The sequence below is a fragment of the Chrysemys picta genome, chromosome 2 (assembly GCF_011386835.1).
Source record: "Chrysemys picta bellii isolate R12L10 chromosome 2, ASM1138683v2, whole genome shotgun sequence".
NCBI lineage: Eukaryota > Metazoa > Chordata > Testudines > Emydidae > Chrysemys > Chrysemys picta.
In genome coordinates, this window is record NC_088792.1 from 153,929,489 (window position 1) to 154,001,577 (window position 72,089).

The 72,089-nt window shown below is 44.7% G+C and overlaps 1 protein-coding gene across 4 annotated transcripts; it reads right to left on the reverse strand.

The window, feature by feature from the left end:
• Window positions 1–7,417: 7,417 nt before the first annotated feature.
• Window positions 7,418–40,604, reverse strand: PRNP (prion protein (Kanno blood group)). 4 transcript variants are annotated; one of them, XM_005285187.4, is made up of 4 exons: window positions 40,491–40,604; window positions 38,406–38,451; window positions 33,928–34,073; window positions 7,418–10,163 (listed from the first exon to the last, which is right to left on the reverse strand). In XM_005285187.4, the coding sequence occupies exon 4, from the start codon at window positions 10,151–10,153 to the stop codon at window positions 9,341–9,343; it is 813 nt and encodes a 270-aa protein (XP_005285244.2). In that variant the 5' UTR covers window positions 10,154–10,163; window positions 33,928–34,073; window positions 38,406–38,451; window positions 40,491–40,604; the 3' UTR covers window positions 7,418–9,340. The 4 variants fall into 4 exon arrangements, with proteins under 4 accessions (XP_005285244.2, XP_065440529.1, XP_005285242.2 ...); XM_065584457.1 differs by having other exon boundaries at window positions 40,292–40,509; XM_005285185.3 differs by lacking the exons at window positions 33,928–34,073; window positions 38,406–38,451; window positions 40,491–40,604 and adding exons at window positions 16,122–16,281; window positions 19,755–19,879.
• Window positions 40,605–72,089: the final 31,485 nt, after the last annotated feature.

The window sequence follows — 72,089 nt, forward strand, 5'->3', positions numbered from 1 at the left end:
AAATAACAATAAGAGTCAATACAAATATATATTTTTAGCTCAGTGGTTCCCAAGCTTTAACAACCTGTGAACCCCTTTCACTAAAATGTCAAGTCTCGCAAACCCCTTCCTAAAAAGGAATATTTCCAGGGATTTTCTCCTTTACCGAAGTATAAATTATAAAAGCAGTGATCTTGAAAATATAAAATTTGTTTTTATGACATGCTTATTACATACTATTAATTATTTATCATTACAGTATTATTACATTATGAAAACGGCAACACTCTTCCAAGATCTCACATTTGTAGCTTGTATCACCTGTTCTAAGACAAGGCTCCTATGTTTCATCAAGGAGTATCAGATGTGAAACAGCATGAAGGTATTTAAGAAGCCAACTCAGAGTTCCTCCTACACAAGCATTCAGGCCTTGAGCAGTCCAGTACAACAAAGCTTAAACTTGTTCTTCATAATAATTTTAAAAACAATACTAACTGCCATTTTAATTTTAAAAACAGCAAAAAAATATCCACCTCCCTTTCCATTTCTTATAAGGAGTTTTGAAGTTTAAAACTCCTCAGTGTGATAGATATGCTTGCTTTGATCTGCTTAGCTCTTGGAAGTCCAAGGGCTCCAGGCTGCTGGCCCCGTGCTACCCGGAGTCCCTAGGGACAACTCTGTTTGCCATTAGGGAATTTTTTCCTAAGAACCCCCTGTAACACTTCACAAACCCCCAGGGACTCATGAATCCCAGTTTGAGAACCACTGTTTTAGCTGGATCAGAAAGATGCAGAGCCCTTGTTTACAGTATGGGCTTTCCTAGCAGAGATGGCACCCAGCCAGCTGTGCCAGAATCGTGGAAAGCTTATTTGAATGAACTTCCTAGAAGATTAAGGAAAAAAATAAAACCATTTAGACTCAAGTTATGAGAAACCCAAAGCAGGAGGAAGGATGGGAGGTGCTGGTAGAGACCACTTTGGGTAAGTAATGCTGATTTCCTTGTCTGGGGATTTCTATTTTCCTCCGCTCGCTCACACAATCAGGGTCAAATCTGGGTCCCACTGGAGACCATGCTGGTTTTGCCATTGATGATGGTTTGGCACTGCTGTGTAACTGCCTAGGCTTTAGCATACGAAATCTACAAGGAGTAAAATGCTCAAACTAGCCAGCATGATGCAAGGCATAGTCTCAGGGTTACTGACTGGCAGGACAGACCCAACACCGTTCATTGATCCCTAATTAATGTTCTACATTTGAGATCTTTAATGCTCGTACATAGCAAAAAAATAGAATCAAATATTTATTGTCTGAATTTTTCTTTTTCAGTGATCTCATTTTGGTTGGCGTATAAAGGATATTTTAGGGAATTAACCCCATGTTAGTCAATCAGATTGCTTGACCTGTTCCCTCCCCATTCCATTAATTTTACCAGCTAATAATCAGCTTGAAACTCTATAGCAGGCTTCTCTTGGTAATGAAAGAGTCATTCTGTCACTGGGCTGACAAGAGATTTTTGCCCCCTTTATGCCCAGGGCTGCTCATGTTACAGAGATGCAGCTGTTGTGGTATAGTCAAGTCATTTATATCTTGGTTCTAAAAACATGCTAAGACTTTCTTTGATCTTACCCCAGTCCCTTTTCTCTGGGTTCCATGTTGGCTTTTGCTCCGCTCTAGGTTCTGATATTCTACGATGGGCTAATGTAAATGTGTCCAGTAAGTGATTTCAGTGGAAGTGCTTTTATCTCCCTGCTCCACCCCCCACCCCGCCTCCTCTGTAATCTATATATCCTAAGGAAGCTTGCAATATAACATAAGAAAAATATCACTGGTAACTTAGCTCATAAAATATATGCCAAATGTAGTCCTGCTGAATGCAAGTAGCTTCATGGCAAAGTATGTCCTACCTTTCCGCTACAAAAATGAAATCCTGACTCCGTCTACGCTGTAAGTGACATATTGGCCCGAAACCGGTGGGTTTCAAGGCTCGGCTGCTACTACCTGTGCTACCTTGGTTACACTGCTATTGATACTCCTGCTTGTCAATGACAGCTAGCCATGAGTATATGATGTACACGAGCAGGGGAATCATTCCCTTAGTTCATAGTGTAGACGTAGTCTCAAATGCTGGATGCTCAAATACTGTAATATTTCTCTTTCACAAATACTTAATCTGAACCCTTCCAAATTTCAGGAAGGGGGTATTTGAATTCAGATCACTGGATCCCAACTCACTTCTGTGGCCTTATTTTCCTGGGAGAGCAAAAACCAGTTTCAATCCTATACATTTAAATCTCCCACGATGGGTTGTTCTTGCAAGCTTCTGGTCTAAGGAGACAAATGGCTTGATCATGCCTGATTCCCTTCTCAATCTTTTGCCAGATGAGCTGATCTGGTGAAATAGCCACCATTTCTGGCTGAAGTCTCATGGGAACAGCTCCAAAATCATGTTAGCCATCCAAACTGCACCCCTCTTTATCCTCTGGCCTGTGATGTACAGGAGGTCAGATTCATTGACCTTGGTATGATCCCTTCTAGCCTTAAACTCTGACTTAGTTTTATCCAGATTAATAACCAGACCAGTGTGCACTGCTTCTTGCCCGACCAGATTGGCCATCAATTTTATTCATAAAAATGGCTCAGATTTAAGATTCTTAAGGTTTTTTTTTAATCCCCACTAAATCCTTTAGGGTCAGATTGTGAATTGTTGTGTTGATATAGGGGGGTGTCAGACCCGAGAAGGGATAAGATGTTAATAAAACCTTTGCTCATTGTTACAACATTTAACAGGCAGGAGTAATGCAGGGTTTTCTGTCAGTGATTGCTGGTGACTCCCAGAGTAACAACCACTTTTTAACCTTTTTATTAAAGACACAGAAAAGCAGTTAAAGCATTTGAAATATAAAGTAGTAAGTAAGGCTTGCGCTATATAAAACAAACTGCCCTTTCCCTTATGTTTGCTGTATTGAGACCTTTTGTGTTTAATAGGGGAAACCCTTCTTTGACAGTCTCTTAGGTGGCATTAAAGAGGGTGTTAAAGGCCCTTATGGGGGCTGAGAGAGTAAGTTAATTTAGATGGCCCCAGTCTGATCAGGATGCTTTTCAGGAGTAGGACAGCGAAGGCCCAAGGGGATCACAGTGGATGTGGGGTCTCAGGAAACAGTGGGGAAAAGAAACCATGACGGTAAACCTTGCTTTCTCCATTCTACACATCCCCCAGTCTCTCACTGCGTGACAGCTAAATAAACAATGCCCATGAAGGGGTGGCAGCCTCATCCCACTAATATTATCCAATGAAAACACATTTCAGTACTCTCCAATACAAGCACTTCCTCCCATTTCTAGAATCTTCCCGCTTAGTGTTATATCCACCCGTGACTGTAGCAGGAGCCTGGAAGTCCCCTGGCTTTAGTTCTTTTCAAGGGTTGGTACCACCTACTTGCCTTCAATGTCTGCTGCCTTTTATAAACAGTCTGGTGTAACAGGCGGGTTGGACTTTTGTCCCCTTTGAGAACCTAAGCGTACAGCTGCAGTTCATAGTCCCGGCACCTCTGGGCTTGCTGCATCAGTTATGACTGTGTAAAAAAAAAAAAAAAAATAAATGCTTGAGCCCCAGCACCTCTTTCATTACAAATTAAGCACTGCCCCAATGGGAAGAAGGGATTTTCAATCTGGATAGGCAGTGATTGGTAAGGGTTGGTGGCTGCTAGAGGAATTGAGGGGATCAGCAGGAAAAGGTGTGGCAAGGCAAATGAAAACTAAGGTCAATGCAGCAGCTGAAAGGAGGAAGCATCTTATCCTAGCCACGGAGAGAGAATGAGACATGACCATTTCTGTTCCTGCCTCATCAGATAAAGGCTGGTGCGGGGGAGGGTATGTTGATGCAATGTTTTGGAATGAGCCTGGGCCAACAGAATTGGGTTAGTGGGGCGCACGCTACCACTCTATAAATATCTGTATGATCCGAGATTTGAAATCTGAGGAAAGGACAGGCTTCAAAGCCTGAGCCGCAGCTTCACAGTGCTGCATGCACAGCTGTTTTTAGAGCACTAGTGCAGCCCTGCTATCCCCAGTCTGTTGACCCAGGCTGGGAGCCTTGCTCCAAACAGGGTGACCAAACGTTTATTTTTTCAGAGCGGGGGAGGGTATAGTTGCGTATGTAAGACAAAGCCTCTAATATCGGGATGGCTGGTCACCCTACCTCCAAAATGCTGTGTAAACATGTCCTCAGTGACTCAGAATGATGAGCTGTGCAATTCCAACCTGTTAGGCCCAAGAGACCAGGCATCCATAAAGCAGCCACATCTTAAAACTGGTCTAGTGTCTCAAGAGGTACCAGTCGTTGCCAATTACTGTTTTGCAAAATAAATGTAAACAGTGGGTCTACTTCAAAGCATCCTCCCTTTCCAGAGTGCTGGGACCAACAGAGCTACAGGACTGTAAGCTTTTTGCTACTGGGATCATGTCTACCTTTGTGTTTCTATAATGCTTCACATGCTACCCCAGTGGCGAAGAGTAACTGCCAAAAAAAATGGGGGGGGGGGAGGTGAGCGAGGGAACAAATCCAAAGCTGTTTTTCTAAAGAAAACGAATTTAATGAATTGCGTGTATTGGGTGAGAGAACCCAGAGTCCACTGGTATTAGAGATGCGTAGACTTGATCCATTGCGGGTTTCGAGTTTTAAGGGGAAAGAACCGGTTACTCCAGTGTGAAGTACTGTGTATCAATATTTCGTGGCTGCCAGTCTTACCAGTGAAGTAATGGATAGACAATATCACAGCAGAGCAGCTGCTAATATTTTCATAATAGGGTGAAAACAGGGTTTTACACTCAAGTCAGGGGGCAGGGTGGGGGAACAATACATTTCATTTTAAGCCTGTTAATTAGAAAGCAATAAGGTCTTCATCTGATTCTTATAAGTAAAACCGATAGCTATGCAAATCATAAAAGTTCAGTCACCCCATATATAAATTGCAATATAACACATACATGATTTAATACTAGAGGTACAAAAGACCTAAGAAGATAGCTACATCCATAATAGATCACTGCATAAAATATTTGAATTGTGACATACTTACACTAATACTGTTAGGAAAAGCCCAGTGCTTGAGAAAATTAGACGTAGACCTGAGACGCACAGTTCAGATCCCTCCCTGGACTTTCCTAACATTCAGGGTACTGGCCTTCTAGACCTGGAGTTTTGGTTCAGCCCATTTTAGGAGTATGGGCCAGGTGTAAAATTTGGATCTGGACTCCTACAGTGTGTGTTGGGTTTTTGAATTTGGGGTGCTGGTTTGGGCCCCACCTCTGCGGAAAAATATAAATGGGAGATATTAAGTCAGGGGTTTCAAAATAGGGTCGTGCATCAAGTTTGCAGTGATTGTACATAAGGCCATTATACATCCTTGTTCTTTATATTTCACCGACACAATATACAGCTTTCCTTTTGTGTGTGTGTGTGTGTAGGGAAGATTACAGTTGATTCTGTTTCCGTGTGCACCTTCTCCCCCAGTCAAGACACAGTCTAAAATTAATTAATTTAAAGCAAGAAATATCAGGGATTGGGAAGGGGAGGGAAATAGGATATCCTAACTCTTGTGATGCCAGTTCAAATGTTCCCCAGGTTAGTAGTGAGGGAAAGTGATGGCTGTTTGGTCACTTATGATAAGGGAGTTTGTCAGTATTTCTAATGAATAAGTACCCGCATCAGAGAAACTGCCACTAATTTGAAGCCATCTCAACAGAGATGCGAAAGACTGAATGGGTCATGGTGACTGAACTACCCTTCAGGGAAAGACTGAAGTTCACAAGGAAAGGAAAGGTGAGGGAAGCGTGTGCTGCCATTGCTTAGGAGACACCAGTTTTCTGCACCAATAGAGCTTCAATCTGAGGCCATGAATTGGGCTCCTGACACAAGTCCTTAAATTCACACACACAGGAAGCAAACATTTCCTGAAAAGAGGAAATGAACAAAATGGTTTTAAGGCCCATCATTTTCTGAAGCACGCAAAACTAAGTGGCTAATAAATAATTAACTCTAGAGTCTGATGCTAAACATTAGGTGCTTACTTATCCTCCTAGGCATAGGTCCTTTGCTCCACTGAAGTCAACGGAGCAATGCTGATTAGCTGAGACCAGCTTGATCAGCTGAGAGTCTGGCCCCCAATTCACCAAATGATGGCATGTGATGCTCTCATCTTGATTCTCTGTTGCTTAGCACATGTTTAAAGTGGGTGCAACACACCACCAAACCAGAACATACATACATATAAATACACCCACTTTGCCCAGTTATGTGACCTACTAGAGCTGGTCAAAGTTTTCAGTGGAATAGAAAATGCAATTTTGTTGAAACTGAAACTTTTCATGTCAATTTTGAGGACTTTTTTAGGGGAGAACTTTGGATTCATCTTAACTTTCTCAGTTTTTGATAATGTCAATTTTGCTTAAACTATTTTGTTTCATTCTGACTTACTATATTTTTTTGGCATTCTTGAAACAATAATGGTGTTTGAACTGAATGTTTTTGGAATTTCTATTCTGTGGAAAATTTCAACTTTTCAGTCCAATTCAGGATGAATTTTTGAAATGTTGGAATTTCCCGCAAAATGGAAACCCCATTTCCCAGACCAGCTCTAGTGTTTATACAGGGTGCAAAAAGTGATCCTGTATTGCTTTTTTTTTAAGACTATCAATCTGTTGTATGATTAGCTACAAGACTCTTCTGTGTCCCAGTGCAAAAAAGTTGCTAGTTTCCTTACCTCTATTTATTTACCTGTGTTTTGAGCTAGGTAAATAACTTCTCCATCTAGTAACTTGGCACTTACATTTTATCGGAACATAGAATTGCTTAGCCACTATGGATAAAACTTTCAAAACCAGCTATGCTACCAAGGAGACTAAATCCAATTTTCAAGAGTGCCTCAGTCACTTAGGAAAATGGGACTTAGATGTTTAGAAAATTATACCATATATGCTGTTAAAATGCAATTAAAGCACAGGCAAGCAAGGAAGGACTATCTTGTGGATATGATACTGGACGGGGACCAAGGAGACCTGGGTGCAATTCCTGCCTCAGCCACAGACTTCCTGTGTGATCTTGGGCAAGTTGCTTAATATACTCTACATATCAGTTTTCCCATCTGTAAAATGGGGGCAATACTTCCCTAACCCTGCTTTGAGCAGGGGGTTGGACTAGATGACCTCCTGAGGTCCCTTCCAACCCTGATATTCTATGATTCTATGAACTCAGTGGGGGTGTTTAAGGGTAAAATTCATTTAATGAATGTGAGATCCTCAGATATTATGGTGATGAGGGCCATATCCGTGCCTGGATCAACAGAAACATGAAAATGTTCAGGCAGAAGTAGTGGTCTCTGAGAACAGGAGTTCAGCTTTCAATTTGAGTAGATGAAACATTCACAAATAAAGAAAGATATTTGCATGAAAGAGACACGCTTGAGCCTTTGCTGTGTCTGTTTAATTTTTACCAGACATCAAACATTTATAAAAGGATTTGAACGTCAGAGTTAAGTACATGCACCATTACAAATATACAAAATGTTCTCACATCACAAACTACATGTGACTTCAAAGTCCTGTCTTTATGGTGTGAATTTTGAACAGTTTCATACTATATCCATTCAACTTACATTGAAGCAGAAATAATTAAGGGTGCTTGTTTTAGTCATTCAGTGCCTTGCTGAAATATACAGTATATTAAATATTTGGCATGGTAATTGTAATAAGCGTAACCTTTACATATACTACACATTATATACAACACCTCTGCGTCATCAAGACAATCAAAATGCAGATTAGCTGTAACTGACCCCATCAATTACCATAATAATTAGGGTATTAAGCCAGGATTAGTTGCTTCCAAAAGATGGTTTCCAGCATTTTGACTGTCTGTGTCAGGATATTAACTGATGTTGCTTGCTCTAACTTGATCAAGTTGCTGAAGTAAGTGTAATGCAAGTTTTACTGATTTAGCGCCTGATCCATGGGAGCCTTTCCATTGACTTCAATAGGCTTTAGATGAGGCTTTTAAAGTATGTCATGCACAACTTCCAATGAAGTCAACAGCTTGTGTGAATGCAGCTCGGTGAAGGGAGAAACTTTACTGACAATATAGCCGCGAACGAAACCATGCACCTTTTACTGCATCGGCAGAATTGCTTTTTCTTGGGACGACAACTATGAAACCAGTGTTACGGTAGCAGCTATTTTTACACTTTCATCAGCCATTTGTCTCCTTAAACATTCCAAGTCAAAGACAATTACTGTACAACTAAAAGGATACTCTGCCCAAACTTAACATTCCTAGGCCTGCTCCTTGAAACCTGGGTGTTTGGCAGGCTGCCATCTTAGGCTGACTCTTGGCCTCCAAAGCTGGCCTATTCTTTAGTTGCTGCTGGAACGTTTGCAATGGGCAAATTGTTAAATGGATGGAACGCCACTACGTACACATGTGCTTAGAGAGGTACTCTTAAGTACAAGAAGGTGATCTAAGGATACAAAATACAGCCTAACAATGGAAGGGTCTCACTTCACAAGCCACGGACAGGCAGGAAAAACTGTCTGAAATACTTGGTACATACTCCAGGTTACAAAATTAACTTGTAATTTGAACTTGGATTGTGGATGTCCCAAAAAATGTGACATCCCCAAGTGGGGGATTGATGCCATTTGGAACTATTTAATGTCATTAGCTAAGACATCAATTATCTCTAAAGAGGATTTTCATAAGTATTCTGCCTTTGCAACTTGCTCAGCCTAGATGACCAAGGAGGGCTTGTGAAGCCAGACAACAGTCTGAAGTCTTTAATTAGACGAGCTGAAGAGGAAAAAGTCCAGTGGTGTACTGAAATGGAAAAACAGCTCTCAAAAGTGGTCTAGTTTGGAGGAGGGAAGATGAGTGTAATCAGATGGATCCTATCCGTACCAGAGTTTAAAGAGTTGATTTGAGGAAGAGGGCATTTTGGTGAAGGCCACTTCCTTGTGTGATCACAAGCTCACTATGTCAGTATTAACTGATTTGTATTGACTTCTAAGGTCTATTGCACTAGAACAAACGTGGAACTAACAGATTGACTTTTCTTTCCATTTGAAGTCTGGCCCTAATTTTAATTCTGGACAGTAGGTGTATAATCAGAGATAGCTTTGAAGAGAGAGCTATACACTGTCAGCCTGTGTCTCTATGGTACATTATTGATACCTATTACAGATCTTAAGATACTTCACCTAAGACAAACACAAGCAAGAATGAGAGACCTCCACAGAGAGGCTGTTTTATATAGATTATTCCCTCTGAACGTTTGCACAGATCAGCAGCACAGTTCAGGCTGAGACTGCTTTCTTAATGCATTACAAAAAAAATGACAAGCATGATAATCAGCATGAGCGAGGGGTCAGAGAGTAGTTTGACACCAGAGGCCAGCTGGTATTGCTGATATTGCTGCATGCACATCTCCTGGATCACCTGCTTCATGACTCTGGCTTCTACCTGGGTCACATTTTGATTTTCATTGGGATCAATTTTGTATTCGGTCACTGTGATATTCACACAGTCCCGCACAAACCTTCCCTCTGGAACGGAGCGGTCATTGTATTCCTTGTAGTACACTTGGTTGGGATAGCGATTGGAGTTTTCGCTCCACCACTGGCGCTCTTCAGGACGGTCAAAATTCATGCGCATTCCTGACATTGCACTTCCCAGGGCATAGCCACCTAGGCCACCCACCACGGCACCTGCCACTGCTGCTCCTGCCATGGCTTTCATGTTGGTTTTGGGTTTATCAGGCTTCCAGGGCTTCTGGTTTTTGAAGTTTGTTCCACCACCAGCTGGGTTGTAGTGCTGCCCACCACCACCAGGGTAGCCAGGATTCTGGGGGTAGCTAGGGTTCCTGGGGTAACTGGGATTGTGGGGGTAGCCGGGATTAGGGGGATAGGCGGGATTGGGGGGGTAGGCAGGATTATGGGGGTAGCTAGGGTTTCTGGGATAGCCAGGATTTTGGGGGTAGCCGGGGTTGCTGGGATAGTTGGGATTGCGGTTGCTTCCTGTGTTCCCACCGCCTCCACCTTTACCCTTTCCTTTTTTGGAAAAGGAAACGTCGCTCCACATCACAACCAAAAGGACGACTATCCAGCAGGTTATCCGGTACCTTCCCATGGTGATAAGTCTGTAAAAGATAATTATTTGATTTAAAGAACAACCTGATGTATAAAACTGTTGGGACACACAATATTGCAACCAGATGGTAGGGGGATGTCTGCTCAGCCTCATTTATATTTGACTTTAAATAACCTCACCATTAACAAATCCGCCTTTGCCAACAGTTACCCCACAATGGTATAAGATATTTCAGCATTTCTTTGTACGCAGAACAGGAGAAAACTGTGATAGCAATCAGCACATATTGATTTTTCAGTGGGTACAACTGTAGTTATAAACATGAGGACAGACAGAAGGAGGTCTTGCATGAGGTCTAGGGTCATGGTCTGCCTTTGGTTGCATTTATGGGGCTCCCACTGCTGTCTGCCTCTGAGGGTGTTATTTAACTCTTGACTTGTGAAATCATTATAAACAAACACTCCATTTTATATAGCTGTAGACTGAATGCATTGAATGTATATCAATATAAAAAAAATACTTCAATTACAAAAGCAATAGAAGTAAAAGTCAATTTTCTAAAAAGGCTATTTTCTCTTAACATGCACTTAATTCCTATGGATGAGAAATGCCAACAGATGAAGAAGCGAGAACAGACCTGATATATAATACCTAGAGGAAACAGACCTTGTTACTTCTGCTATATCTGACTTGTTAAATTAACTGCAGTTTAAATTTAAAACCACATTCACTTAAACTTGCTCTGCAATATTTCATGCTAAATCACAAGAGGAGATTTTGCTCCTTGTCAAGGGGTATGTGTGGGTATGGGAAAAAACAGAACAAAACCAACAAAACCCCAAACCAAATCTCAAATTTGGAGGAATGGAATTCAAAACGTAGTTTAGAAAAGCTGTTTCTTGCTCTTATTTCGAAGTGTACACCTGGGTTCTGAGTTAGAGGTGCTGAATATTCTCAGCTCCCATAAGCTTCAATGGGAGTGGTGGATGCCTTACTGGTTTGACCTTATGGATTTCTTAAAAAAAAAAAAAAAAAAATCAAATATTTTAGTGTTCACTTTTTAAAAAAACCTTTTTAAAATAAAGAATGACTTTAATACACCAGTATTGATGTTCAACAGATCTCAGTTAAACAATGATTTCTACAATGCTCATAAACATGCAATTCTCAAAGTATAGCTGTCGCCTTTAAAAATCTGAGTACCTAGAGTGTTACGGCACATGGTATCTGAGAGAGTGCCGTACAGTATTTCCCTAATCTTATGACAAGTAACTACAGTGTTTCACAGTATTGGGCTAGCAAGTGGACAGTGGACTATCACGTATAAAACTGTAAAATGTCACTTTAAAGAAGCATAATAAGAAATGGACAGTGTATATTATACAGATGTTTCTGCTCTCTTTCCCAACATCTTCCCACCACTATTTCGGAAAATTAACATTCAAGCTCTGAACATCAAAAAAGAGAATGGTGTTGATTCTCATTTACATCAAAGCCTCTATTTAGAAAGGTGTAAATTACATTTACATACGTCAATGCCTCCGCACTATTGGAGCAGTGTAAATGGGCCGCAGCGTACATGAGAATCAGGCCCCATCAGTTAAAAAACATCACAGGAAGCCTGCACATGTACAACACTTGTCAGCAAAAAGAGAATAAAGCATTGATGAGAAAAGTCTGGGCATATCTAGATAGTAATCAGGTTTGCAACAATGTTTTGCAGTAAAAGGAAGAAGACACACACATTCTTTTGTGATGCAGAAGTTACAACAGATTCAGCTCAGAACTGAGTTCAGACAGAAAAGATTTATAAGAGAACAACCCTCAACATAAGAGGAAAAAATGCATTTTTAACAACAAGCCATTAGAAAAGTCATGTACTGGCAGCTTTACAATGTCTGGGGGAGGCAGAAGGAGAAGACATCCAATTACTGTGTGTTTCCCAGTGTTTGTCTCTCAATTACTGCACATTGGCAGAATAAATGCCAAGGAAAGTCCAGGTTAAATGCCTGTTTAGAAGGCTTCCATGATTACTGTACACTAATTCTATCTACTACTACTTGAAAGGCTGCTCCGCTGGAGAGAGTCTAGAAGAAATAAGATCCAAATGAATTATATAAATACAACAATCAGTACAGGACTGTAAAAAATTATTTTATATTGCAGTGCAACATTTAATGTATACCTTTAACATCTTTGAATGACTCAATTAAACTGTTTCTACCCTAATGCAAACTGTCACAGAAGTCACAGCAGCTCTGATCCTAGTCAGATCCAATTGTCGGCTCACGTGAAAGTTACAAACGTTGAGCTATAGGTTCATAGCTCTGTAACAGAAATTCAATGACAGGCTTAACATTTGTTGACTAGACCAAAGGATAACTCTACCTTCTTACTGCAGATGGCTTTCAATCTAAAGATGTTTCCTGTAAAAGTGAAAATATAAAAGACACGGAGAACTTTTTCCCACCAGAATTAAGAACTGTCATAGCTGAAACCTCAGCTCCTTCCTAAGGTGTAGGTGTATGATCCACCAGAAGCCAAAGCAGGATCGATTTGATTGATTTAAACACATAGAAGCCAGGCCATCCTTTGTTCTTCCAATTGGACCTATACTTGGGAGGCAACAGTGTGCAGAAACTGACATCATTCCAGTCTCAAGTGCTGGGTGGGTAGGAATCTTGTCAGCTCCAGCTCACTGTTGGCTCTGGAAAGCACAAGGTACAAGCACTAACATGCAGTCCCAGCAACTCTCGCTTCACATCCTTGATCAGCTCTTGGTGTGTTAAACAGTCTAGGAGCAATTTCTAGTTTGTCAACTGCAGTGACACCGGAGCATATTATCTACAAACACAAGCATCATTTAATGAAGTGAAAGCAGGAACAGAAAGGGGAAAAAGGCCTTAGAGAAGACAAAGGCTTGGCTGAAGCGGTGAGCCATCCAGCAAGCTTTAAGGCTAAAATGCTAACTAAGCAGCCGCCAGAGGAAACCAGTTCCAGTCAGAGATGCTCCGGCAAAGAGATCCTCCCTCCTGCCCCAAGAGGGCACAAACACACTTCAGGTTGTCTTCACCATCACAGGGGAAAAAGGCAGTCTGATGTAACCAATTCCCACACCATATTTTAAAGGGACAATGCCCACCCAAAATCTAGTTGATGTTAAGAGCAGTTTCAGATGCTACATCTGCCCGGTTTTTGAGGATTTTACAATCGCGTTTCTTTTTTAAATGCTTTTCATTCCCCTGTTAACATGTGCAAATTGGACACAAAGTGCCGTCAAGTGTACAAAGCAGATAAACTTGAATTTAAATTTCCCTCCCTCCCCCCCCCATATCTTTCTCACCTCTCTCTCTATTAATGAATGTTGGCCTTATTGACATTGGTTGACCAAACCTTGTTAGACCTCAATTTGGCCACACCTGGATTTAGACTGAGTTTACTTTCCTTGAAGCTGTTTTGCCAATGTAAGTACGAACAAAACTGTCATGTGCTCAGCATGGGAGACTTACCAGGAAGCTGTGGGCTACAACATAAAAACGACTGTAGGGGAGGATCATGGTCCACTATGACAGTGTCCTGGCCACATTGAAAGACTGTTGGATGTGTAACTGGTACCTAGCTTACTAATTACTTTCTAAACCCTGGTAAGCCTGAAATCATTTAGCAAACAAGAGACCACATTTACAGATTATTTCACTCCTTTCCAGCTGGAAAGGCACAAGGGGATGTACAAGCCTATCCTTTTGTCTCTTGATGTGTGGGTGCTCTTCTGCAGTGTTTCCAAAAAAGTCCATATTATTGGAGTGTGGGGCAAGGAGAGTCCATTCAATGAGCCATCTAACCCACCAGTACGTTGGGCATTTAAAAAAGACAAACCTGTTAAGTTTGTACTTCCATTTTCTTCTCAGTCTTAAGCCAGGTCTAAGGTCTAATGTGGATTAGGGGAGTGATTTTTTTTTTCTTTATTTATTTCTATACCTACAAAAACCCTAGTACCTAGTTATTCCAGTATTTAAAAAGAGCTGTTATTGCTACGCCCAGTTTGACTGGGGGAAAACTAATATATAGGTTGCACATAGTTTATAAGCACTTGTTTCGGGATAACAGCAAATCTTTTTTAGTGTAGGTGTTAACGTTAGGACATGTCTTTGCTGCCAAAAAAGGTGGGGGTTTTTTTATATAGTGGGATAATTTATGTGCTTTAGTGTTCTCAGTGTGAAATCCTAGTGGAGACAAGGCAATGTAGTTCTTACTCTGGTATAGCTATGTGAAATAGGATGACCAGGCAGCAAGTGTGAAAAATAGGGACAGGGGGTGGAGGGTAATAGAAGCCTATATAAGAAAAAGATACAAAAATCGGGACTGTCCCTATAAAATTGGGATACCTGGCCACTCTAAGGTGAAGTGACCCATGAGCAGTGAATATAGCCTTGACCTGGCCTAGATACATCTCAGTAAAAGTGACCTGTGTCTTGTCTTATTAGGATTTTACAGTTGGATAGCTAATGCACGTAATCCCACTGTAAAAACGCCTCTTTTTGGCAGTGAAGACAAGACTGCTGTAGCAACAGTAAGGCCAGATGTATAAAATAAAAGGTTTGCAAATATAGCTGTACCAGTGTAGATGCATCTTATACCAGTATAGCTTCCTTGATCAAAATAAACAATAACTAGCAAAAGGATTTTATGCTGGTATAACTGCATTTACACCAGGGGTTTTCTGTTATAGAAATGTAATTTTAAAAAAATCACACCTGTAATTGAAGTAATAATCCTACAACTACCTTCTACAATCCTTGTCTTCACTAGGATTTCATCTCATGTTAGTTATCATGTTGGCTAGCAAAAGGTAAGAACACACTTCCCCCCCCCCCACCCCCCCTAGTGTGGACACACTTGCTCCAATAACTTGGGTTGTCCCTCCCTGGATCAGGTCTGTTCCTTTTTAGATTACAAAACCAACTACACTACTCAAAGGAAAGATGTACTATCAATTTATATCAAGGTATAATTCCCATATTCTCTGTATTCCCTACTTAACACAGACTAATATCTTATTTGCTTATCTGACCACTACTGAGAGGGAATTTTCACTCCATTGTCCAGGAAGAGTGCCAAGGTTGGGCTTGTCTAAAGAGTCTAAGGGAAATGGGCACCCAACTCTCACTGTACTTTAATGGGAATTGGGCTTTTGTGCAAATCCCAGATCAAGTCCTGGTCTAACTAAAATTAATGGCAAATCCTAACTTCAGTGGGGCCAAAATTTGTCCCTAGATCTTTCCCCCCTCAGACTACAACGAATTCTGAATCCATCAGGGCATAGGAGAAATTTCAATCCGTTCTTCTAATGTACATTACCCTGCACATGTGTGGGTTGACTTTACTCTGTGTTTGTGGTGCCCAATTAACTACGTTAGTGAAATCCTCCCGAAGATTCCTTAGTCTTGAGTACCTCACTTATTTTGCCACCTCATCATTCACGGCTCTCCCTTCCAGATAGTTAATAAATATACTGAATAACACAGGCCCTAGTTCTATTCCATAAAGCACACACTACTTTTAATGTCTCTCCATGCTGAGAACTGGCTACATATTCCTACTCTTTGCTTCCTTTTATTGTGAAATGAGTCCATGCAAATTTCTAACAGAGAGAGCGCCAAGAATGGAGAGAGATGAATACTGGCATAGGGTAGCTGGCTCCTGAGGGGCTTCAGGCACCCAGTCTAGCTGTGACAGGCTGGCTAAGGAGAATGAGCCAACCCAAATCCACATGTGAGTAGTTAGTTACCTAGGTGGCAGTTCTGGAACACCTGGGCCTAATACAGGCTTCTGAGGGCTCGGTCAAGAGGAGGTCTTTGGAACACGGAGAGAAAGCTTCTCAGACGAGCTGATTAGAGAGCCCACCAGAAAAGGAGATCTAAGAGAGGTGCTCCTGGAGAAAGCAGGTGTCCAAAGGGCTAACAGGGCAAATGCCTAGGGAGGCCCAGTCCCAGTGAAAGGACCTTACCAGATAGTAAGAAGAGGTCCAGGTTGTTAGGGAAGAGCTGCAGAGGCTTGATCTCTGCGGGGGTTCTGAGTCAAGGGAAGGAACCTGTCCACAGGTGATGCCTGGAGGCGTGACTCCAGTGGAGGATCTCAAGTCTAGAGGGCCTTACTGGAGAAAGATCCTAGATAGAGGAGAAGGAGGAGGAATTTGGGTGGGAGCAGACTGACTAACATTAACTCGCACCCCTTTTTCTTCTTCCCCCTCCCATCAGTAAGATGCTGGAGTGAAGGCTTGTTTGCATACCACATTTCACCTCTGATTAAATCAACCAGATCCCTGAAGGGGCGGTGTTAACTATCTGCAAGCCTCACGGAACTCATTGATAGTTTATAGGGGGGAAACTGAGGCAGAGATGCATCTGTGGTTCTGCACTGGGCCACCAGGGTGAGTGCCCACCATAACAATCACCCATTTACTTTTCTTTAAGTGCACAAATGAAGTAGTATGCTACATCTAAACAACTGAAACGTTTATACAATTTTGGCTCAGGGAAATAGATATGATGGCTCTTGGCTTCTGTTTGTAAGGGGGGAAAAAAATCAGCAACATCTCTGCACAAGAGAGAACCTATCTGTACCCTGCTCTCAGCACTATAGTTCCCCTTTCCTCTAGAAAGATTTTATTTGCATAATACACTGTGCAGAGAAATGTTGGACTCATGATAGAAATGTCCTTATTTCTAATGCTAAACACATCATTTAGCAGGGCAGTACATACAGGAGAGGATGGACCGTACATAATGGAGTCTTGAATTTTTAATGTACAGTAGCTTATGTCTCTCCGAACGCTGCAGTTGCCATGGCAGAGGCCGGTATTTGTGGCATAATGTTATTCAATACAGTATTAAACCACACCAAAAAAATCTGAATCAACTGCCGGTTTGAGAGCTTAGCCCTGAGTGTTCCTTAATCAAAATGCTGATTTAATACATACGACAGCTTAAGTGGATCACAGTATAAACCCTGCAAGTGGGATTTCCCCCTCCCCCCCATGGCTGACTATGGTTACATAACCTAGCAGGATTCTTGTACTTAAATATGTTCCCTGCCTACCAAAACAGAGCAATAGAAAGATATAATAACACATGCCCCATGACTATAACAATTAAGAAACAAAGCCTTTGGTTTTTGTTCTTTATTGGATTGCCTTACCCCATAGAGTGCTTTAAAATCTAGCTGTTTTATAGCCCTCAATCTTTAACTGTCTCTGTTCCTTTCTGATTTCCATAATGCCTTCATACCGAAGTACTGTCAGTCAGTGAGGGTTTAAAAATAGTCCAAAGACCTTTATATTTTGCGTGCATCAGCTCTGCATATACAAGGGATCACATTCATAACTTCACTGGGTAAACTGTACGGTTTTTACTAACAAAGCCATGTCCCTTCCTGAATACAGACAGAAAAGCTCAATATTATTCATACGAAGAGCCAAGCCTCCTCTTAAGCAAGCAAAGTAATTATTAATAAGAATGCAATTGGGGTTTTTTTCATCAGACATGTTACAGCAAAGCACTCGAGACTGTTTCATCTGGGTTGTATTAGATAATCTAGCTCACTGTGCCAGGGAAAAACAAACTGGTAAACAAGGCAGTGGCTCAGAAATTTGTGTCTAATCATGCGTCTGTTTAATGTCTCTGCAGCCTTAGGGGTGGGGTTCCCACCTCATGTCTAGAAAAGATGAATTGCCACTATAATAAGATGTTAGCCATCCCTATGTTACCTACATAAGTGTTGGAGAGCGTAATTATCTTGTTTACAGGTAATGATGCTGTTGGTGCTCATTAATCTGTACGTTTTGTGTACACTCAGGGCCTGTCTCTACAACCTTTAGAGAAGAGGATCTCAAAGCACTTGGCAAACACGGCTACATGGATCCTCGCAACGTAATAGTACTGCATCTCACCTTTTTGCAGGTGAAGGGTTTCACAAAGACGACGCTGTCAGGGTTGTATGGAACAAGGATTATTTATCTAGATCCTAAGTATAGTGAGCACTTTCCAGACAAATATGGTTTGTGCCAAGAAGAGCTTATAATGATGATTAAAAAGAGTCAGAGACCGAGGAGAGAGAAATGGAGAATGAAGGTAACAGATACTCATTCATGATTCAGGTTTCAGACTAGCAGCCATGTTAGTCTGTATCCGCAAAAAGAACAGGAGTACTTGTGGCACCTTAGCGACTAACAAATTTATTTGAGTTTAAGCTTTCGTGGGCTACAGCCCACTTCATCAGATGCATAGAATGGAACATATAGTAAGAAGATGTATATATTATATATACAGAGAACATGATGGCAACTTCCATGTTCTCTGTATGTAGATATATCTTCTTACTTTATGTTCCATTCTATGCATCTGATGAAGTGGGCTGTAGCCCACGAAAGCTTAAACTCAAATAAATTTGTTAGTCTCTAAGATGCCACAAGTACTCCTGTTCTTTTTACTCATTCATGAGTTTGCTTTGGTTGTTTGGGTTGGGGGGTATTGGAGATATTTGTTTTGCAACAGAAAAAAAAGTGCTGGTTCTTTTTGTTTTTGTTCAGTCAATTAGAGGTGGGGCAAGGGCGATGGTGGTGAAGAGCTGAATCTGTACAGTAAGTGAAGGCAGGGAGGAAAATGGTGGAAGAGGAGAGAGGAAATGGGAAAGGAGAGGAGTGGTCAGGAAAACAGAGGTCCAGTAGGAGAGGGATGTGAAAGTGTGAGAGAGCTGGGAATATATCAGAGGTATCCGTCAACAGAATGTAGGGACAAGTCCGAGGGAACAAATGTTGAAGCTGAGATGCTCTTATGATGCCAGGAAGCTGCCATGCTATGGAGTGTGAGGGGAAATCCAGGAAGGGCTGCAGGTGGGCGTGCCTGTTAGCAGCTTCCATTTCCAACCTTCAGATGGTACAAGCTGGACCTAGGCTTTTCTAGAGTTCCTCTTATTGTAAAGGTCTTTCTGTTGGATTAGACAAGGGGGCAACAGGTAGGAAGGGCAAGATTCTTGTTAAGGGATGCGGATGCTGTGTTGTCTAAAGGGTAAGACGGTCTTATGCCGTATACAGCCCTGAGCGCATTTCTGGCACTTAAATAAATCGGGGGAAACGCAGGACCTGCTTTCAGAGGGAAGATGGGGTAAGTGCCCCTGGTACTGCTGCCTCTGGTCTGGTGTAAAGGCAGAAGTAGATGTGAGCAGATGAACCGGGTGGGGTTTTGTTGGTGTGCCTGTTTCGCTGTCGGACCAGAGACACAAAAATCCGTTTTCTGCTCTGACTTGAATTATCTTGGGGTCAGGCCCGCCATGACTAGGCAGCGCTAGGAAAGGAGGATGTGCAGCGCCCAGAATGAGATCACCCCGGGCAGGGAGGCGAGGGATCCGGTCCCCCTGCTCCCCTCCGACCCACACAGCACGTCCCCTTCCCCCCATTAATGTAAACCTCTCCTTGCCCCCGGACTGATGCCGCCTTTGGCTGCTCGATTTTATGCTGGGGGTGGGGGCAAGCTGTGCCCCATGTCAGCTCCCCGCGCCTGCCCCCCCGTTTCCGCTCCGGTTCCCCCTGCCCGCCCGGCTGCCTGCGCCCCGCAGCCAGGAGCCCCCACGGCCCCGCACTCACCTGGGCACTGCGCTGCGCGCTCCACCTCCTCGAGATGCGGCTGGGAACTGCGGTTACTGCCGCCACCGAGATCCGCCTGCGCCGCGCTGCCAGGAGAGTCGGGGAGGGAGCGGCGCGCAGGGGAGGAGCCGGGCGCCCCGCCCAGCCCTGCCCCCCCCCCCCCACTGCCCTGCACCCCACAGACCCAACCCAGCGCCCCACTGCCCCTCCTCACCGCCCAGCTCCACCGGCACCTGCCTTGCACCCCCACTGCTCTGCCCCCCACCGCCCCAACCCAGCGCCCCGCTGCCCCTCCTCACCGCCCAGCTCCACCGGCACCTGCCTTGCACCCCCACTGCTCTGCCCCCCACCGCCCCAACCCAGCGCCCCGCTGCCCCTACTCACCGCCCAGCTCCACTTGCCTTGCTCCCCCCACTGCCCTGTACCCAGCACCCCACTGCCCCGCCCAACCCCACCCCACTGCCCCACTCAGGGCCCAGCTCCACCTGCACCTGCCTTGCACCCCCACTGCCCCACCCACCCCATTGCGCTGCCCCCCACTGCCCCAACACAGCACCCCGCTGCCCCTACTCATCCCCAGCTCCACCTGCCATGCCCTCCATAGCCCCACCCACCCCACTGCCCTGCACCCCGCTGCCCCTACTCACCGCCCAGCTCCACTTGCCTTGAACTCCCACAGCCCCATCCACACCACTGCTTCCCCCCACAGCCCCAACCCAGCACCCCACTGCCCCTACTCACTGCCCAGCTCTGCCTGCATCTGCCTGGCACCCCCACTTGCCCTTCCCCCCACAGCCCCAACCCAGCACCCCACTGCCCAGCTCCACCTGCCCTGCCCCCACCGGCCCTATCCACCCCATTTTCCCCCACTGCCCTGCCACATGCTGCCCCAACCCAGCACCCCACGGTGCCTACTCACCCCTCAGCTCCACCCACCCCTGCCCAACCCCCCCACTGCCCTAGTCCTACACACCCCACTGCCCCAAAGCCCAGCCCTACACCCCCAGTCTCCCACCTCCACTGTCCAGCCTCACACCCATTACCCCCCAGCCCCACACCCCCACTGCCCCTTCACCCCACAGCCGAGCCCTACACCCAACACAGAACACATCCCAGTAACTGCTACATAGCATTTGCTCTCTTGTACACACAACCAGCTCTGTCCAAGCCAGCCCAGTAGTCCCCACTGCACTGTCCCCAGTACCCAGTCTGCTCCATCCCCAGAGCTCAGCCCTCCAAACACCTGAACCGCACAGCATGGCACCCACAACTCAATATCTACCACTTAACACCCCCCACTCCTCCATACAGCCCTCTGCAGACCTGCAGACCCTCTTCGAGCCACCCCTAATGTCCCATTCCTCCCCCCCTCACAGCCCCTCACATTATCCCAGGGCCTTTCACAGTACAGCCTGCCTGTCCCTCCCAATATCACCATATAATACATCCAGCCCCTCCTCACACCATCTCCAAAACCACACCAGTCCCTGCCCCGGTACTCCCCCACATCGCTCACCCTACATCCCTGAAGCCATCCATCAGCTCACTTCACCTGCCCATTCCCTTCTGAGACAGAGCCCCCTAGCTCCCCACACAGCTCCCGCCTTCCACCATATACCATTCCCTCACCCACCCACTCACTCACTCGCTATTGCCCCTCCCCTCTTCCTGGCTTGCCCGCATCACTAGTTTGAATTTCCTCTTTGTAATTTCTAGTGCTAAGCAGAAACAGGCCGCAGACCTCCAGATGCTGCCCAAGTCACTAGCCTGCAGCCAATTATCCCCTGTTCCTGCTGCCCAACAGGGGAGAGCTATTGACTTTTGATTAATAAATAACGCATAATCCCGGGGAACAAGATTTTGAATTCTAGCAACACATAGAATCCACCTTTCCACTCAGGCTCAGTCTTACAAAGCAGCAGCAGGAGAACAAGTCGGTTGTGGGCTTCTGCACTGTCTTTTCTATCCAATCACTGTACAGGGCGCTAGTAAATTCCAGCCAGGATCTGCTGCTACTGAGTATGTCAATACTACTCCTGAATACTTGATGTGTACGGAGGAGGTTCCAAATGAGGGTCTGAAAGATGCAGCTACGGCAGTTCTATTAAAACCATGAGGAGTCCGGTGGCACCTTAAAGACTAACAGATTTATTTGGGCATAAGCTTTTGTGGGGTCAAAACCCCACTTCTTCAGCTGCATGGAGTGATATTGGGGAATATGAGAAGCTGGAATAACACGAAAGAGAGATGGTATTAATTCTGGCAGCTAATGTGCTTATGCACAGTATACATTCAAGTGATATCCTCAGCACTGCAGAGCTGTATAGCGAAAACTGGCAAAACCATTTCCATTATAAATACCTGCTTTTAGGGGATTACACTTTTGCCATAAATATTCAGTTGTGCGATATAGTACATTTATAAAGTACTATCAGTACAATGGGCAAGATGCCCAGCCAGTGTAAATCAGTGTAGCTTAATTGATTTACAGTAGCCAGGGCTGGCTCCAGGCACCAGCCGACCAAGCACATGCTTGGGGCAGCACCTTAGAAGGGGCGGCCAATGTTGGCGGGGGGGCGCTCATGGTGCTTTTTTTGTTTGTTTGTTTTTTGTTTGGCGGGGTGGCGCTCGAGGGGTTTTTTTTGTTTGTTTGTTTTGGCGGGGGCTTTGGCGGCGCGGCCCAGTGCTCCGGGGGTTTGGGTGGGGTGGGGCTGGGTGGCGCTGGGGGGCAGGGTGGCGCTCAGGCAGCCTGGCGCGGTGCTCGGGATGCGGGGGTTTGGGTGGCCCGGCCCGGTGCGGCACTCAGGGGCGGCCCGGTCCGGTGCTCCGGGGGTTTGGCCGGCCCGGCGAGGCGCTGGGGGGGGGGGGGGAAGCGGGGGTTTGGGAGGCCTGGCAAGGCGCTCGGGGGGGCGGGGGTTTGGGAGGTCCGGCGCTCCAGGGGTTTGGTTGCACGGCGAGGCGCTCGGGGCGGGGGTTTGGCTGGCCCGGCGAGGTGCTCGGGGGGGTTTGGGCGGCGCTCCGCGGGGGGTGGGGGTTTGGCTGGCCCGGCGTGGCGCTCCAGGGGTTTGGCTGGCCCGGCAAGGCGCTCGGGGGCGGGGGGTCGGCATTTGGGCTGCCCGGCGGGGGGTCGGGGGTTTGGCGGCGCGGTGCTCGGGGGCTGGGGATTTGAGCAGCCCGGCGCTCCAGGGGGTTGGGCGGCGTGGCGCTGGAGGGGGGTGGGGGGGTGTTACGGCGGGGCGGGGCGGCGCTCTTCTTTTTTGCCTGGGGCGGCAAAAAAGTTAGAGCCGGCCCTGACAGTAGCCGAGGATCTGGATCAATAGTTTTGTAATATTTTTAGGGATTTGATTCAGAAACTTTTAAGATTGGGGTGGAGAGTAATGGGGGGGGGGGAAATAATATTAAGGGATTCTGTCACTTATTTTTAAGCTCAAAATTTGTTTGTAAACCCCCAAAAACAAACAAACAAAAACTCACCGCCACCAACCAAAAAAACCAACAACTGTGTGATGCTGGTGCGTGGTTTTGAAAATGGAAAGGGCTAGAAATAAAAGGAAACTGACGTGTATTTTTAATTGCCTAAGCAGAGTGGAATGTAAATCATAAACAGCCTGAGAAAGCTGTCCTCTTCAAACAATGACTTATTTAAAAACAGCAAACTCTCGCACTTTGGACGAGTGACAGAAATTCCATAGGCCTGGTCTACACTTAAAACTTACATTAGCATATCTATGTGTTAGTCAGGAGTGTGGGGGAAAAAAAAACACATCCCAGTATAGGCACAGCTGTGCCGACAAAAGAGGGCTTCTGTCACGAAAGCTCCATTTTTTTGGGGAGATGACATTGGTACACTGACAGTACTCCTCTCCTGTTGGCGTATGCTGCGTCTATGCTAGGCAGCTATGATGGCATAGCCTTTGTAATGTAGACGTAGCCATAGTTAAAGTTGCTACAGGGTTTCTTGTGTGTTTTGTTTTTGTTCTCTACTTCCACCCCCCCAACGCCGGTTGCCTAATGACTCTTACCAGGCGGATATAAGGCAAAAGAGCCTAAAACGCAGGGTTGGGGACAGATAACCCTCCATTCATAGCAACAAAAGCTTCTGTTCTCATACAGTCATGCCCACTGATGGTGCAAGTGGGCACAACTCCATTAAACTAAATACCCTTAATAACATAGGAGTGAAATTCACCCCTGTGCAGAGAGCTGACGCAAAGCTTATGGACCACTTACATACTGCTTAAACTCTGGTTTTGGGATATAAAGGGGACCTACATGGAGCAGAAGATGTCCATTGACCCTCTGCACCTCAGTGAATTTATTTCACCATCTCTCTCAAATCTTTGCACACAGTCCTACCAAGCTAACTCAGAATTCCCATCAGATAAAACCCAAATTTTTCTTTTTCCATTAGCCATTCTGAAAGATATTGCTCTATTCCACACATGCTGTTATCTTGAGAATCTCTTTATATTCTTCTTGTCTATCATTTAAATGGAAAAATACCCTCTGAGTGTGAATTATTAATAATATGTCAGAATAAAGTATCTTCAAAGTAGCTTACATGTTATATGGAATCTTCACAGAACTCCATTGAGAGAGAGGAAGAGAGAGAATCATCTAGGACACCGTAAGAAGAAAGACAAAATAACGTTTCAAATGCCTTTTACTTTAGCAATGTAAACACTTTAAACTGTTAGTTTTGCTCACAACTAAGCTGGTCAAATCATTTTGATTTTCCCATTTCATTCTGCTTTGACGTTTACAGTGTAACTATTTTTTAACATCATATTTAATATTTATATTGTTTTGATAAAATGAAACTTTTCCATGTTTCCAAATCAGATTTTTTTCAGAATTTCAATTTTTTGTGGAAAAAAATTGGGTTTATGGTTCCAATTCAGAGTGAAAACAAATTCTGAAATATTGGAATTTTCTGCAGGATGGAAATTTCCTTTTTTCCAACCAGCTGTTCTCTTAATAGAAATTCTCCCATGTCTTACAATGGATAAACATTAGTTTTGTAGGAAAATCCAAACAATGAACAATATAAAACACAAAATGAGCCAACCAAAAAATAAAAACAAATATTTTGGGTCCATTTTGCAGCAAAACATGATTTTTATTATTATGCAAAGTAATATATGACTGAATCCATTTTTAAATCTCTTAGAAGTACAAGTGATATTTTTATGTGCACAAACCAAAACAAATCCTTTAATATTTATAGACTATAAATACATATAAATAAATACTCTATAAATATTAGGGGATTTTAGTTTGTGCACATAAATATGTCCCCTTTACTTCCACATGTATACAAACATGCATATATGTATTTCTCTAGAGTATATACTACAGCATTTATAGCGCTTATTTCACGTCAAAGGACTCCCAAACTATGTCACAAGCTTAACAAACTGCTCTGCATGAAAATACATAATATTTCACAAATCATACTTTGGTTTCCCTACATCTACGATTGAAAAACAACCACCACTGTGGGTGAAATATGGGAACTGGTTATCAACATATGATATCAAGATGGATGTATCCTCCTGAAACCAGCGGCCCAGGGTTAACTAAAGCAGCAAATTGCTATTATTTAAGTGGGAATTTAGGCCAGATATTGTGGCTAACACCTCTACTATTACGGAAGCTATTAGTAACCACAATGGCTTGGACTTTGATTTTTATGTCTCATCCACAAGACTGCGCATTTCACTGATCTCTGAAATCCAAAAGCAGAAGAAACTGAATTAGATTGGAGACAGTCTGAGATGGAATTTTGACACATTTACTGAGTCCAATCACCTTTAGTCAGCAAGGGCCTGATCCAGTGCCTACTGAAGTGCATGGGAATCTTGCAATTAACTTCTGGATGGAGGATCAGGGCCCAAATACTCAAAATGTAGACATAGGAAGATCTTGGCATCTCATCCCAGTCTCTTTCTTCTTGCCAACTGTGTTTAAAAACTGAGACTTCAAACTACGGATTGGCAACATTTTTCAGACAAATACCTTATTTGCCAAAAAATGCAGTGTCTGTCCACCCAAAATTATTCGCGAATGTGACCCAAATTGTTGCAGTTGTAGAACATTTGTGTGTGTGTGTGTGTGTGTGTGTGTGTCCATCCATTCAGCCCACTTTATAACCTTTAGCCCAGTGGTTTAGAGCATTTTCCTGGGATGTGGAAGTGCAGAAGCTGTTCCATTTTTATAAATACTTAAGTATTCACTAGGCCAAAGAGAGATTGACTCTATAGTCACTCACCTGGGAGGATAGGGGTTTGAACCCACATCTATCTCCCAGGTGATACATTTCGGATTTACTGATCAATTCCAAACAATTTTTGGAACAGAATGAAACCTTTTTTGTTTCTGGACTTTCTTTTTTCTGATTTGCTTGGCTGAACTGGAAGATCAGTTATTTGCCCGCCTTGATTTCTAACTGATCAGTCTCAAGCCCAGGAAATTGATTTTAACTTCAGAGGGCTTTGCATCAGGCCCGTGTGAAAATGGTATCTTTCTGCTCAACAGAGCTGATCTGTGCAGATCTTATAATGATCTATTTTATTAACAAAACCAAAATTTTGCAGTACTGCCAAGCCTAACCATTCAAAAATCATGAGTCAAAATCACATTTAAAAAAACCCAACAGCTTTGAGTACTGCTTCACTTTCTGGTTCCTGAGCTGTTAGGGTACGCTCAGATCATTTCCAAGATTTTCTGTGCAAATATGTGGGTTAGTAATAGTAGTAACTGTTATCTCATCTCCCTGACATCGCATGTGAGCAAAGTTCTATTCTACATAATCTAAGATAGCATGAAACGAAGAATAAAAGCAGAACTACCACCACAATAAGCTTGTTTCTGTGAGGGCAGAGGCACATGTGACCAAATTGCAAATACCCGTCGCATCATTGAAAAATGCAGTAAGTACAGTCACCCATTGACCATGCTTCATTGACTACTCAGAAGCATTTGATACTGTCTTTGGAGGATGCTGACAGACATAGGGATTCCAAAGCATGTCACTGAAGTCATTGAAAGTCTTCACCACCACCAACAGGCCCTGGTGCAAACAACAGAAGATGACACTGAGAAGTTTTCAACTGGGAAGGGTGTGAGATAAAGGTGTATTTTGTCTGCAGGCCTTGTTAACATGTATGAAGACTGTATTATGAGACAAGGCTGGGAAGGTTTTGACAAAGTTCCCTTGGTAGTGTGCTGTATATTTATACCTGCCTACTGTATTTTTCCACTCCATGCATCTGATGAAGTGGGTTATAGCCCACGAAAGCTTATGCCCAAATAAATTTGTTAGTCTCTAAAGTGCCACAAGGACTCCTCATTGTTTTTGCTGATACAGACTAACACGGCTACCCCTCTGAAACCTGTTCCCTTGGTAACTTATTCCAGTATTTAGGAAAAAATGTCTAGCTATAAGAATATCTAAATATTTAAACAGGGAAGCTGAGATGAGATTTTCATGTAATCACTTGACCCCAGGAGCTTGGCCATTAGAAAAACATTAAAAATCACATGACTCATGATAAAATAATGAGAGTTGGCAACACAGATTTTTATTCCTGTTCTTTACTTCTATTATCCCTTCTGATAAACACAGGTGGTTTCTACTCTGCTCCACACATCAACCGAATAATTAACTCCATCCTGATTGTGGAATCTTTTGTTATTTTTGGCGATGGTCAAGCCAGAAGGAACTCAGCGTGACTTCTAGTTTCAGAATGAGTTTGTGGCACCAGCAACTGCGGGGGAGGAAACCACTTGTAAACTGAGGAAATGTGATCAGAAGAAAGTGAAAGCCCATATGAAAGGCCACAATTTTTAGTGTCACGTTTTGGAGTCACTTTCTGTATCATAATCAGTGGAACTGGAGTCAGAGGGCCCATGTTTTCTGGAGGGACTGTTATTGATGGGACACCAGGGGAACAAGGAATGTGGGGTACCAGGGAGTTAGGCTGAAAGCAACTCAGCCATGTGGACAGTGCCGTCCACATGGTTTATTAAAGTTTCACTTGTTCAATTTAACCTGTGTTCAGCTACACATTTTGCAAATGAAACAAGCATAACTGCACATCCTGGTGTAATCAACTCTCACTTATGTCCAATTCTGAGGGTATAAGTGGGGATTAAATTGATGTATAGGCCCTTGCTGTCCTTTTGCATAAGGGTGACTTTCACCCTTTATGACTAGGAAGCAAAATAAATAGGTTTGACTCTGGGGTAGTCTGAGTGTGTGTGTGTGTGTGTGTGTGTGTGTGTGTGTGTGAGAGAGAGAGAGAGAGAGAGAGAGAGAGAGAGAGATCACAGCATATAAGAGGATTTCGGTTGTACCGTACCACGTATATGTTTATCCTTCTGACAAGATAAAGTTCAACAGGATAAATGCTGCCTGCCATGAAAATGGGATGCACTTTGCATTGCTTGAATTTGAATATACAGTACTGAAGTCAATATTTATTTCCGGAGTAGAAAGCAATTTTAAGGGTTGAGTGTGATTAAGGTCAACAAGTGAAGGCATGTTGGACTGGATGGTTGTTTCCTATGCTGAGAGGCCAAATTCATCCTTGGTGCAAATGTGCTGCAGTCACATGATCCCACATGTCTTGTTTTCCAGTATTTTTCAATAGGTTTTGTGAGGGGTTTTTTTTGGAGGGGTACCTTCAGCGGAAATATGTCATCAGTTGTACTTCACAGAGATGTTTAGAATTAATTTTAATGGGCCAGATCCTCAATGCATATAAATCAGTGTTATTCCATTGGCTTCAGCTGAGGTTCTGGCCTATCATGTTTGTAAAACACTTGGGAGATGGGAAAACCTTCTTAGAACCCCAATCCTAAGCTCACTGAAGTCGATGGGAATTTTTCTATTGATTTTTCAAGGTCTGTAGACTAGATCCTAAAATTCTAATAATTGTAAAGTGCTTTGATCGATGGTGCTATAATTTTATAAATGCAAATTATTAATTGTCCTAATTATTAGCTCCAAACTATAGCAATAAAATGTTGTTGAGAAACACCAATTAAATGAAAAACATTGCTTTTTCTTTCACTATATTTAAACAGCTTGTATTTTTATCATAGAAGTTAAGCCTCTGTGTTCAATGCAGGTTTGTACCCTGAAATGTATTTTTTTCATTGTTTTGAACAGTCCAATTTCAAACATCTCTTGGGATGGAACTTGTAACCAGAGGCTATTTTACAGTCTTACAGATCTCTCCATTAGGAAACTGTTCCTGATACTCAACTTAATCTCAGCTCTGACAGTGGCTACTTCTGTGGCCTTTGTCAAATCACTTAACCTCCCTGCTTCTGTTTCCCCATCAGTAAAATGGAATTCTAGAAATGTAGGGCTGGAAGGGACCTCAATAGGTCATCTAGTTCAGTCCTTTGCACTTAGGCAGTAACAAGTATTATCTAGATCATCCCTGACAGGTGTTTGTCTAATCTGTTCTTAAAAACCTCCAGTGACAGAGATTCCACGACCTTCCTTGGTAATTTGTTACACTGCTTAACAACCTTTACAGTTAAGAAGTTTTTCCTAACATCTAACCTAAATCTCCTTTGCTGCAATTTAAGACTATTACTTCTTGTCCTGTTCTCAGTGGTTAAGGAAAACAATTTATTATTCGTCCTCTTTACAACAATCTTTTATGTACTCAAATACTGTTATCAGGTCCTGCCTCAGTTATCTCTTCTCCAGACTACACAAACCCAATGTTTTCAATCTTTCCTCGTAAGTCATTGTTTGCTAGATCTTTTAATCATTTTTGTTGCTCTCCTCTGGAATTTTCTCCCATTTGTTCACATCTTTTCTGAAGTGTGGTGCCCAGAACTGGACACAATACTCCAGTTGAGGCCTTATCAGTGCTGAGTAGAGTGGAAGAATTATTTCTCATGTATCACTTACAACACTCCTGCTAATACATCCCAGCATGATGGTGGGGTTTTTTTTGTCTTTTTTTGGCAACAGTTTAAAATTGTTGACTCGTATCTAGTTTGTGATCCACTATAACCCCCAGAACCTTTTCTGCACTACTTCTTCCTAAGCAGTCATTTCCATTTTGATTATTCCTTCCTAAGTATAATTATTTGCCTTTGTCCTTATTGCATTTCATCCTATTTATTTCAGACCATTTCTCCAATTTCTCAAGATCATTTTGAATTCTAATCCTGTCCTCCCAGCTTGGTATTGTCTGCAAACTTTATAAGTGTACTGTCTTTGTCATTATCCAAATAATTTATGAAGATATTGAAAAGAACCAGACCCAGGACAGATCCCTTCGGGACTCCACTTGATATGCCCTTCCCAACTTGATTGTGAACCATTGGTAACTACACTCTGAGTATGTTTTTCCAACCAATTGTGCACCCACCTTGCAGTAAGCTCACCTAAGCCATATTTCCCTGATTTGTTTGTGAGATAGTCATGTGAGACAATATCAAAAACCTTACTGAAGTTGAGATAAATCACATCTACTGCTTGCCCCTCTATGCATAAGGCTTGTTATCCTGCCAGAGAAGGATATTAGGTTGGTTTATCATGATTTGTTCTTGACAATTCCATGTTGACTGTTACTTATTAGCTCATTATCTTCTAAGTGCTTACAAATTGATTGACTATTTACTCCATTATCTTTCCTGGTACTGAAGTTAAACTGATTGGTATATAATTCCCCGGATTGTCCTTATTCCCCTTTTTTATATTAGGTACTATATTTGCCCTTTTCCAGTCCTCCGGGGTCTCTCCCATCCTCCATGATTCCACAAAGATAATTGGTAATGGCTCAGAGATCTCTTCAGCCTGTTCCTTAAGTATATTAGTATGTATTTCAACAGGCCTTGCTGACTTGAAGACGCCCTTATAAATTAAAAATATATTTTTTATATTTAGCACTATTATAAATGCTGGAGGCAAAACGGGGTTTGGGTCAGCTGAAGAATGACAGCTCGCGACCCCCCACATACTAACCTCATGACCCCCTGAAGGGTCATGACCCCCAGCTTGAGAACCCCTGATTTATACTGATGTTCACGGTTAGTCATCCGATCACCGATAACTATTTTTCTGAAAACTGAAACAAAAAAAGCATTTAACTCTTTGCCCATTGCTGCATTTTCTGTTATTGTTTTTCCTTCCTCATTGAGTAATGGGCCTATGCTGTCCTTGGTCTTCCTCTTGTTTCAAATACATGTATTGGAATGCTATCTTGTTATCATTTATCTCCCTAGCTAGTTTAATCTCATTTTGTGCCTTTCTAATTCTGTCCCTACATGCTTGTGTTGTTTTTTTATATTCATCCTTTGTCATTTGACCTTTCACACAACTCTTTTTTGAGTTTTAGGTGATTGAAGATGTCCTGATTAAGCCACGGTGGTCTCTTATGAAAGATAAGAAGTGTAGTATGCATTGGAATAGCTTGCTCTTGTACCCTTAATAATCTCTCTCTCAAAAAATACCAGCTGTACTGAATATTTTTTTCCTCTTAGACTTGCTTCCCATGGGATCTTAGCTATCAATTCTCTGAGTTTGCTACAGTCTGCCTTCTTGAAGTTCATTGTTTTTATTCTGCTGTTTTCCCTCCCACCATTCCTTAGAATCATGGACTTGTCATTTCATGATCACTTTCACCTAAGCTGCCTTCCATCTTCAAATTCTTGATCAGTCCCTCCCTATTTGTCAGAATCAAATCTAGAACAGACTTCCCCCCAAGGCGCTTTCTCCACCTTCTGTAATAAAAAGGTGTCTCCAATACATTCCAAGAACTTGTTGGATAATCTGTGCCCTGCTGTGTTATTTTCCCATCAGATGTCTGGGTAGTTGAAGTCCGCCATCACCACCAAGTCCAGTGCTGTGAATGATTTTGTTAGCTATTGGGGGGGGGGGGGGTGAAGCCTCATCTACCTCTTCTTCCTGGTTAGATAGACTATAATAGACCCCTACCATGACCCTTGTTTTTTACCCTTTTATTCTTACTCCGAGGCTTTCAACAGATCTGTCTCTCACTTCTATCTCAACCTCAGTGCAGGTGTATACATCTTTGATACACAAGCAACTACTCCCTTTTTTCCTCTGCCTGGCCTTCTATACCATTATTCTAGTCACGTGAATGATCCCATCTGGTCTGCTGATTGTGTAATAATTGTGATTATTCAGTTGTATTTCTATTTCTTCCTGGTTATTCCCCTTACTTCCTGCCCTAGTATACAGATATCTAAGATGTTCAGTAGATCGTCCCTCTGTATTCCTTCTTGTCTTTCCTTTGTCCCTGCTGTGATTGTCCATGTTTCCCCCAGATTCCAACTGTCCACGTAGGTCTCTGTTTTGGACTGAACTGTGGGCTTTTTATGTCTTGCCCCCATCTAACCTAGTTTAAAGCCCAGCTCGCTAGGTTAGCCAGTCTGTATCTGAAGATACCATTCCCCTTCTTTGCTAGGTGAACCCTGACTCCGCTCTGCAGTCCTTAGAACAGCATCCCATGATCAAGGAAGCCAAAGCCCTCCTAGCAACACCATCTGCTCTGCCATGCATTCATCTGCAGGATGTGTCGGTCTCTGCCTGGGCCCCTACCCTTGACCAGAAGGACAGATGAGAACACCATCTGTGCCCCCAACTCCTTCACCCTCCCTCCCAGAGCCCTATAGTCACTTCTGATCTGCTCAGGGTCATACCCTGCAGAGTTTCATGAGTGTCCCCATGGGGTAGTAGCCAGAGGGTCAGCAATCATTCTGTAATGTCTCAGATATGGGCCCCTGATAGGCACTACACCTCCTGGGATGCCAGGTCATCCTGGTACATGGATGCTTCCTTCTCCCTTAGAAGGGAGTCACTGACCACCACCATTTCCTCTAGGGAGTGGTGGCCAGGGCGCCCCCCCATCCCCAGCCTTGGATGTACATGGTTTCTCCTCCTCCACCTTTGCGGGGAGATTCCTCATCCCTCATTGCCAGGGCAGCATTCCAGTTTTTTTTTAAAATCTCTATGGACTATATGAATGAGTAATACTTACTGCTCACTAACCTGCCTCCCACAGTGTTTTGAGGATTTGTTCGTACAGTGCTCTGAACATGAAAAACGCTATAAGCACTGAGTAGTCTTTTTTTTTTTTCCTTGAAGTTACCAAAACAAAGCCAGAAAAAGTGATAGCTACAAAATGCATTAGATAAGAATGAAATCCATTAATGCTCCAGGAAGTACAAGTCCATAAACAATACAAAAACAAAAAACAAAAACCAAACAAACATTAACAGGCTGTTTGCCCTGAAGCAAAGCTAAAAAATATTGGCTGTACCCTGTAGTTGTGATAGCTAAACAGGATGGAACATGGTTGTGTGTGGATTGATCCTTTCCATCATTCAGTGGTTTTATTTTAACTGGAATCGGTGGCAGATGAATGAGGTCTCTGGCTCTTTTGGTACTGCAGGTACAGTAGAAAAGGAAAGCACTGAATGGAAGTAGTTGGAGGCCTAATCATTTTTTTTTTTTTGTAAATTTACCTTTTAATTCATTGATTTAAGTTCTTGCTCATGTAGATCCCTTAGGGACGGGCTTGCAACCTTTCCATTGTTAACTTAGTTGGATTGTTTTGGGGCAGCTGGGAAGGAATTAAGAACACATTCAGCGTGAGAATTGTTATTCTTACAGTGTGAGGAAAAGCTCATTACTTGGCAAGTTGTGCTGGGTTGCTGTGTAGTGGTTCAGCGTAGGCTGAATCCGTACCCTGTTCTCATCAAAGCACACAGACTCGGAGTTAGAAGCTAAGTTCACCCCTTTACTAATAACAACACCTAGTTTTTTTTTTAATTGTGCTTTTTATTCAGAGATCTCAAAGATCACTTTACAAAGGAGGTCAGTATTATTATTACAGGTGGAAAAACTAAGGCATGGGGGAGAAGGGGCTTGCCCAAGCCAAAGTGACTTTGAACTTTGGCTTTATTTGTTATGTAGGTGTGGGGAAGGCAACCACACAACCCGACCCATAGGCCCCATCCTTTCCTGTGTTGTAAATTTCTGCAAAGTGACCTTTCTGTGGGATTGCAGAAAGTCAAATTTGGAGTCACTCACTCCAAAAGGTTCCTGGCAGTTGCAGATCGATAGTGCTCTGATGGAATATGGCCTTATAAATACACAAATAATAATTTCACCTACCTGTAGGGTGAAACACAACAGCTGACTAATAGTGCTTAAGAAGGCAGTGTTGTCTAGTGGATAGAACACTGGACTGGGATGGGGAGACCGAGATTCTAGTCCTGCCTCTGCCATTGGCCTTTGTCAAGTCCCTTCAGTTTCCCGATCTGTAAAATGGGGATAATGATACTTAATTCCTTTGTAAATCACTTTGAAGAGTGCTATATAGTGCTAGTTATTTTAATAATAATAATAATAATAATAAACAATGATATGTAACATCTATTGAATCACCAATGCCATACCCTAGGTCAGGGGTTGGCTACGTTTGGCACGCGGCTCGCCAGGGTAAGCACCCTGGCAGGTTGGGCTAGTTTATTTACCTGCTGACGTGGCAGGTTCGGCCGATCGCGGCCCCCACTGGCTGCGGTTCGCCGTCCCGGGCCAATGGGGGCGGCGGGAAGCAGCGCGGGCGAGCGATGTGCTGGCCGTGGCTTCTCGCCGCCCCCATTGGCCCAGGACGGCGAACCACAGCTAGTGGGGGCCGCGATCGGCCAAACCTGCCGCGTCAGCAGGTAAATAAACTGGCCCGGCCCGCCAGGGTGCTTACCTTGGCAAGCCGCGTGTCAAATGTTGCCGACCCCTGCCTTAGGTTTTCCTTGACGATCTCCCGTCTGAACATTTTCCAGATTCAGCCTTGCTGGGAGTGGGCAATAAGCCACCTTGAGAGGGAGTACAGATATCTAATTCTGAATTATTACAGGGCTGGGTTGGAGGAAAACAATTCTGGGTACCTGCTCACTGTTGGATTTTAAATGGCATATCTATCTGGTAGCAAAAATCAGTGTCTTCCTTTTTAGGACAGCTATAAAACAGGATTTCTATTTCCCTAGAAACTGAGTCATAGTCTAATTAAAAGAGCCTATGTCAAATTAGTTTTTGTGATATTTTCTTCCTTGCTCTTCATCATAAAGCCTTGGGAAGATAACGCTTTGCACTTTAACGCATTTCCCCTTCATTCAAACCTTTCCAAGTATTCTAAGCCTGGCAGCCCCTGTGGCTATTACTCTTAATTATACACATGGCTAAAATGAAGCACTGAGAGGTTCTCATGACCTGACCTCCTTCCCTGCCCCCCACCTTTTTATTTAATAGATTCCACAGTTTAAGGCCAGAAGGAATCATCATATCATCTAGCCCAGTAGTTCTCAACCTTTCCAGACAACTGTACCCCTTTCAGGAGTCCGATTTGACTTGTGTACCCCCAAATTTCACCTCACTTAAAAACAACTTGCTTACCAAATCAGACATAAAAATACAGAAGTGTCCCAGTGCGCTATTGCTGAAAAATGGCGGACTCTCTCTCATTTTTACCTTCTAATGATAAAATAAATCCATTGCACTATAAATATTGTACTTACAGTTCAGTGTGATACTTGAGAGCCTGTCTTTCACTTGTGAGCCTTGTCTGAAGCCTGAGCCCCAGGCAGTGGGGCTAAAGAATATAACTTAACTTTGTGGGGTTCCCTATGGTGTGAAACCCCAGGCATTTTCCCTGCTTGCCACCCTCTACTGTCGACCTTGCACTTGCAACCCCCCAAAGCTGTCCCATGACTCCCCCAGGGGCTACAACCTACTGATCTAGATGAGTTGAGTATCCCCTGGAAGCAGGGCCGGCTCCAGGCACCAGCCCACAAGCACGTGCTTGGGGTGGCACCTTGGGGCAGGGCGGCGCTCGGGTTTTATTTATTTATTTATTTTGGTTCGTAGGAGCAGCGCTGGAGGGTTTTTTTTTTGTTTCCGCAGTGCTGGGGAGTTGGGGCTTCGGGCAGTGCGGCGCTCGGATGGGGGGGTGAGGGTTGGGGCAGCGCGGCACTCGGATCGGGGGGTGGGGGTTGGTGCAGCACGGCGCTCGGAGGGGGGGCGGGGGCCTGGCGCGGCGCTTGGATGGGGGGGCGGGGGCTTGGCGCAGCACAGTGCTCAGAGGGGGGGTCGGGGGCTGGCGCGACCCTCGGGGGCGGGGCTTCGGGTGCGTGGTGCTTAGGGGCCAGGGATTTCGGCTGCGCGGCGCCAGGCAGGCGGGGTTCGGCTGCGCGGCACTCACGGGAGGGGTACGGCTGCGCAGCGCTCGTGGGGGGGGTGTACGGTGGGGCGGCGCTCTTCTTTTTTGCCTGAGGTGGTAAAAAAGTTAGAGCCAGCCCTGCTTGGAAGACCTCTGTACCCTTGGTTGACACGTACCCTTGGTTGAGAATCACCGGTCTAGTCTGACCTTCTGTATATCACAGGCCATTAAATTTCACTCTGCAACCTCCTTATTGAGCCCAATAACTTGTTTGGCTAATGCATATCTTCCATAAGGAAAGTTGAACGTGGAGTCCCAGCTGATCCCTGTGCAGAGCTTTCTTCACACCTAGGGAGAAAAACCACTCCTGCGCACAGGGCCTTTTACAGTATGGCCAATCCAAAATGCTCAACAACCCAGAGTGAGGTCTGAAAAGAATCCTGAAATTAGCTTTAAAATCATGAGATTTTAAATGTTGCATTCTCTTTGTTTGCCTTCTGTTTTTTGAGATGGTAGGGTGTACTTGGCTCATGTCTTCAAGATTTTCTCTGCAACTACCAAAGGACCCACTTTAATAATAAAAAAAAAAAAAAAAAAGAAGAGAGTGCTGAGGTTCTCCTCACAGGGACTGGGGTTTTAAGTAAAACATCAAATATTGTTAGACTTTTGGTAGAAATCATGAGTTGGTAACACTGCTGTTTTGGCAATTTGCACAGACTTTCTGCAGTCCTGTGCCAGAATGATCCCCCCCCCCCCCGCAATTCTTGAGGATTCCATATTACTCAAAAGCAGGATTTGTAGTGCTGCAGAAAACAGAACAGCTCAGTGGAGAGATGTCAGAGTTTGTGAATGCAGAGGGTCATCTGCATGAAGCTTGGTGATTGCCAGGATAACAGAGAAACCATGACTCCTACTCCCGTGTGCTAGCTACCCCTCCCTAACCAGGATCTGTTTGTCTTTTTCCAGATTGTTTCTCTTCATTGCAAATGGGCATTGACCTGTTATTGAGGGCTTGCTTGGTAGTACCTGTCTCGGTAATTTTAAGGACAAAATATATGAATTTGGAGTGACTAATTTTGAACCATCACCCCATCTCCTAAATGCCTTCTTATTTTAACACATGTGGAGCAGATTCTTCCCTCAGTTACAGCTGTGAAGCTCTGTGTTGCCAACTCTTGTGACTTGTCTCATGATATTCGGCATTTTTCTTAAAGTTCAAGCTTCTGGAGTCATGTGATTATGTGAGAATCTCTGCTTTCAAAATTTGGGGCAAAGATTGGGGATTGGTCCTGCTTTGAGCAGGGGGTTGGACTAGATGACCTCCTGAGGTCCCTTCCAACCCTGATATTCTATGATTCATTTAAAAAAAAGATTAACCATGAGAGCTAAAAAAGGGTATGGCTGAAAGCTTGAAAATGTGAACCATAAAGGCTCAAAACCCAGAAGGCAAATAAAGCAAGAACTACTAGGAGCTAGTAAACCTACCCCGATGGATGGATGGATGGATAGAAAGATAAATAAAATGATAGCAAGCTGAGTGTGTACCCTGTGGAGCCTATTCATTGGTGACCAGTTTTATTATCACATTGAAAAATGCACATGCTTTATCCAGGTTTTATCGTATAAAGAAACAAAGAAAATCCCATTTCTGTTGACTGCTATATGTTGTGTCTGAATGCTTTGGGCACAGAGAACTGATTTTGGTCACCCAGGCTCCAAAAGAGTTAAATGCTCCAGTGGCCATCTGGAGTGGTTGAATTTTCCAGACGGCAGCTGTTCCCGTAACACTAAAGTAAACCCTTTCATAATTGCAGCTGGAAACAAAATAAAAATCCCCCTCCTGCACCTCCGTAAACAAATATTTTAAATAAGATTTAGTTAAAAAATGGAACCAGAAGTTCAATACTGTGGATGATTTGATTTTTTTCCCTATGATGCTTTACCTCTTGTGTCCCTGGGCAAAGTGAACATGTATAAAATGCCACCAGATTAATGGCAGCAGCTTGCACCCAGCTTCACAGGCATAGATGATGACACAGGTGCAAGGCAGTGGAGAAATTGGACTCAGATTGATTCACTGATGCTTGGTTGCTGAGGGAGTTGTGTAAGCCAAACATAAAAGAGATGCTCTAGTTCTAACACGAATTAATTCCAAAAGTCCTATGGCCTGTGTTATACAAGAGGTCAGACTTGATGATCACAATGATCCCTGCTGGTTTTATCATCTATTAATCTATAATCTACATTAAACTAACTGTGAAATGAATTCAGAAGCGAAATAGAGGATGACCCAAATACTGAGGTCATTTCTTTCTAACTGCTTAAATTGCCACTGAAATCCCATAGTTTTTATTCCAGCTCCTATATAGACATTCACACTGCATGCATCAGCATATGGTAAAGCACATGAGTAAATGCCATTGGCTTGTGTACATACTCAGAGGAGAAGGAAAATGAGAGAAGGCTTCCAGGAACCTCTGTGGCTGTAAACAAAAGGGAAAAGAAATGTTAGGAAAATTATGAGGGGCCGATCCAGCAAAATCTATTTGTTATCTTTTGGACCTGGCCATTGATTCTAAGAAGATCCATTTGGCCATTAGCGCACATAGATTACTCCTGTCCAAATAACCAAATACTATACTAATGTCCATTTATATCAAATAAGTTACATGTAGAAACTTAAGGCCTGATTTCTCATTTACACTAAAGCCCCTTTGCCAAAGCAGTGAAAAAGGAACCTTACTAAAAATGAAAATTGGGGGTAAAGGGTTCAGTCCCATAGACTCAATGGGAGACTTGCTGGAGAAGAACTGCAGAATTGGAGATGTTCTCCAAGGCAGCCGGCTGTGAGTTTTCAACTAGCTGAGATTTTTGATTGTTTGTGCCTGTCATATAAAAAAAACTTTACCATTTGTTGACAAGGTCTAAATCATTCTATAGGTTTCTTAAACTGTCCTATAAATTCCACACCAGAGGCCTAATTCTCTGTTAAATTCGAGTTTTAAACCGAGCTCCTTGAAGGGCTTCTCCTCTTCTGTAAAATGCTGGAGGACTTTTTAACAAAGAATCAGGGTGATGAAGATCTGATCTTGTTGATATAAGAATAGCATGGAAATAGCACAAGAGAATGCTCATGCAATTAGTCTGAATGGTCGGGTAAATGCTTATAGTTGACTATTCTCGTGTTTTAATGCAAAGCAGGAGCTTATGAAATCCACAGGTAACGGGGAAGTTTGCCAAAGCTCTCCAAGGTGCTGATAGAGGCAAACAGTGCATTTTATTAGGTAACTGATAGTCCAAAATATATAGAGGAGTGACGAGGGGAAGGGGAGGGCAGGGAAAGTCCTTGCTGGGAAGTCATTCAACTTTTACAGGCACAGAACAGTTTGTTCTAGCTAGGAACATTTCCCAACAAACACATGACTGTTGCAAAGCCAAGCCCTTGGCATTCCATTTGATCAAAAAGAAAATGCAATTAGCCTGTGATTCCTCAAGCAAACTACATCTAATAGCACCAGCCATTGGTGATGCTGATAATTAATATTTTAGAGTTCATGATCTCTGCTGAGCATGCTGTCTAAGTAGGGGATTTTCCTTGCTTCCTGAATATTTTTGAAGGATTTCCAAATCCATTTGGTTAGTCCGTAAGTGGTAATATCTCTAGCAAATAAATATCTGGGCCAGGTTAATCAATATAAATCAGTACCTCTAAAGATGAATCCTGTCAGCAAATTGCTGCAAATTGAGATCCCATTTCTCCACCCACAAACTCATGGGCTGGTTGATGTAATCCACTGCATGCACACACAGGCCATATTCCTAGCTGGTGTAAATGGGTGTTGCTCCATTGGCTCCAACACAGCTATGCTGACTTACAGTAGCAGAAGAACTGGCCTATTTTCTTTTACAGTACACTACAGTCTCCAGCCCAAACAGCTCTGAAGGCAAACATGACTTGCTGACTTGCTGTGTGGCCATGTGCAAGTCACTTAACCCTGTTTGTGCCTCAGTTTCCCCATTTTTGGAATGGCCATAATTACTCCTCTCTGGCATTGTGAGGCCAAATTAATTATTGAAAGGCACTCTGAAACCTTTGGATAGAATGCACTATACACATGCAAAGTATTATCTCCCATAATTGTGCTTCAGAGAGAAAGACAAGTGTCTTTTTTGTTTTGTGTTTGTACAGTGCCTAGCACAATGTGACTGTGCTTCTAGATGCTACAGTAATACAAATAATTGATAGTAATAATAAAGTATACAAAGAACTAGAGCACCCAAACTGCACCTACCTATTTAAGGAATATTTAATCAACAACTTACCTATTGTACGGGTAGGCATCTTATTCACTGAATCTCTGTGGATCATTTACACGTCTTCTGTGTTTATTATTGGAATACGATCACTTTAAAAGTTATAACTGTTTCTCTAGCTGCTATAATCTGATAACTGTTGTAGGTAATTTAGTACTACCCATGTGCTAAGTACTATTCCAGGCAGAGAAATAAATAAGCTACTTACAGGCAGAGCTGTGGTCCTGTATCTAGGTTGATTTCTTGATGATGCAACGAATTTTCTGGGGATAGTTGTTTAAATCTGCAAGGAATAAATCTCTCATAGGAACTGCTTTTAAACAACTCTCTTTGCTCACGGCAGCACAGTGAACTCATGATTAAGTCCCGTTGGCATTCTAACAACCAGCTGCAAGGTTTGAGTTGTGTGCAGCTTTAGAAACAGGAATAAAGATATTGCTTTAAAAAAACAAAAACCAAAGAACAACAAACAGTACTGGTCCAGTTACGTCTCCACAGGCCCATACAACACATAATGTTTCTAAAGCATTTGTCTATGCAAAAACAGAGTTGGTGGGCATGCTTCTGAAGGAGACAGGTAATTATTTTATGTAACTTAGTACAGTTCTTAGCCTGCATCCATTCTGCTTTTAAAAACACTAGGCAGTTTGATACATTTTTCTGAAGGTTTCCAGGGTCTTAGCTTAGGGCTTGTCTATATGGGGAATCTATTCTAGAATCAGGTAGGGTGTATGCGAACTTAAAGTACAATAGCTGTTTCAGAATAACTCCACTTGTGGGCATTCTTATTCTGCATAGGTATTCCAGTCAATTTTCTCCATATAGATAAATCCTTAATTTAGTTGTTGGACTGGGTGTTTCAATGCTCAAATGCATTTTTCTCGATCCCATTGTTACAAATAAATGATATTTGGACAGACAAGTCAACCAATGGTGGCTAGGTTATGTGGTGGTCAAGGATAGCTGGATCTTTCTTTATTTAAAGATGAAAACAGTAGAGTCTAACTGGGTGAGTAAATCATACCCATGTGAGTAAGGAACTTGCAATCTGTCTCTGTGTCTCAGCAAAATATTCCGCGTAAAACCAATCTGGAGCACAAAGCGTTCAAGCTTTTGGAATGTCTTGCCGTGTTGGCCTCTGCATGTGAACAATTGACTACTGTGTCCTGAAGAATAAGTAAGCAGCAGAGAAGTAATAATTGGAGGAAGGGACAGACAATTTGTGTATTTTTTAGAAAGACAAAAGCAGCATAGAATTTGAAGGCTCTTTGAAGGCAGCATAGAATCTGAGCACTCTGGTTAATATTGTCCTGGTGACATGGTAACGTAGTGACACTGGGTTACTACTGTGACAAATCCCTGAGACGTCCCTTAAACTGACACATGGTACTTCTCAGAGAACTGGCAGTCAAAAGACCTGCTGTTGGCTGGAGTCCCTCTTAGGAAAGGTTAAATGTACTTTACTGCATATGGGTATCATGTGTCCAGGGTAGGATCTGTAGTATGTTAACTGTCAAGAGATTCCCATCCCATTTATTTTTAACCTGCATGTCTGGATATAATCCAAAAGAGCTACTTGTGATGGTTTATATTATATTGTACTGCTGCACTTAGGATGTATTTTCAGTTTTGTCAAGGGCATCTTGAGAGAATGGATAAATGCCCTTTATTAACATTTTTATAAATCTGCATAAATAAAAATGTCTACATTCACAGCATACACACAGAAGATAAATATAAACACAAAACACTCTTTCTGGAAGGTTACAATGTAACATGGCTTTATTTCTTAGAATCCAGAACCCTTACAAGTTACAACCAAAAAAACCTGAGAGAGACAAAGCAGGCTGCTCCCTACGGCAGAGAGGTATGACTCCCCCTGTCTTGCTTTAGTCTGACTCTTTGCAGACTGACTGCTGAAGACCCAGATCACATGATTTCCCTACAGAGCCTGCTAGCAGGACTAGGAAACACTTTACTCTTAATGTGTGATAGTTGGTAATTTTAGTACAGTTTTAGTACACCACAAAAATGAATTAGTAGAGTCCAACATCCAGGCTCTGTAACCCTATTCGGGACAGCACTTAAGGCATGTCCTTAAGTCTCATTTGACATGCTTAAGGGCTGTCCTGCCTAGGGATATGTTCCTGAATAGAGATGGTAGCCTGGGTCCCTGACCTTGGTTGGGGCCTTAGCCATAATTGTAATACAGGTGATAATATCATCATTCAAGGCCCAGGCCTGAGCACTGTTTACATGGCTGCAGTGGACATGCAAGTGCAGGAAGTCTATGTAAACTAGCTACACACAAGGAACTTGCCATTCTTGGTCACACCAGGCTGAACACAGTCTATATAAGCAAAGCTCGTGTAAATAAGCTTCGTTATGTCTACACTAGGAAACATTCTGCCTGATCTCCAGTAGCCATGCTATTGGTGGTGAAGGGGCTCCTATCACCCTGTCATTTACCTTTGTGCAGTGGTGAGAGAGTCTGGGGAGGCTCATGCTTTGTTACAGATCTTTCTTTCCATTGCGATAACTAGCTAGAAAGCCCTCTCAGAAGCTTGCACAAAGATCCTGCTGTCTGGAGTGAAAAAGCTAGCAGGCTGCATGACTCATTACCACATTACCATGGTTTCCAAAGAACTAAACAACACCCTAATACAGTGCTGCAGAATCTGGAAAAAATCCTCCTGCCCCACTGAGTCTTTCTTTTGCTGGTTTGTATTTTTTCCTACAAAGAACAGGCTGTAGCAGCCATTTTGCTTTCTCTGTACGATAGTGAAACCAAGTCACAGCCATGAGAAAGCCCAGGTGATTGGGCAGAATCATTTTCAGAATGGTCTCTGGTTGGGGCAAAGGAGAGCAACACACTGAACTGGTTCAATGGATGTGGTTTTTGAATAGGGGACATGTAAAAAAGGTGCTTCACTTTAAACTGTTCCCCCTCCCGCCCCCTCAAGTAGCAATTCCCAGGGCTTCATACATAGTCTGTAATTCTCTCCCTTCTTGCCTCCCGAGAGGCACTAGAAGGACTGACTTTAGCCATGTGGGATCTGCCTGTCATGTGACTTTGCTTATTTTCTCCACCTGGGGAGATGAGCGAAGTGTAGGTGGGGTGGGACCCATCTGCCTTAAAGGGCCAGTCACCCTATGATGCAATGTAATTTCACTGAAGTCAACACAGCTGCACAAACCTGCTGATGAATCAGACTGTTAATTCTAGTCCGTGGATAGTATCAGACCATTTGATTTTGGAGGCAGAAAGAAAGGTGTTCTTGCAACAGCAGGGCAAAATTCTCCCTCTGGATCCACTTAGTCGGTTTCCATGCAGATGTCCCCCTCTCCCGACATGGGAAAAATTCCCATGGATGGGTCTGGTTCACTATTGCCTTGTACCTTGTGTAATCATTTGCACCAGTGCAAAGCGAGCATAATGTGCTACTATGCTGAACTGATAGGATTTTATACCTACTTTGCAAAAGTGTAAATGACTCCATGGAGGATAGGACAGTGAGTGAATTGAGCCTGATATCAGTAGGAGTTCTGTGCATACAAGGAGATTCTATCGGAGCAGGAAAACCTCCCAGATTTTTTATTGGCTATATATAGGGCTTTACCAAATTCACGTCCATTTGGTCAATTTCACAGTCATAGGATTTTAATAATCGTAAATTTCATGATTTCAGCTATTTAAATCTAAATTTTCACAGTGTTGTAATTGTAGGGTTACAAAAAAAGAGTTGGAGGTGGGTCACAGTATTGCCACCCTTACTTCTGCGCTGCCTGCAGAGCTGGGCAGCCGGACAGCAGCCGCTGCTGGCCGGGATCCCAGCTCTGAAGGCAGAGCCGCCGCCAGCAGCAGCACAGAAGTAAGGATGGCACGGTATGGTATTGCCACCCTTACTTCTGCGCTGCTGCTTGCAGAGCTGGGCCCTCAATCAGCAGCCGCCACTCTCCGGCCGCCCAGCTCTGAAGGCAGCAGTCCTGAAGTAAGGGTGGCAATACCGTGTCCCCCCTAAAATAACCTTGCGATCCCCCTGCAACTTTCTTTTGGGTCAGGACCTCCAATTTGAGAAACACTGGTCTCCCCTGTGAAATGTTTATAGTATGGGGTAAAAGCACACAAAAGACCAGATTTCATGGGGGGAGACCAGATTTCACAGTCTGTGATGCGTTTTTCATGGCTGTGAATTTGGTAGGGCCCTAGCTATGTATATGTTGTAGGTTATTGTCACTTTCCATGTAACATTTTCTCTTGGCCCAGGGTTGTTTTGTTTTGTTTTTTTAACTTCCGTTCTGGCTCATGCAAGATCCTTCCTGGTTTACCAAAATTCTTGTCTAAGGTCCTGATCCAGGAAACACCAGGGCATGTAACTTTATTCACAAGCATCTCCATCCTTAGAGGTTTTTAAGGCCTGGCTTGACAAAGCCCTGGCTGGTATGATTTAGTTGGGGATTGGTCCTGCTTTGAGCAGGGGTTTGGACTAGATGACCTCCTGAGGTCTCTTCCAACCCTAATCTTCTATGATCTCTTGGATATAACATGACACAAAACCCTGTTCACTAACTAATACAAAACGCCAAGGGCCTGAATCTGTTCTCACTTTCCCCAATTTCACATTGCTTATCACTTCACTGATTTCAGAAAAGGCGTTGTTGCTGATTTGCAGTGGTGTGATATCAGAAGGGAGTTCTGGGGCTCTGTTTCTGCACCACTGCGAGTTTTGCCATTGACTTTATGGCAGCAAGATCAGGCCCTAATTGACATCCGCAATCTGATACAAGAAAGGGGGAGGCATAGGTGAGAGGATTTGCATCTTCTGAACCCTGCGGTGATGCTTGTTTTCCGGTTGTCATAGACACAACAGTCTAGCAGTCATTCAGTGTCTGTCTCTATGGATACCTTAGTGCTGAGATTATTTAAAAGGGAGAAGAGTAGGGGAAAAAAAATTCTCATTAACTTGGCAGCACAGATGTTTTCTGTAACAGGAAGGCTTTTTTTTTTTTTTTTTTTTTTTTAAGAAAGAGCTTACATTAATATAGTTACAATATCCCAAAGGAATTTTTGCTTTGGAAAAGTGTAGGTTTTTGAAAATTTTGAGTTTTTGGTGAAAAATCAAAACCAGAAATCTTTTGATGTTGAAATGCAGCAGTGTCTCCTGGGAATTATAGTTCAGGTACCTTATCCCCCTGGTTCTCCATAGGCTGGGCTCCCTGTAGATTGGACTACATTGTTTGGGGAGATAGCACATCATGGCAGTCACATGGATAAGGTGCATCATGGGGGATGTAGTCTGGCTGGGGAGCCGAGCCAAGCCAATAGAGGGGGATTGGAAATGAGGCAACTAAGCTACAAATCCCAGGAGGCACTTTGGTGGCATTTCAGCATCAAAATATTTTGGTTTTCAGACACTGTTTTATGAAAAAAAAAATCAAACATTTTTGCAGAAAGCAGACACTTGGTAGAAGAATTTTTCACGGAAACTCCCAGTTTTTCACTGAAGCATAGTTTTCATGGAAAACTTTTGACCAGCCTTCTTCAAGGGGCCCCTTTTCTCCATTCTCTTGCACTTTGTGCAGTTATTTACACCAGTGCAATACAAGTCTAACATGCTCCCATTCTGATCTGGAAGAATTTTATGTCCAGTTCACACTGGTGTAAATGGCTACTCAAAGCTCATGACTATGGTGAACAGGCTTTGAATGCATAAGATGGTGGAAATTGGTTTTATGTCCAATTCACACCATGGATGAGAGGTGGAGATGAGAGTTTTCCTTCTTCTTTGTAGACTGTCCTCCCATGATGAAATGCCCCATCTACCTTGAGCTGTCTGGTTATTTAATGGTGCCAAATACACACCTTTGGCACCCCCACTTTTGGTAAAAACCCCTCCTCCACGTGATGGCAGATAATGGGGGGTCTGTCAGACTCTGTCAGACACACTGATCTTTTATAGTTGTTGGGAGCTCATCTCCAAACTAAATCCCGCCATGACAGCACTTTTCAATATTTCCATTGTGTTTTTTTCCTTTCCAAATTCTGGTCATCTCTTCTCCTCCTACAACTCCCAAAGTATTTATAGTAACTTCAGAGAGACAACAATCATCTAATTTAAAAATAAAGTGGGAGCACGGTCTGTGAAATATACCCTGACGAAGATCAGTCTGTTTAGAATCCTTGGCCACGATTTAGTTTCAGTTACGTCTTTGAGTTATTTACCATTGTCTGTAGTCAAAGTCTGTGGTTTTATTAAAGAATTTTTGTAGCATTCCATCAAGTCCCTGGCTAAGAATAAAGCAAAGAAAGCTTAGAATTTGGCCTCTTATCTTGTCTGCCATTCCCATCTCTGCTCATTTTGAAGTCCCATGCAGATTCATTTATAACTAAGGTTTAAAGGATTGTGCGAAGGCTCCTGTGAGCAAGAGAGAATGAGCTAATGATGGCTAGAAAACAGCCCCGCCTGATCCTTCCACTCTGTGTCTTAACTAGAATCTTTCAGAACTACTTCCGGGAGATGATGAGGAAACCAGCACACAGAAATCTGAAAATTGCCCTTTTAGTTTAGTTATTAGCCCAATATCTTTCAAATAGCAAAGAGTGAAAGTCGCCCCTAAGCAGAGGGCCAGCACAAAGACTAGATGCCAGTTAAACCCTATTTAGAAGTAAACTTCATCTGGTAGGAATAAAGTGGGTTAGTGTTGTTTAATACTAGGAGCAGGAGAGCATTATAACCTTTCACCTAAAGCTGTTTTTTGTACAGCCCTGGAACCTGACCGGACTTACAGTGAAAACATATTACCATCTCCATTAATAGAAAGCAAACATGTACAGTTACCTACACAGGGAGAAGAGAGACAAGGTGGGTGAGGTAATATATCTTTTTGGACCAATTTTTGCTGGTGAAACAGACAAGCTCCTGAGCTATGCAGAGCTCTTCTTCAAGGAGAAGACGTTTGACACTAGAGGGCGTTTTAATTTTGTAGACAAAGACATAAGACCCAGTGACTGGAAATTAACCTCAGAAGAACAACCATACTGGGTCAGATCAATGGCCCATCTAGCCCAGTCTCCTGTCTTCTGTCATTGGCCAATGCCAGATGCTTCAGCAGGAATGAAAGGGCAACTATTGAGTGATCTAGCCCCTGCCAGCCACTCCTAGCTTCTGGCAAACAGAGGCTAGTGACACCTAGAGCATGAGGTTGTGTCCCGACTGCCTGACCATCCTGGCTAATAGCCATTGATGGACCTATTCTCCATGATTTTTTGAACCCGGTTATATTTCTGGCCTTCACAACGTCCCCTGGCAATGAGTTGTGTGACGAAGTACTTCCTTTTGTTTGTTTTAAACCTGCCGCCTATTAATTTCATTGGGAGACCCCTGGTTCTTGTGTTATGTGAAGATCAAAGATCAAACTGGAAATGAGACTCAGATTTTTGACCGTGAAAGGATGTGGTTGTTTCACCACAAGTTATGGGGCCAGATGCAGAAATCACTGGGTGCAATTTTATGGCCTGGAGCTAGTCAGAGGACATAATCACAATGGACTGTTCACCCTTTGTCCAGGAAACTATTACTTTTAGGGATGGATGAATGGTAATAATAGATAAATGTGTCCCTTATCATTATCTAACATGTCTTGATTTGTTTCTGCAAACTGTACGTGTTCACCAAATAATTCAGGCATATAATTTTTAGCCGCTGGGTTGTTCACTGATTATTTACTATTCATTATTCATGGGGTGAGACTTGCCCCATGGTATTGTTTAAAACAGGGGTAGGCAACCTATGGCACGTGTGCCGAAGGCAGCACGCGAGCTGATTTTCAGTGGCACTCATGCTGCCCGGGTCCTGGCCACCGGTCCGGGGGGCTCTGCAGTTTAATTTAATTTTAAATGAAGCTTGTTAAACATTTTAAAAACCTTATTTACTTTACATACAACCATAGTTTAGTTATATATTATAGACTTATAGAAAGAGACCTTCTAAAAACGTTCAAATGTATGACTGGCACACGAAACCTTAAATTAGAGTGAATAAATGAAGACTCGGCACACCACTTCTGAAAGGTTGCTGACCCCTGGTTTAAAAAGTTTGTCATCCAATCGGAGGAGGAACAAGAGACTGGAAAGTAAACATGGTGTTGATGAACATTTTTGTGAATTGATCTAGTCTATTTAGGTTCTCCTATTGCACTCCTCACTGACATCCCTCAGAATATCTGACAATAACAAATTACCTCAGGAATAGCAGCCAATCAAATTCAAGTAGTTTATATGCAACTATATTCTTTTTCTTGTCATTGTTAGACCAGCTATAACTACATTAATATATCTCTGTCTGTGATGCAAGGTCTTACAGGGTAGATAACCCCCATGCTTTTATACATCATACACTGAGTATTTAACTTAAAATGTGGTTCTACTGTGAGAAGAGGCTTTGTTTAAAAAAAAAAAAAAAAAGTGAGCTGGATCTTTCCTATTTTATTCTCTCATGGATCTTCAGGGTTTATTATATTTAACAAAAGATGAATTTTCCCATCGCCAGCACTGCAAACACAGGAGGGGACCTGAAAAATCAAACTGTATTTTCTGATGTAATTGGAGCAAAAATGTTCCAGTCAAAATTCAGTTGACAATTTTTGTTGGTGATGTGTGAGATGGAATAGAATCTGGCTCGCTTCCCTGTAGATATGACGACTATGCAGGGCACATGTGTTTGTGCTAACAAAGTCCCTCTCTCATGCTCACGTGGCCCCTGTCGTATCTCAGCACCTCACAATCTTTGTTGTATTTATCCTCACAACACCCCTGTGAGGTAGGGAGGTGTTATTATTCCCATTGTTTGGAACTGAGGCACAGCGAGACTGAGGCCTAGAGCCTCAAAGAGATTTAGGGTCATAACTTGCAGTAAAATCAATGGAAGTTAGGTGACTTGCTCAAGGTCACACGGGAAGCTTCTGGCGTAGTAGGGACTCGAACATCCTTCTTTGAAGTGTGTCACTAATGCCCTAATTACTGGTCCAGTCAGACTCCCAGGAGCAGAACTGGTGGGTGAGAAGGAACATCTTCACACAGTGACTGTTACAATTGTAACTGCACTTAACAAAACACATTCTCTTCACAGTCCAGGAGTGTCGAGGGAGGAATCCAGGCTGGGGATTTCAAAGGAGGTTAAGTGAGTTGGGTGCCTGCCTGCCATTTAAGTTATGCCTAATTGCCTTCAGCTCCTTTCAAAATCCCAGCATTCACCTTAAAGCTTTGTGTATCAGATGGAAAATATATATATTCTTCAGCCCCCTTGTGGCTGTTTCTGGTCTCAGCAGCCTTCTGCCAACTGCTTTGATGAGGACAGCATGATTAGCAACATATTTGAATGATAGCGCAGGTGGGGAAAAATGTAGAGTTGTTGATTTACATGTTAAAAGCTCAAGAGGGCATTTCATTGGTTAAGATGATAGGTCACAGGTGACAGGATTTCAGAGGTGCATAGATCCAAAGTGATTGAAATTCTACAGCAGTTCACCTCAGAATTTGAACTCGGCAATCCGTTGGGGCAGCCCTCTCACAAACACCAACAGTTGATTAAAAATAAAGAGAGAGCATTTAAATTTTTTTCATACCTATTGTAATCCCCAAAACCTGATACCTAGCGGCTTGTTTCATATTTCCTTTGCAATGCTGACCTCTGCAGGCAAATATCAGTACTACAGGAACAGAAGGCTCCAGGTATCAATACCCTATTTATCACAACATGCAAAGGCTAGTGGACGTTTTCCCCCTTGCTTGGTAGTTAGAAAGCAGACTGTTACAGTTAAAGGGCTTTCCTCTGTGTGGAAGCTGATGGGGAATAGAGTCGTAAAGGTGTGCAATACTGATAAATCAGGCTAATAGGTCATCGACTTGTCATCATGGGAATTATGTGCCTTGTCCCTTTTGAAAATCCCAGTTAAGAGCCTAAATCTTTTCTAAAAATGGAGCTTAGGCTGTTGGGAGAGCTCACTGCTTATGAAAATCAAGCCCTGATCTTCTTGTGCTTCTGTAAAATGGAGAAGACACTGATAACAATCTACTCTGGGAGACTTAATTTCTTCATGTTTACAAATTGCTTTGAGATCCTTGGATGAAAGGTGTGGGAGAGAAAATGGCAAGTGTTGTTAGGGTTTGACTGATTGCAGCATTATGTGTCACTTGTTTTTTTCACAATAAGGAAACACAATGCTTCAAAAGAGAGGCGGGAAGAAGCCAGAAGAAAAATGGAAACTTCCCCCTAAGGAAGTAAAAGCAGAGGGAGGGTTACACAGGAAGGAGCCTTAATTGAATAATGGAGGATTTTGGCATGAATGGGCATAATGAACCAAGCGGAAATCTTGAGCAGTTGCAGGGGAAAACACTAAAAGGGAACTAATTTGCAGTGACACCCCACCCGAATGCTACAAAGTGGGGAGAATTGGCAGAGGACTGTGAATAGCAAAGGACTCCTCATTAGCAGTAGAATGATGTTACTTCTGTAACAAATTCTCCGTGGATGAAAGCAGCTAGCTAAAAAGGGATTCTGAGAACTGGGGCAAATAAAGCCAAGCACAGCAGGAGAACTCAGAATTGCAATGAAAGAAATGAAAGGAAAACACAAATATATTCCCTACTTTGTGAGGTATAGCTAGGTATCCAAAATGCTTATCTGAACTCTCTGGGCTGAGAGTTTAAATGAGAACATGCTCGGAGTGAATAAAGGAAGCAGTCACTAGGATTAGACAAGCTCGCTCTGCACAACTATCTAGCCTTGTGCCTTTAGCCTGAGATGTGCTATGTGCAGAGGTCATAAAGGTCACTCAGATGCTCAAATTCTCTTGATGTAAGAGCAGCACAGGGGTAGTGTAGATGGCCTTTTATAGCCACTGCTTGAGTTCATAAGCCCCATTATCCTGATTCAATTAAAGTCAGGGAGATCATTTTTAAGTGGGTGAAAACAAGTCAAGGGGAGGGTGTGGGGGAAGGAGGGGTGGCAGTCTTTGGGAAGGTCACCCTGCATGCCCTGGGAGTTCTAAGGGTCGAACCCGGTGGTGGGGCAGATGACACACGCTATACCTGTCAAGAAGGGGTTAAAGAACTCTTGTGGTTCCCATCAGCCCCAACCCACAGCACCTGTGTGACTTGTCAGGCTCAGGTGAGCGCATGAAAGGGCGGGACTTGAGACAAACAGAGCTAGAGCTCCCAGCCTGGGGCATGTGCCGAAGAATGGCTGGGAAGCGGCACCAGCCTGAGCCCTCTGAGGAGAATGACAACAGGCTGGTTTGTTTCTTGGCGGGGACTAATTCTTGGCCGTTAGCCGTGCAGGAGGGCAGAAGTTGAGGCTTCCTGTGGCATTGGAGAGATGGTTTCTCTTCCTAGGCGTGAGGGAGGGAGTCTGGACTGTGCACATATTTTCCTTTTTGTTTGGACTGTTTCATACGCTGTCCCGCCAATGCCTAGAAGGGCGAGGACTTGCCAAGAGGTCCAGCCAGAGCACTCTACTGCATCCTGCAGGCCTGGACCACAGCACTGCTGTTGCTAAGGGAAGAATATATGAGGTAAGCAAGGTGCTTGCCTTCACCCCAAGATGTAACCTTTGACCAACCCCCAACTAGGGAGTTTGTCTATCCAGTCTCTGCTTATATTAACTTCTCTCGTTATAAGCATGCTTGCCTTGAGGAAAAGACCGTGCTGGTTCCAGGGGTCCCTCTTTTGTGCTGCTTCTTTCTGCCACCTGATTTTTGTGTGATTTTTAATACTCTCTGTGTAAAGAACAGTAGCCTTGCTGCTTAAGGGAAACCATGTTAGCAACAGCTGTGTTGAAACATCAAACGTGGTTCTGAGCACAATGGCAACAGGGACTGATTCTGACTGTGCTATGAATGTAACTGGAGAGCTACCGTCTCACTTTAACTAGAGCTGGATAGAGAGAAAAGGAGGGAAATTGCAAAACTGGTTGCAAAATTCCCCCTTCTTTCCCCTGGCATGTTTCAAAATTCAATTTTGAAACTAGAAATTCGGTCAAAATGTTGAACACTTCCACCAGCTCCAAGTGCCACCCTTTTGCAAGCTGGTCCCTCCCTGTTTGTAATGAACCACTTGTCTGTTTGGGTTGGATTGCTTCTCTGCCAGTTCAGTCACATTCTTTGCCTGGCTAGTCCTAGGCTATCGGGAAGAGAGGCCAAACCAGGGGTGTTCTCCTCTAGTGTCAGTCTCGAGACTTGCACTCACTCATGGCAAGGTTCCCAGTGCAGGGATGTTCAGGCTCTACTTTTATTATTCCTTAAGCTGGTGTTACCCAGGGTATGTGCAGAAAACCTGCTTGCTCTGACATTTGGCTGGTGGTGGTAAGAGGAGGGAAGCTTCCACTAAGGTTACCATATTTCAACACTGAAAAAAGAGGACACTTCACGGGGGCCCTGGCCCTGCTCCAACTCTGCCACTTCCCCAGCCCCGCCCCAACCCCGCCCCTTCCCCGCCCCCATTCCAACCCCTTCCCCAAAGTCCCTGCCCCAACTCTGCCCCCTCCTCTGAGCACCCCGCATTCCCCCTCCTCCCTCCCGGATCTTGGTTGGGGGTTGCTAAGTGCTTCCCTGCTCCCCACTCGCCCCACAGCCCCTGCACCCCCCGCCCCTGCAGCCTCTGCACCCCCCGCCTGCCCTGCCCTTGCGCTCCCCTGCCCCTGCAGTCTCTATGCCCCTGCCTGCCCTGCTCCTCCTCGCCCTGCAGTCTCTGCGCCCCCCGCCTGCCCTGCTCCCCCAGCAGCCTCTGCTTGGCGGAGGCTTCGGATGCTCAGCGGCGTCTGGGGCGGCATGGGTCCCTGCATCCCCGGCACACGCCGCACTCCCCGCCCCGCACCGCAGCCTCCTTCCTGCTGCCACCAAGCACGTTCCCCGTTGGAAACAGCTCCCGCGGCGCCGGGGTCACAGGAAGGGTCCCCCAGTGGCCGGGGGGTCCCCGCCTGCAAGGGAAGCCCGAGCTGCTGGCTGGGCCCGGCCTCCCCGTGGTCCTGCGGGCTCGGCTGGGGCGCGCGGTCCACCCGACCTGCGGGGGCAGCAGCGGCTCCTCCATTGCCTTCTGCGGCTGCGCCCCCTCCCCCTGCCCGAGCTCGCTACAATGTAGCTGGGGCGGCTGGGCTGCGCAGCGGACCCGGCGGGTCGTGCTGGGGCCTGGCGGACCTTGGCTTATGCCTCCCTATTTTCCCGAACATGTTCAGCTTTTTGAAAATTCCCCCCGGACGGGGATTTGAGTACTAAAAAGCCGGACATGTTCAGGGAAATCCGGACGTATGGTAACCCTAGCTTCCACCTGTTTCAAGCCCAGACTCCATCCCTAACAGAGGTGGGGCCTTGGGGTCAGAATGCTGTAAAGTGGCTGGTGAGGAATAAATACATGTGTCTGTAGCACAGTTATAACTCATGCATGCAAGTGGTGGTGGTTTGAAAACATTCAGAAACAGCTAAAAGCCCTCCCTCAGCTGGTGGCAATGGCAGGTCTTTTACCCTTTCAGTATATGACAGCACCATTTGTTCACCTCTTGTTTAAAAAAAAAAAAGTTTATGCTCAAATAAATTTGTTAGTCTCTAAGGTGCCACAAGTACTCCTCATTCTTTTTGCTGATCCAGACTAACATGGCTACCACTCTGAATCTTGTACACCTGTAACGCCTCCTGTTTCCAGTAGGGGATGTGGGTGAGATGCACCTTTGAAAATCCAGGCCAGCGTTTGTCTCTATCCAGAAAGCTAATATCTGTAATGCAAGAGGGAAAACATATCATGCCAGGAACCTCCCTGCTCTGTTCCTAAACCCAATTAAAGGGGAATTAATAGCTCCCCTAAATAGCAATTTTCGAGCTCTTTTCCCCAGCTGGAGAATGGCTGTCAGAATCTAGCACCCTTTGCAATTGTCATATCTATACCACTCTGAAAGCCACAATGCTAAACTATTGAAGAGATCTTTCCCCGTACGCAGGTAGTGTTGTCTGCTGGCTAGTTGAGGGATAGGGTGGAAATTAGGGCTTCTCGATGAGCTATTTCGGCCTCTGCCCCATTGACATGCTGCGACCAGGAGCTAACCCACATAACTGCTTTGTGCTTGATCCTTTTCCTCTGTAAAATGTTAATATTATGCCTCTCCCTGCATTGTGAAACTGAGGCCTTGGCTACACTGGCGCTGTACAGCGCTGCAACTTGCTGCGCTCAGGGGTGTGAAAACGCCCCCCCCCCCCCCGAGCGCAGCGAGTGCAGCGCTGTAAAGCACCAGTGTAATCAGCGCCTGCAGTGCTACACGCTCGCTCGCAGCGCTGCAAGCTATTCCCCTCGGAGAGGTGGAGTACTTGCAGCGCTGTGAGGGAGCTCTTGCAGCGCTGGCGGCGCGACTACACTCGCGCTTCACAGCGCTGCCGCGGCAGCGCTGTTAATCCCCAAGTGTAGCCAAGGCCTGAGGGCCTGATTTGCCTGTCATTGACACTGGTGTAACTTTAATAGAGTAAAACTGGCCTAAAGCAGGTTAGGAGAATCTGTCCCATTATTGTTGGTAAGTGTTTTGGGCTCCTTGGATTGTAAAATCAGGCAAAGGGGAGTCTTTAAACTGCAACTATTTGTACAGCACTAACGCCGAACCTCCGAATGTCCCTTGTGCTTGTGTGTGTAGAAGAGCTTTGGGTCAGGTTCTGAGATCTCTGCTCACACCGATTCTCTGGCTGGTCCTGGCAATCCAAATTCTGCTCTCTGGAGCAGAGCTACTTGAGACATGCTAATGCATCGGAGCAGTAACAAATGCCCTGTCTCTTCACCATTACGCAGGGCTCTTTCGGTGACAGATAGTGACTCACTAGCACTGAACCATGCTCTCAGGCGGGATCGCTCACCTCTGATTTCCTTTGTTCGTGAAAAGTTATTGCCGTTCTGCCCAGTATAACTAATTCTAGCACTCTAGCTCCAGCCGGCAGAAATGGAATTGATAACCCAGAGACGAATGATTAAAATTAATGACTGGATCAATAAACCAAGCGATTGTTTCTGTCAATAAAGCACCGTGCAGCTGGAATAAATAGGAATGTTAATTTCCAACTGCGGGGCTTCTGCATCTGTGGTTCTTCATGCCATTGTTCTCTGAGGTGTATACATATTTTTTTCACTAGCAAGGATCCCTGAATGCCATGGCAAATTAGAGCATCATCCCATAAAACTGCTTGTGGGGAGAGGGTAGTGCTTGATTGTTGGATAAAAGGTGAAAGGCAGCAGTCCTGGTGAATAAACCCCTGTTGATGGTTACAGAAAGTGAAATGTTAAATAATTTTTTTTGTCTGCTACAGCAGAAGGGCTTATAGGTTTCTAGTTGTTTTTTCATGTGACTCTGTGTCACATGTTTGGGGGAGGAGGAAGAGGGAATACGGAGTGCGTGTGTTCTTATGATACATCCTGGAGGCTCCAGCAGTGCTTGGGCCCACCGTGCTAACCACTGTATATTGGCAAAAAGAAGAGGTTTCCTGCCCCAGATAGTTGACAATCCAAGTAGACAAGAGAAAGGGGGGAAATAAGCATAGAGGAGTGAAGTGATGTGCTTAGGATAACACAGCAGATTAGAGGCAGAGCTGGGAACAAACTCTGGTCTCGTAGGTTAGTGCCCTATCTACTGGATCACGCTGCCTTTTAGGAGTGCGTGAGTTTAGTTCATTTAGTTAGTTAAAGTAAAACTGTGTGTCCATGAAGGAGCTTACCAGGGAAGATTCTTCTCCCCTCTTGGGCATAGCTCTTGCAGGGCTTTTGTTCTGTTCATGCCCGACCAATACATTCTTTTCTTTTTACAAGACCTGTACACTTGGGCTGGTGCTGAGGTCAGGAGCTGGGTCGCACAGACCAAAAACCCTCAGCCAAAATAAGAGAGAAACGAATCCTACAGGAGAAACTGTCAGTTATATTCCTTCCACCTCCCCCACTGCAGCTTGAATTACAACAAATGAAATTGAGCTCCCTCAGTTTAACAACATACCCAGAAGCCGGGGGGAAATGGTCTGTGGTGGTGGGGATTTATGCTGCTTGTGATTTGGGCACCATTGTTCCCTTTCTGCACAAATGATTACAAATCAGGGTGAAAACATGGCAACTCTAACAGAACTGCCTAATGCAAGCACTTTGCTCCCCACTCACTGCGACCAGCATGGGATCAACAGCGATGTGGTACCCTACTGAACTTGGTTACTCTGTGGTATCCCTTTCAGTCTACACCCGTACTGCATGAGCCAGGACCCCACCTTATGATTGCCTGGAGGAGAGGGGCACAGGGCACCAGACTTTCCATGTGGCTTGTCAGCAGTCCCGGGCAGGGAGCAAGTCTCAGTGAGGCTCCTCCCACCACCATCCTGGCCCTGCCCACTCTTTGCAGTGAAAGGTGGCTGCAGAGTGTGAGCCTACAGCCCTATCACCTCCTCCCCCTTTTTCCATGGATCGTGCTTTTACTTATTTTTTGTATTGTGATGTCTAGGTGCCCCAATCCTGGACCAGTCCCCCATTGTACTGAGCGCTGTACAAACACAGAACAAAGAGCTGGTCTCTGCCCAAAGAACTTGCAATCTGAACCCTTTCTTTCCCAGGCGTTTGATGGGCAGGAGTCAAAGCCACTGAAAATAAATGGCAGACATGAACGTTTTAATGCCAATTTTAGCAGATGCAAGAGTAGAAAGCCTTAAGGAAAAACCGGTTGTATGATGTTGGGTGAACAGAAACAGAACAGGATGACCACCAATGAATTAAGAACATCTCACCTTGCTAATGGTGCCTCTTGTCGCCAGGGAAGCAAAGTGCTTTAGAAACCATGGAAACAGGGATTGTTTTCTCACCCATTGCCAAACTGTAGCAGTCCCCTCTGGGGTGGAGCATGGCAGCTACTCCTCATTATAACAGGGTGTAAAATAACAGAGTCTCCAATAAAAAGTAAAATAAAGTTAATCTATTTAATGAGATTAATCCTGTCACCAGTAGTAGATGTGATTTTTAAGTAGTATTGCTAGCAGCCAATGCAATAGTCCTGGAGCTGTAATATTTTATTTATCCTGCAGGAAAAAAAACATACCTGGTCTTTGTGTCCTGGAGATCAGAACACTGGATCAGAACCTTCTTGAAATTTTGAGGATGTCTGAACCCAGACAGGGCCGGCTCTGGCTTTTTTGCCGCCCCAGGCAAAAAAAGCCTCCCGCCGCCCCTCCCTCCCCCGAGCGCGGCAGGGGAGGGCGCCGAGCCCGGCCGCGGGCCCGCTCTCCCTGACCAGCCAGAGCGCCGGGGGGAGGACGGCGAGCCCGCTGCAGCCCCGCTCTCCCCGGTGGCCAGAGCGCCGGGGGGAGGGTGGCGAGCCCGGCCGGGGCTCCACTCTCCCCGGTGGCCAGAGCGCCGCGGGGAGGGCGGCGAGCCCAGTCGCGGCCCCGCTCTCCCTGGCAGCCAGAGCGCCGGGGGGAGGGCGGAGAGCCCGGCCAGAGCCGGAGCACTGCGCCGCCCCCCTCCAGGTGCCGCCCCAAGCACAAGCTTGGTGGGCTGGTGCCTGGAGCCGGCCCTGAACCCAGATGTGTACTTCACAGGCTAATCCGGGAAGCATCCCGGAATAACAATAGTAATATTTACCTCTTATATAGGGCTTTTCATCAGTAGATCTTCAAGTGCTTTATAAAGGATGTCAGTGTCATTATCTCCATTTTACTGATGGCAGTGGAGGGGACTAAGATGCTCACAGGGGACGTGATTTGTCCAAGGTCACTCAGCAGGCCAGAAGCAGAGCCGAGAATGGAAGCCGTCTGCTGTGTGCTAAGTTCGGTGCTCTATCCACCAGCCTGCATTTCTTCCCAGCAGGCTGGGTTTTAAAATAAGGTTGAACAAATGTCTAGCAATCTTGGGGACACTTTAAAATGGTTACTTAGGATGGGCGTTTGGCATTTCACTATAGTGGTCCTGCAGCAAAGTGTGCTTTTGATATGGGAATTTAAAGCTAATTTTAGACACCTAAACACAAGCCTTCAAACAGAAGTGTTTTTTTTACTCACAAAAGCTTATGCCCAAATAAATCTGTTAGTCTTTAAGGTGCCACCAGACTCCTTGTTGTTTTTGTAGATACAGACTATATCAAACAGAGATGTTTATTTAATGTCTGTAATAAAGGTGACATCCAGTAGATGTCAGTGTGTCCTCAGATGCAGATAAGAGACATGCTATTTAGGCTATCAAAGGGGAGATGGGAGATGTTGTTTTGCTTTGAAAGGGAGAAATAGAATGAAGCAACAGTGTTATATTTATTTATATTATATTTTATGTGACTGCGGATGGGACCTAGAAAATTATTAACTCAGGAGTTTTGTGCTGAGCAGGATCACAAATGTCCTCTGCTAGAAAGGTTAGCTGCTTCACTGTTTCGGAGAGTCTGTTTTTGTGAATGTTGCAGGGAATTGCTTTGCTTAATGGGGCAGAGAGCTTCCTAATTCCCGGGAGATGTTCAAAGCAAGGAGACTTTACAAACTGGAGACAACAAAACAGAACCAAAGAGCACTGATTCAGTGAATGTAATGAAAGAGAAGCCAGTTGAAACGCATCCATTAGAAACAGCTCTCGCTTCACTCCTATGGAGTCTGTTTTAAGGTGTTTTAGGGTCTGATCTAAACCCCACTTGAGTCAGTAGAAAGACCCTTTCTGCCCATGACTTCAGTGGGTTTTGGAACAGGCCCGTAGCTAGCAGGGAGGAGAATATCAAGTGCTGTATGCACCAATGCAGAAAATGGCTGCACCTCCTAAAGGTAGAACTGAGCTAGACCAAAAAAAAAAAGTCCAGCTGTGCAAGAGAGTGGAGTGCACATCCAACAGAGCTAGGCCTGAGCCAGAACTCTGGCTCCATGTGTGTAACACACTTGTCAAGTGATCGTTGCATCCCCGGCTCAGGTGGCTGGTCTTCCTGGAGGTAGCCTACTTCACCACCAGGTGACAGAGTTGCTCCTTTAGCTGAAGTGGCAAAGGGCTGGTGCTGAAGGTTCCTGGATCCATGTCTGCTGTCAATGCATCATTTGAAAACACCTGGGGACTTTCAAGGGAATGTGAGGGAGGTCAGAATATCATCCCTGACCAGGATGTGAATATTAAATAATGAGTGCCTCCATTTGTGAATGGGTAAAGGGAAGAGAAGGGAAGAAGGTGATGGAAAGAAAGGGGGAAAGAATGTATGGGAGATACTGTTTTAGTAAACTTTGTGCAGGGCAAATGATGTGTTTTGGGGGTAGCAAGAAGCCAGATGTCCCTTCATATAAGCCACTGATTTCTATAGCTTGTTTTTTTCTTGAGTATCCATGGTGTTACTGACAGATAGCTCTTCCAGTAGTGCTGCTGGTCACCTAGACATATAATATTTTTGCTAAAGTGAAATCTGGCCTGAAGTTGACTTCTTAATGCTTCTTTTTCAGGAAAGAAGTCAGGGATTCTTGAGCTAATCAAGAGATGGGATAATTTCTATAGCTTAATGCTTAATGGTACTTATTGGCAAATTGCATCAATTTTGTGGGCGCCTGTACTTAGACCGGTGGTTCTTCAGTTAGGCTAGAAGAGCAGTGATTCATAAGGGATGTATTGGCATGTGTTCATTTTCACACTCATGGAGACACTGGGGTGTTCTAATACTATGGCAAAATAAGATGTTTCTTAGTGGCTAGGATGCCTGAGCTCTATAGCCAACTTGACTGCTGACTCTCTGGGCCTGTTCCCATACAATGCTGAGTGCTTCCTATAGAACACTTTTTAAACTCCGAGGCCCTTATGTAACCTCAATATGGCCAACCTCAAGTATTAAACAATCATGAGTCATGCCCCCCCAAAATCAGAACGTTTGTCTTAAAAAAACCCAAACAAACAAAAAAAACCCCACAAGGTTTCAAACAAAGAATAAATGTTGCGTTCCTTTTATTTCCCTTCTGTTGTCTGAGCCTTTAGGGCACGCAGCTTGCATTTTCAGACATTTATCCACAACCATGAGTGCTAGAAACTGCATTCTTTTTTTTTTTTTTTTTTTAAATGCAAGCTGAAATTTTCACCTCTAGGAGCTGGGATTCTAAGAAAACACCACATCGTGAGAATTGGGAACACTGTGATCTTGCTTTGGATCCAATCATAACAGAGCTGAACCTAACGACCATAGACTTCGCTTAATGTTATTTGAACTCTGTACCTCTTGGGATAATGGCCTTTGCTGTGTCTCAGTTTATCCATCTGTGAAATGGGGATAATATTCCTTTTCTACCACGATGCAATGAGTGTCAACTCCCTTTGAGGCCACTCTGGAAAAGGCACCATAGAAGAGCTAAGTGTTATGCATATTTTCTGTTGGGAGCTAGGAGACAATGAGCATTCACAATCTAGGCCTTGGCTATACTTGCAGCTGTACAGCTGAGTAGGGAAAAGTGCTGCAGTCTGTCCATACTGACAACTGCCCAGCGCACTGGGCAGTTTGCTGCGCCATTGGGAGCGGTGCATTATGGGCAGCTATCCCACAGAGCACCTCTTCCCATTCTGGCGCCATGGGTTGTGGGAAGGGAGTGTGGGTGCGGGGCATTCTGGGTCCTGTCCCAACGCCCCGTGATGCATCACTTCGCATCCCAGAAATCCCTTTGTTTCCATCCACCTTTGGCGCCATCTTTCAATGGTTTCTGTGCAGCGCGATCTGTCTGCGGGAAATGGAGTCCGAACTGCTGAGGCGTATGCTGACTTATCTCGCCAGCACGTCACGTTTGGCTGTCGAACTATTCCTTAAGATCCAAAGTGACAGTGAGAGTGAGGAGTCCGACGATGCTATCGAGCCGCGTAACGCGTATGACATGTGGATAGAGGAAGGCAGAAGGGGGAGCATAAGGGAAGATAGGAACAGACACAGGTCAGGACTAGAGGGATCAGAGACTAGATTAGTAGATCGCACTGTTGCCAGGCGACGGCAGGTGTATGTAATTTGGGACTCTTTACTGAGGAGATTAGACAGGCTTGTGACCAGGGCGGACCCGGAGAACAGAAGGGTGTGCTGTCTACCGGGCGCAAAGATACACGATGTGGACCTGCGGTTGAAAAGGATCCTAAAAAGAGCAGGTAAGAACCCCTTGATAATCCTTCATGTAGGAACGAATGACATGGCTAGGTTCTCGTTAGAGAGAATCAAGGGAGATTATGCCAGGCTGGGGAAGACGCTCAAGGAGATAGAGGCTCAGATTATCTTTAGTGGGATTCTGCCTGTTCCTAGAGAAGGGCAGCAAAGGGCTGATAGGATTGTGAGAATAAATAGTTGGCTAAGGGAGTGGTGCTATAAGGAGGGCTTTGGGATGTATGGCCACTGGGAGGCTTTCGGGGACAGACAGCTGTTCTCATGGGATGGACTTCACCCGAGTAGGGAAGGAAATAGACTTCTGGGAGGGAGGCTGGCTCATCTTATCAAAAGAGCTTTAAACTAGGAAGTTTGGGGAGACGGTTGGGAGATGTACAGTTAATCTCCACGCCAGATTCCAACATTGAGAAGGTGAGTGATGAGATAAGAGGAGATATAGCCAGGAAGATGAGATTGGACATAAGAAGGAGAGGGGGGACGAACACAAAGAGGCCTGTAACATATTGCGTTACTAATGGGAGACAGGCTAAACGACATACATTAGGATGTTTATACACCAATGCGAGAAGCCTAGGTAACAAAATGGAGGAATTGGAGCTCTTGGTCCGAGAATTGAAACCGGATATCGTAGGAATAACTGAAACGTGGTGGAACGGCAGTCACGACTGGAACACAGGTATGGAAGGGTATGCGCTGTTTAGGAAGGACCGGAACAAAGGTAAAGGTGGGGGGGTGGCATTGTATGTCAATAATGAGATAAGCTGTAAAGAAATAATAGTTGATGGAATAGATAAGACGGAGTCCGTCTGGGCAATACTTACACTGGGTAAAAGAACTACTAGAGCCTCTCCAGGGATAGTGCTTGGGGTGTGCTATAGACCGCCGGGATCGACCCAGGATATGGATAAAGAACTATTTGATGTGTTTAGGGAAGTAAATACTAATAGGAACTGTGTAACTTTAACTTCCCGGATATAGATTGGGGAACAAACGCTAGTAGCAATAATAGGGCTCAGATGTTCCTAGATGTGCTTGTTGATCAATTCCTTCATCAAGTGGTAGCTGAACCGACGAGGGGGGAGGCCATTTTGGATTTGGTTTTGGTGAGTAGTGAGGACCTCGTCGAGGAAGTGGTTGTAGGGGAGAACTTGGGCTCCAGTGATCATGAGCTAATTCGGTTTAAACTAAATGGAAGGAGTAACAGAATTAAATCAAAGACTAGGGTTTATAATTTTAAAAAGGCTAATTTTAACAAACTCAGAGGACTGATAAGGGAAGTGGATTGGGCAAACATATTAATGGATCTAAAGGCAGATGATGCCTGGGATTACTTTAAGTTAAAGCTGCATGAACTGTCGGAGGCCTGTATCCCGAAAAAGGGAAAAAGATTAGTAAACAAGAGATTTAGACCGAGCTGGATGAGCAATCCGTCTCAAAGGGATGATTAGGAAAAAACAGAAAGCGTACAAAGAGTGGAAGAGGGGAGGGATCAGTAAGGAAACTTACCTTAGTGAAGTCAGAGAATGTAGAGCTAGAGTGAGAAAGGCCAAAAGCCGTGTAGAGTTGGACCTTGCGAGGGGAATTAAAAGCAATAGTAAGAGGTTTTACAGCCATATAAATAGGAAGAAAGCAAAGAAAGAAGAAGTGGGACCGCTGAAGACTATAGCCGGAGAGGAGATTAAGGATAATCTAGGCATGGCGCAATATCTCAACGAATATTTTGCATCGGTGTTTAATGAGGTCAATGAAGGTATTAGGGATACTAGCAGCGTGACAGAGGGGGATACAGGAGGGGGGATTACCGTATCCGAGGTAGAAACAAAACTTGAACACCTTAATGGGACTAAGTCGGGCGGACCGGATGATCTTCATCCGAGAATATTGAAGGAATTGGCGCGGGAAATAGCAGGCCCCTTAGCGATAATTTTTAATGAATCTGTAAACTCGGGGGTGGTTCCGTTAGACTGGAGAATAGCTAATGTAGTTCCTATTTTCAAGAAAGGGAAAAAAAGTGACCCGGGTAACTACAGGCCTGTTAGTTTAACATCTGTAGTGTGCAAGGTGCTGGAGAAAATTCTGAAAGAGAAAGTAGTTGAGGACCTTGAGGTTAATGGCAATTGCGACAAATTACAACATGGTTTTACGAAGGGCAGATCGTGCCAAATGAATCTGATCTCCTTCTTCGAGAAAGTAACGGACTTATTAGATAAGGGAAATGCGGTGGACCTAATATACCTTGATTTCAGTAAAGCGTTTGATACTTTACCGCATGAGGAATTATTGGTTAAACTGGAAAAGATGGGGATCGATATGAAAATCCAGAGGTGGATAAGGAATTGGTTAATGGGGAGAATGCAGCGGGTCGTATTGAAGGGTGAACTGTCAGGTTGGAGGGAGGTCACCAGTGGAGTTCCTCAAGGTTCGGTTTTGGGACCCATTTTATTTAATCTATTTATTACTGACCTCGGAACCGATTGCAGGAGTGGGCTGATAAAGTTTGCGTATGACATGAAGCTGGGAGGCGTTGCCAATTCGGAGGAGGATAGGGATATTCTGCAGGGAGACTTGAATGAGCTTGTGAATTGGAGTATCAGAAATAGGATGAAATTTAATAGTGAAAAGTGTAAGGTCATGCATTTAGGGATGACTAACAACAATTTTAGTTACAAGCTGGGGACTCATCGGTTAGAAGTAACGGAGGAGGAGAAAGACCTCGGGGTCCTGGTAGACCGCAGGATGACTATGAGTCGACAATGTGACGTGGCGGTGAAAAAAGCCAATGCGGTCTTGGGATGCATTAGGCGAGGTATATCTAGTAGGGATAAGGAGGTGCTGCTTCCGTTGTACAAGGCACTGGTGAGACCACATTTGGAGTACTGTGTGCAGTTCTGGTCTCCCATGTTTAAAAAAGATGAACTCAAACTGGAACAGGTACAGAGAAGGGCCACTAGGATGATCAGAGGAATGGAAAACCTGTCGTATGAAAGGAGACTAGAGGAGCTCGGGTTGTTTAGTCTGACAAAACGAAGGCTGAGGGGGGATATGATTGCTCTCTTTAAATGTATCAGAGGGATAAATACAAGGGAGGGAGAGGAATTATTCCACCTTAGTACTAATGTGGACACGAGAACGAATGGATATAAACTGGCCGTGGGGAAGTTTAGGCTTGAAATTAGACGAAGGTTTCTGACCGTCAGAGGGGTGAAATATTGGAACGGCCTTCCGAGGGAAACGGTGGGGGCGAAGGACCTGTCTGGTTTTAAGATTAAGTTAGATAAGTTTATGGAGGGAATGGTTTAAAGGAAAAACATGATTTTAGCCAAGGAATACCGAGCCGTGGCAGGTAAATAGTATAATGGCTAACAAGGCTCAGGCTGGAGACTCTTGCCTACATGCTCGGGGTTTTACTGATCGCCATATTTGGGGTCGGGAAGGAATTTTCCTCCAGGGTAGATTGGCAGAGGCCCTGGAGGTTTTTCGCCTTCCTCCGCAGCATGGGGCAGGGATTGCTAGCAGGAGGGTTCTCTGCCAATTGAAGTCACCAAGCCACAGGATTTGGGGACTTCAACAGCAGAGTCAAGAGAAGGGGTAGGGACGGCTTTGTGGCCTGCAGCATGCAGGGGGTCAGACCAGATGATCATAATGGTCCCTTCTGACCTTAAAGTCTATGAGTCTATGAGTCTATGAAATTGCTTGTGGCATTCTCGGACATGCTCAGCACCGTGGAACGCCGCTTTTGGGCTTGGGAAACAAGCACCGAGTGCTGGGATCACATCATCATGGAAGTCTGGGATGACGAGCAGTGGCTGCAGAACTTTCGGATGAGAAAAGCCACTTTCATGGGACTGTGTGAGGAGCTCGCCCCCATCCTGCGGTGCAAGGACATGAGATTGAGAGCTGCCCTGCCAGTGGAGAAGCGGGTGGCTATTGCAATCTGGAAGCTGGCAACTCCAGACAGCTACCGGTCGGTTGCAAACCAGTTTGCAGTGGGAAAGTCGACTGTTGGAATCGTGTTGATGCAAGTTTGCAGGGCCATTAATCACATCCTATTCAGAAGAACCGTGACTCTGGGTAACGTGCAGGACATAGTGGATGGCTTTGCACAAATGGGGTTCCCTAACTGTGGAGGGGCGATAGATGGGACGCACATTCCTATTCTGGAACCACCCCATCTAGGATCCGAGTACGTTAATTGGAAGGGGTATTTCTCTATGGTTCTCCAGGCGCTTGTGGATCACTGTGGGCGTTTCATTGACATTAACACAGGCTGGCCCGGAAAGGTGCATGACGCACGCATCTTTCGGAACACTTGGCTGTTCAGGAAGATGCAGGCCGGGACTTTTTTCCCAGAGTGGAAGATCACGGTAGGGGAAGTTGAAATGCCCATTGTGATCCTTGGAGATCCCGCTTACCCGTTAATGCTGTGGCTCATGAAACCCTACACAGGGAGCCTTGACAGCAGCAAAGAATGTTCAACTACAGGCTGAACCGGTGCCGAATGACTGTGGAGTGTGCCTTTGGCCATTTAAAGGCCCGCTGGTGATCTCTGTATGGTAAGCTGGACTTTGCCGAAAACAGCATCCCTGCGGTTATATCCGCGTGCTGTGCCCTCCATAATATTTGTGAAGGGAAGGGTGAAAGCTTCACTCAGGCATGGACCTCTGAGGTTCAACACCTGGAGGCTGAATTTGCACAGCCAGAGAGCAGGGCTATTACAGGGGCTCAGCGCGGGGCTGCAAGGATTAGGGATGCCTTGAGGGAGCAATTTGAGGCTGAAAACCAGCAGTGATTTCTGGTGCCCTGCACGGGAGTGAAGTGCAGTAGTTCCAATCTTTAGGAATCAGTGTTTGCTAAGCAGACTTGCAGTGCCTGTTTATTTCCTGGGCTAAGGAGTCTTTTACTTTATGCAATAATAAGGAATGTTTTCAAAGCCAAAAAATCCATTTATTGAAAAGAAAACAAAATTATTTATTGAAAAGAAACAAGGGGGTGGAGTGGGGAACAGTACAATCACAGGTTCGCGTATGTCCTGTCTGGTGTGCTGTGCAGTGAGTGCTGCACTTCAAGATAGTTATACTGCATGGTGATGGGGGTTGAGTGCAGAGGGTAAGGGACGTGGTTTTCAGGGCTGGGTGGTGAAGATACTGGTGTTGGAGGCAGCTGGTAGCGTGAAGAACATGGAAATTGGGGAAAGTGGGTTGGAGGTGATAGTGGGGCACAATGGAAAGAGTTTTGGGACAAGGGCTGTAGGGGGGGTGGCGTTTGCGGTACTGCTCCTTCTGCATGGCTACCAACTCCTGGATAGCGTCTGCTTGGCGCTCCAGGATGCTTATGAGCTGATCTGTGCTTTGCTGCCGGTGCTCCATGCATTGCCGCCGGTGCGCTGCGTTTTCCTGGCAGATCCTGCTTTCTCTCTCCCTCCAGTTCTGTGCTTTCTCATTCTCTTTAATAGATTGCCGCATCACTTCTTGCAGCATGTCTTCTTTGCTTTTTCGCGGTCTCTTCTTGAGTCTTTGCAGTCTCTGAGCAGGCACTAAAAGGGACGGCTGAGGTCTCAAGGTTGATGCAGCTATATAGGCAAAATGCAACATTTAACAGAGACAGCATTGTTTATACCAGACAGAGTAATGGTCACTTAAGGAGTAGAAAACAAACAGGGTCTACACAATAGCATAATTTTCCCGTCCGAAACAGAGCACACACATCCCACGGGAGCCTCAAAATGGTGAGTAAGGGGGACTGATTGTTTCATGGCTGCACTGTCCTCTGCGTTTCTGTGCCTTGGGGAGAGCCAACAGCTTCAGGGGGCACCTACACTGAACACTGTCCCAACATTTTCCACAGGAGTTCATCCTGGACGATATCTCGCTGCTGAGGGTGACCTGGGAAGCAAGGGAGGGTCTTCTACTGCAATGTGGCTTCCGCCCTGGCCCATATGCAGCTTGCCTGTGTGCAACAGTGGTCCCCTCGCGGCACAGTGGTGCGGACACGTTAGCCTGGCTGGGACAAGGACCACGGTGGCTCTCCTGATAAACCTGCGCAAGTGCATTGCACACGTTCTGGATGAGACATTCGAGGAGATTACCGAGGCCGATTACCGCGATGTGATAAACCACATCAATGCACTATTCCGCATCTAGGCATGCATGCCTAACCCTCCTCTCCCAAAGAGCCCGCACCGAAAAAATTCCTTCCCCCCCAAAAAACAAACGCTTACCGGGAACCTGCTCTTTTGTTTGTCCTCCACCAAGTACCGGCCGCTGCGACTGGCTACCTTCCTCCTGGCTGCATGGCTCCAGGGATTCTGGGGTGTCTCCATCCGGCCCACCACCCTCACTCTCATTTTCCTCCTCCTCCTCCTCTCCCCTCCACCCCAGCTCTGAAGTGTCCATGGTGGTGCTCGGAATGGAGGTGGAGTTAACCCCAAGTATCGCATCCAGCTCTTTGTAGAATCGGCAGGTCGTGGGGGGAGTACCCGAGCGGCCGTTTGCATCACGGGCTTTGTGGTAGGCACTCCGCTGCTCCTTCACTTTAATCCTGCACTGCAGGGCATCCCGGTCATGGCCCCTTTCCATCATGTCCTTTGATACCTTCCTGAAGGTATCGTAATTCTTACGGCTGGAGCACAGCTGGGACTGTACAGCTTCCTCCCCCCAAACACTGATGAGGTCCAGCAACTCGCCATTGCTGCATGCTGGGGCTCGCTTGGCGCGTGGAGGCATGGTCACCTGGAAAGATTTGCTGATAGCACTCCATGCCACGCCTGGCTGAGCAAACAGGAAGGGGATTTTTAAAATTCCTGGGGAATGTAAAGGGCGGGTCACATGGTTGGTTACCTGAGGCCAGGGCAGTAGAGTTTGAACTGATGACCAGAGTGGCTAGAACAGGCATTGTGGGATACTGCCGAATACTTCTGGAGGCCAGTCACAGCGCATTGGGCGGCCACACTGGCGCCGCAGCGGCAGCGCAATACACGCTATTCCTCTTGGAGAGGTGGAGTACATGCAGCGCTGCAACCACGGAGATACAGCGCTGCAAATGCCTTGCCAGTGTGGACGGGGAGTGAGTTACAGCGCTGGGGGCGGCTTTACAGCGCTGTAACTCGCAAGTGTAGCCAAGGCCATAGTTATTTCAGCTGCTGCTGGACCTGGGACATTCACAACACAGGGCTTGTCTGCTCATGAAATGCTGCAGCTGTGCAGTGTAGTCACTACCTATGGTGGTGGGAGGGGTTCTCCCATTGGCATAGAATTCTTCCGTTGACCTAACACCATCTTCATGGGGACTTAGGTTGGCTTAACTATGTTGCTCAGGGGTGTTGATTTTTCTGGGTCAATCTAATTTTCTAGTGTAGACCAGCCTATAGTTAGTTGTTCATCTGCTGGAGATGGAATAAAACATAAGACTGCAGCCTGTTGCTCCTCAGCACTTCCCCCAATTAGGGCACCACAAGTGCAGGTATCACAGCACCTAGGGAGTAGACTTGATAATGATGGGATTTGTCTTTACAAGCAAAGAAGTTTGAAATCTGCTGTCTCCTGGAGGGATCCATTTGTGCCGTTCCCTCCACCCACTGCTTGGCATTATCACATTTCCCAGGGGTGTGAAGTGTCTGAACAAACAGAGCTAGGAAACTTTGAAAAAGGCTGCTAGCACCACCGACACCTCAGCTGCAAATGTCAACAGGAATCAAGGGGGTTCATTTTCTATGCAAGCAACATCTTCAAAGTGGCCACCCCTCCTGTTTTCACTGGAGGGAAATACTGGCAGCGGCTGCTGCTGCGTGTACTAGGTTCTGCAAAATCGCAGATAAACAAATGGATGTAGATTTTTGGCCAGTCACCTTGCAAACACAGCTTCCCTTTGCTCTGCTGCTTGAAACTTTTGGTTGTTGACAGCTTTTTCTTCCAAACACTTTGACTCAAAAAATTCTGAGTCTTAATTAGCATTGAATGGAAATGGCTGATATGTCATGACTCATGCAACAGTGAGCTCTCATGGTAGGAACCTGGATGTTGAGAAATCCTTTTATACCCTCAGTCCTAGGTTGCAAACACTACATGTTGGTCCATTCTGAGAGCTGGCTGAACGCTCTCTTAAAGTGCCAGGTCCCATGTTCTGCACACGAGCTGGCTGAGTAGTTCTGCGGACTCAGTATTCAAGCAAAAAGTAGAACGAATTGAGATAGTTTTAGATCCTGATTTCTTCAGTTGTATAAGTTTGTTCGGTGAATGGATTTTAGGCAGTGAAGATTTGCATGCTGTTTGCTATGGCTGTATCCACATGATGGTCTCTCTGCTCACTGGTTGATGGATGATTGATGCTTTTTAACAGCATCCCCCCCACCCCACCTTGACCGTGGGCCTTATTGCTGTTCTCTAGGGCTGAGACACCTTTCTTGTTCCAAAGAAGTTAATGTTGCGCTATCCAGAGTATAGACAGTACTGTTCTCTGCCCTGAATAACTTAGACCATGTCTACCCTAGCGAGCTTACAGTGGCACAGTTGTACCGATGCAGCTGTGCTGCTGTAAGATGGCTCGTGTAGCCGCTCTATGCCAACGGGAGAGAGCTCGCCTATCAACACAATTAAACCACCTCCCACGAGTGCCGGTAGTTGTGTCAGCAGGAGACTGTCTCCCACTGACAGAGCGCTCTCCACATTGGCATTTTGGTCGGTGTAACTTATGTCGCTCAAGGGTGTGTTGGTTTTTTCCCCACACCACTGAGAGACATAAGTTATATTGACAAAACTGGTAGCGTAGACATACCCTTATTGAGACTAAAGCCATGTCTAAGCAGCAAAAGCTGTGCACGGGTTAGCCTACCCAAGCTGGGTGAGCACAGAAGTGAAGACAGCACAACATGAGTTTTGACACCGGGTAGTACAAGCCTAGCATGAGTGCTGGGTACATACTTAGTGCTGTGCTGTCTTCACTATTGAGAGTGTACCTAGCATTTGTGCCAGGCTTGTGCTGTACTGTCTTTACTGCTAAGGTTTCCCATGCTAACTGGATTCAAACTATCTCAGGGTAGGCTCGCTGGTGCCCAGATTTGCTGTGTAGACATACCCTGAGACAGGCCAGGGAAAGGAAGGTGTAAGGAAGAGATGCTTGGAGAGAGGAGGATTTGAAGGCAGAGCCCATGTTTTGGCAAATTAGGTCAGGGACTATATTGGATATGGGGGCAGCATGGTAGAAGGCAGAGAATAGGAGGAAGATCAGGTTGGCTTGGAAATAGCAGAGGGAGAGAGTGAGGGAATAGGAAAGCAACGAGAGCAGCGGCTCAGGTGAGGAATGATGTATAGGGCAAAGTAGAAGAGGATGAGGAATTTGAGTCTGGTGCAGTGAGACGTGAGGGGGAAATGTTGTTCAGGTGCTGGTCGGGGAGCTTATGATGGACATGAGCACCCCAGTTACCCTGGTATGAGCAATGAGAGCATAAGCAGAGGGAGTAATATGCTTTGCTAACCCTAGGTCAGCCTTGGACCATGGGGACTCTCCAGACCCTGCTGCACTATCTAGGTCTCACCAGGAGGGACTGTAGCCGTCTTGCTTTCTTCTAATGTATCCTATTCTGTTTGATGTCTCCCTGAGTGAGTTTTATTATAGCCAAGCAGCCTCTGGGGATAGCACTGAGGAAATGAAACTTCCCAGATTTCAAGAACGCACAGTAAAGGAAATGTGTGAAAAATTGAAATGACAAGGTTATTCAGGTTGTTTCTTTTAAAGATGGCTTTAGCCTGGATAGAGGGCAAGGAAGGTACAGTAGCTGAGACAGCCTCTTGTACAATGTGGATTTGTTTGCATTGGGATTTTATGCAAATCCCAAAGTGCTTTACAAATCAGTCTGAATCGTTGCAGTCTCCACTTAGAACTTTCCTGGACAAACCCCTCTTTGTCTTGACTTCCATTTCTGTCTCTGATTTCTGAGTCATAAAAACATGTCTGCTTTCCCAAGTTTAAATAAAACATATACTTGGAAAGAGGTATTTCCGCTTGTTTCACAGAGCTGGGGAAACTGAGTCACAAATAGGCAGTGACACGCTCAAGGTCATGCAGTGAGTCAGTGGCAGAAGCAGAAATAGAAATCCTGAAATCTTGGCTTCCAGTCCTGTGATCTAACCAAACTTCTTTATCTTGAGATGAGCTTCTGAAATTGACATGTGCAGCCAAAGGTAAAATTTAGTCCCACAACTTTTCAGATTCTTAAAGGCAGAGAACAGTCAAGGGGAACGTGACTCCATTTTTCAGGGGAAACCATAACCCGGAAAGCTGATTCCATCTGATGCACAAGTTTTAAAATCACCACTGGGATAAGAGGGACAACTCTGCTTGCTTGTCCTGAGAGTGGAAGTGGAAGAAAATAGTCCCATTGTCATTGTACAGGTCTTGCTTGTTTGTTTTTTGTTTGTTTATTCAGAGAAGAAGTCTGTATGTCTCGAGCTGGTTGGAATTTTTCATATGAAATGTTTATTGGATGAAAAATTGTATTTTCATCAAAGCAGAGATTTCGGTGGAAGATGTCCAATTTCAATGGAATTTTTCAAGTTTCTGTTTTAAAATAAAAAATTCATTTTTTTGTTGAATTTTTTTGTGGTGGTGGCAGCTAAAGGCAGAACTGGCTTCCCCAAAGGAGGGGAGGGCAGGGCCAATTATCCCCTACCCTTCCATATGCACACAGG

Bases quoted from the DNA above. Each gene is read 5' to 3' on its own strand.
- PRNP (XM_005285187.4), bottom strand. From the start codon at position 10,153: ATGGGAAGGTACCGGATAACCTGCTGGATAGTCGTCCTTTTGGTTGTG.